Source organism: Mirounga leonina, unplaced genomic scaffold, assembly GCF_011800145.1.
Source record: "Mirounga leonina isolate KUSES-001 unplaced genomic scaffold, KU_Mleo_1.0 Mir_174, whole genome shotgun sequence".
In the NCBI taxonomy this organism is placed as follows: Eukaryota; Metazoa; Chordata; class Mammalia; order Carnivora; family Phocidae; genus Mirounga; species Mirounga leonina.
Window position 1 is genome coordinate 69284869 of NW_023270451.1, and position 72089 is coordinate 69356957.

General features: G+C 44.8%; 1 long non-coding RNA gene across 1 annotated transcript; it reads right to left on the reverse strand.

Annotated features, from left to right (window-relative positions):
- Positions 1–6222: 6222 nt before the first annotated feature.
- Positions 6223–43821, reverse strand: LOC118021094. Its single transcript, XR_004682102.1, has 3 exons — positions 36995–43821; positions 10871–10956; positions 6223–6746 (listed from the first exon to the last, which is right to left on the reverse strand). It is a non-coding gene; the product is annotated as an uncharacterized LOC118021094 (long non-coding RNA).
- Positions 43822–72089: the final 28268 nt, after the last annotated feature.

Genomic DNA, 72089 nt, shown 5'->3' on the forward strand with positions numbered 1-72089 from the left:
GGGTCTCATGTGTGCATTAATTTCCAGAGTTCAAATCTGTTTATTTATTTATTTTTTTATGACTTATTTGGGTTCTTTGGTAGGTCACCAAGGAGATTAATTTTAAAGTCCTGTCTTGCTTAACGGCTTTTTAGGATCTACACAAAGCTTAGCTGAAGTCACCTGATTTTCTCATTATATACCCTGTTAAAAAATTCAACCAGGAGATTATATGTAGAAGTAGGATGTCCTTTCTCTTTCAAACAACATCACTCACTTTTTCCTGAAAGCTTTATTTTTATGATTTGTTAAGGACTACCTTGAAATGCTGCAAAATAATGCAGCTTAATGTTTAAGCAATCAGGGAATAGTAATTTTTATTACCCTTTTACAGTTTTATTTACAAAATGTTTACAAAGATTAAGCATTTGTAGTACATGATTAATTCGTTGTAAAATTCTGGTAATACAAACTGATACTAAAGGAAAACCCAAGAAGACTAAGTGACTTGGCCAGGATCACACTGCATAGGAATCAAGAGAAAAGGAAATCAGTTCTCTTAGATGGATAGTTTTCATTTACATACTTATAAGAAAATTAAGTCATTACATATTATATAAAAATTAATTTGTACCAACATGATAATGCAAAATAACCACTGGCAAATCTCATATTTGATATTCTTATTAAATGAAAATCCAAGTTTTAGTTTATTAAAAAAGCATTATTGCTTTTTAGTAAGGTAGACGACATTTAGAAGTATTTCTGACTTGTTAGGGTCTTACCATTTTTTATTTGTAGCCACTCCCACCTCCCCCCCAGTGATTTCACATAATAGACTTTTAAAAAAAGATTTTTATTTATTTATTTATTTAGAAAGTGCATACATGCGAGCAGGGGGAGGGGCAGAGGGAGATGGAGAGGGAGAATCTCAAGCACACTCCCCACTGAGCATGGAGCCCGACACGGCGCTCAATCTCACAACTCTGAGACCATGACCCGAGCAGAAACCAAGAGTCAGATGCTTAACCAACTGAGCCACCCAGCTGCTCCTAGACATTTTTCATTAAGTTAATATAATGGTTATTTTTCTTAGTAATTATAAACAAGACCCCTAATTAAAGATCTTGCTAATATTCCTTTATTATCTGTGAGTAGATCTCCCAGATTTTAGCAAACGTATACGCATTTCTTCTCTCTACACACAAGCACACACATGCACAGTTATGAGGCACGGTATCTACTAGGCTATTAAAATATGATACCAATCCTGGAATAGAAAAAGGACATCAGTGGAAAAACTAGTGAGATGTGAAAAAGTCTGAAATTCAGTCACCAGTAAAGTGCCAATGTTGGTTTCTTAGTATTGACAAATGTACCATGGTTACATAAGATATTAATAATAGAGGAAACTGGATGAGGGACAGAAGACAACTCTATTACCTGTGCAACTTTTCTGTAAATCTAAAGTGATTCTCCAACAACATGTTTATCTAAAAACAAATTAGGTACAATAAGCAGGAAGTTTGAGCCTAGATAGGAGTACTACCAGCCATAACAGTCATCTATTGCTGCATTAAGAAGTAACCCCAGAATGTAGTGGTTAAAAGTAATAAGCATGTATTATGTAACAGTTTCTGTGGGTCCTCTAGTTCAGGGTCTCTCAGGGCTGCAGTCAAGGTGTTGGCTAGAGCTGCAGTCATCCCCACCCTTGTCGAGAGAGGATTCATTTCCAAGCTCATGTGGCTCTAGGCAGGCCTCGGGTCATCATGAGCTGCTGCCTGAAGACATCCGTTCCTTTCTACCTGGGTCTCTCCACTGGGCAGTTCCTGACATGGCAGGGGACTTTCCTTAGAGAAAGACAGAGAGAGAGCATGAGCTAACACAAAAGCACGACAGGATCAGCCCATTTGTAACCTAATCTTGGAAGTGACGCCTCACCTTAGCCATATTCCATCCAAGAGAAGTCGGTCACTTGGTCCAGCCCAGGCTCCACGGGAGGGTGTGAACACCAGCACGTGGGGTTCAGTGGGGGCCATCACCCAGATGAGCACCCCCATCATTACATCAACCACTATGAAAAGAACAGTACTCATTAAGATCACAGGCACAGGAATCAGAGAGATCTGGGTTCATACACCTGCCTGAAAACTTGATAGTTACATGATCGGGGACAAGTTACTTTGTTCTTTGTGGTTTGTTTTCTCATCTGCAAAATGGGAATGATGATAATTATAATACCTACTTCCCATAAATAAATATACCTACCTTTACTCTATTTTGAAAGAGTAAATTAGATAATTCATGTAAAATGCTCAGCAAGTGACTGGCACAAAATAAGAGCTCGGTGTTGGCCGCCATCATCATCGTGATTGTTTATTATCCGATTTAGAATGCAAATCTAATGTCGACAAGCTGTGAAACCCTAGGCAAGTGACTTAACTTTTCTGTGCTTCTACTTCCTCATCTAGGACTTGGGGAAAATACTATCCACCTGGCAACTGCTGGGCAGTTGGCACGTAGTAAGCTGTAAATTATTATTTTTAATGGATGCAGTCTGCTCAGCAAACATTCACTGCCTGTTAGAGTTAGGGCACATCTGTTTTCGTGGCTTTGCTGTTCTCTAAAACAGAGACAAACATCCTTCCATAATAACTATTCTCCCCAAGGCTAACTCATTAAATATATCAACTCCTAATACTTATGCACAGAAGAAAAAAAACACATGGCTAATCCATAATGGAACGTACATCAAAATCATATATAAAAGTTTTAGAAAAAGATACATGCCCTTTGAAGCAGATTTATTGTCCTCTACTTAAATTTAGGTCATCCCTGAGAGTAGTTTTCATTCCCCGTGCATTTGGCAAATGAAAATGGGAGAGAAACCCTGAATTGGCTGAACAGAGGAAGCACAGCCCAGAAGGAACATTTGCTACAGAAGATCCTGCATGCGTATGTGAGTATGAACTGAACGTACAGAGTGTGAATTAGCTCCCGCCCCTCGCAAATGCGAGGATCTCAGAGGCGGGCAGAGAAGACGGGGAAGTGAGTTAAGTGATCACAGGACCACATGGAGCGCACCATCAGGTTCTAAAGAACAGAGAAGAAAGCCTCTGCCAGTGCTCTAAGCCTCAAAGTGCAAGACCAAGTGAAGGCCTCACAGACATGCACACACGAGCCAGGGGTTAAAGAATTAGCTGGAGCGCCCAGGCGGAGGAGGAGGAGGAGGAGGGGGAGGAGGAGGAGGAGGAGGGGAGGGCCGGGCAGAGCAAACAGGGTACGCACAAGCTTGGAAATGCGGAGGTACCTGGAGGGGCAGCAGCATTAAGGGGCTGGGTGAACTCAGGAAACAGGCTGGGAGACGAGTGCGAATCATGAAGGACGGAGAAGGAACAAGGTCACACGCGTGCTTCAGAAAGATAATCGGCGTTAACACAAAAACGGGACTGAAGGTGGGAGGTGGGACAAGAAAGCCACCGAGCTGGCTCAAGGGTGGATTATACAGAGTGGAGGAAGAACGGCCACAGGACTTGGTGAGGTGGGTGTCCCGGGGCGGCGGGGGCAAGGGAGCGAGAACCGTCCTACAAGTCTGCGGGGTCCAGCCTTAACCGTGGGGTAGAGCAGGGGAGTGGGGGGGGGGGGGGGGGGGAAGAGAATGGGCACGGCTTTGGTGTATTAAATTGAGCCAGGTTTAGAATAGCTGGTAGAACTATCTAGGAGCCGCTGACAATATGGCAGTGAAGAGTTCTGGAAAACTATCTGTACCTAGAGCTCCAGTTCGGGGGAAATTAGTACCTTGCGGGTGTTCCTGGAACCAGGGGAGTGAGCAAGATCAGTCAGGGAGAACAGAGCCAGGGAGGAAAGCACCTGAGAGGGCTTGGGGGAAATAGTAACCACAGGACAGCAAAATCAGAAGCGACATGACCTCATTTGATGTGGGCGGCAGAAAGTTTTGGCTGCCAATTCCAAGTGTTTTCCTAAAGAAGAAGGTCAACAGGAGGAAGGGGGTGTGAGAAGGGTAGGGAAGGCAGAGAGGCCTGGGCCTTGCTGAGCAGCGTAGAGATCACTTGTTAGGCCAGCTAGCTTCTCCAGGAAGGCGAGAGAATGGGGGTACAAGGCCTGGCATTCCACCAGGGGCCCCCGCCCGGGTGTCTGGGATGCCGTGGGGAGACACAGGGTGGCAACAGCAGGCTGACCTTTGGGCTAGATCAGTACCTGTGGGCCCAAGTGGCATGGATGACCCCTAGGAGCTCATTCTGAAGCCTGTTCTCCCCGCCTTGCTTGGTTCTGGAAAACCAGTGCTGTTTTTGAGGACCTCACCGCTTCCCTTCCATGCTGAGAAGGTATAATTTAGGGAAAGAGTTCAAATATAACCCCTGGCTTGCTTTACCTTGTTCTCTGACGGAACTGAGCCGTATTAACGTAGTTATGTCCTAGACACAGAAACCTAGTTACCTGTACCAGTTTTCTTCATGTGCCTTGTTAGACTGAACTTCTAGCCGGCTTGAGCCTGGCACTGCCTTTTATGAAAGTTGACCTGGTTAACCACGGAATGAGCTCACCGCCAGGCAGGAGAGGGTTCGCAGATGAGGTCACGACACACGTGTCCCACCAGGAACAGAATTTACTCCCTGGCTGCTCCTTTCAAATGACCCGAGGCAGTCTTTGATTTTATCCATTTTTTTCTAGGTATCTAGCATCGAAACAAAAAATCCTCAGAAATTCCGTGGAGTTTTCTCTAAAATCAAACTACTGGCCACCTGCTAACAGTTAATCAGTTATCAGCGTTATAACGCACGCAATTCAGGGCAGAGAGAGTCAAGGTAAAAACTAAAGCACTGCTTCGGTATTTCTGCTCCGTATTTCCATTTTCTCGGTTCTTATTCGTGGCCCCAAAGGTCACCAACATATTTTCTCTCCTTTCGTCAGCTGCACGGTGCTCTTCCCCAATCATTATAACCGATTTCAGATGGTGCTAGAAAATTATATTGACTCTGAACACCAAAAGAAATCAGTCATCCTCTAAGGGGTCACAGGACGACGTGAGGGTCGGGAGGGACCCAGGAGTGATAAATCCACCGTACGTTTGGCCCTTTAACCCTCACACGATGAGTCTGGCCTGCAGAAGGATTATCACACAAAACAAAGTTCTAATAACAAAGACATCCCATCCCTATAACGAGCTTGTTAAATGTGACACCACGGCTGGCAGGGTTAAGGAGCGCGTCAGCTGCACCAGGCCGACTCTGTGGCCGTCTGCGCTTTGCTTTCAGATACTCTGGGGCCGTCCCATTCATTCCTTTCACCCACTAGTACTGACGCTGGTCTCCCCCAAGAACACTGATTTCAAATGGTGCTAGACAATCACTATTTAAATCTAAACCACCATATGAAACCAGCTTCCTGGAGAAGCTTTATCATCTATTTTTTCTTCAGAATGCTCTCTTATAATAGGCTCAAGACAACCTAGAAAGGAAAAAGTTGAAACGTGGCTGTGGCCATTTCACTTCTGTGGTCCGAAAAGAGCTTTCGCGAACCACGTATGCATACACTGTTATCACCAAATCTGGGGGGGGGGGGGCACGCCTGTGACTCTTTCTGCTCGGCTCCGTTTTGTCACCCAGAGGCAGTGGCACACGTCAACCCCTTTACTCCTGATGGGAAGTCAAGAGTGAGCCTTTACTTGGGTGAAGAAGCAGAGGCCCTCCTGGTGTCAAAGTATCCAGCGGCAGGATCTCGAGGACGTGGTGCTGATGATGAACCTGACCATGCACATAGAAAGCGCGCACAATAAGAGGGTGCTCTGGGAGAAACTGGAGAAAACACTTTCCTAAACCTTACTTTCTCTTTGGGATAGTTTTGTTTGATTCAAAAGCTTACTCTAATTTTAGGGTCCAAGGAGGACAACGGACTAGCTCAGAGGCAAAGTCACAGTCAATGGTCCTAAGGTTTTTTGCCAGAATGGGATTCCTTCAATCACACCTATGAGTTAAAGATTTTTGTTAGCTTTACTTAAGATTCTCCTCCCCTACAACCCAAAAGTCAGGCTTTTACCTCTCAATTTTCCTTGGCAGATTATTTTTTGCTGGTTTTCTCCTTCCCACTATGGTTCCCGGTATCCTTTTATTAGGAAGACTGTTGTCATCCCCTTAGTGTTCTAAGAATCCAAGAAGATACTTCATGCATCCAGGCCATGGGCCACCTAACAGGATAGACATTCTTTTTTTTTTTAAACTGTTATGAAAAGTTTCAGACATACATTACATCAGAATGACAATAAAATGCCTTCCTAAATTCATCAACTGCTGTTCGTTTTTGCCATTTTTGCTTTAGCTATGCGACGTGTATGTAAGAAATGTGTATATTTCTTTGCCGGATTGTTTGAAGTAAGTTGACAACCATCCCAACACTCTGCTCCTAACTTGTTGAGCAGGTCTAAAAACACGAGGTCATTCTTCTACATAATTATAATACCTTTACCATACCTAAGAAAATGAACAATTCTTAGTATCCTTTAGTACCCAGGCCATATGCAACTTTTCCCATCAGCCCAGATCCCATCAGGGTTCACTCACTCAGACTCTTTTTAACCTAAAATGCTCCCCATACCTTTCCTTGGTTTTATCATGACAGCATCGCCTTGTGAAGATGGGCTCTAATCCTGGTGGCACCATTCGCCCAGTCTGTTTTCTTGGCTTAAATGAATTCACCAACCTTCAAGCTTCTCCTTTTGACTTTCCTCATGCACCATCCTCATTTGTCATCTGCGATGAGTATGGGAAGAGCAGCCAGTTACGATGTGCCTGTGGTTGTTGGTTTCAAGTGGGTTCAGCAGGTGCCAGGTCGGGAGGGGCAGGGGGCCTGGCTTAGGTCTGACGAACGTTCTTACCCCTTACCGGTGGGGCCAGTTACCTCTTCCTAAGGAGATCCCAACACAAATTCCTCCTTCTTTAGGGAAAAGCATCCACTGAACAGGATGCTCAGGCTGCTCCTGTTCCTGGGCTGGTTTTCTCATCCTCAGTAAGTAAGGGAATGACACCATGGGCTTACAAGGATGTGGAGCAATCACCACAGCAAAGATGCAACAGCTCACTGACTGTGAAGGAATGCATCTACTCTGCGAAGTGACAGTCACCTGTTTCAACCTGTTTCAACCAGTCAATTCAAGCATTGAAACTTAAAAAAGTCCCAAGACAAAGGGCGCCTGGGTGGCTCAGTTGGTTAAGCGACTGCCTTCAGCTCAGGTCATGATTCCAGGGTCCTGGGATCGAGTCCCGCATTGGGCTTCCTGCTCCTCAGGGAGCCTGCTTCTCCCTCTCCCACTCCCCCTGCTTGTGTCCCCTCTCTCGCTGTGTCTCTCTGTGTCACATAAATAAATAAAATCTTTAAAAAAAAAAAAAAAAAGTCCCAAGACAGAAGAATCCCTGCAACCCTTCAATAACTATTTCATGAATTTTGTGACTCATTTAGGGATCCACCGCATCCCTCTGTGTGTGCTATTATAATTCATAAGATCAGTACCGAAGAATGCAAGGTGCAGCCAGATTATGCTCATCATTTCAAAAAATCCAAAATCCAAACAGAAAGGTCTGATTATTATTATTATTTTTTTTTTTTTACAAATGACTAGTCACAACTTTTGCCTACTACCAGTTAGAAGTGTTTTTCAAGTGACTTGACACTTCAGTTATGGGGACAATTTTCCCTAAAGCATGAATTTCTTCCTTTTACTTATGTCTGATAAGATCATACATATCTCTCACCTCAAATGCACGTCACACCCATATATACATGTATGTACTCCACACACAACCATTGGGTTTGGCTCCCTTAGCAGAAACAGATATGGTAGGTTTTCTGCATTCTGCCTTACGCCTGCTTTTCAAAACACGCAGCAGAAGAGCAAAGGTGGATATGCTCTCTTGCCTCTAGCTTTGTCTCTTCCTGTGAGCGGTCCGACAAGGCGTTTTCAGCAGACACAACTTAGTAAGCACAGCCTTTGAGCATACTTCTCTGCAGTTTTTAAGCCCTTGGGGAGAAACTGAGGTACCGAGTTGGTGACTCTAAAATGACTGAGAACACGCTGAAAGAGAGGTCTTGAGTTCAGGCCTCTGTTTTCACATCCTCTTCTAAAGCACGAGGCCAGTTTCTTGAAAATAAGTCTACGTGAGGAGACTGGCGACCCAAATAACTCGGGGGAAAAGTCACACTGTTTGCTCGTAGGAGATGAAAATGAGTAAGTTGATAAATCAATAGGGGCTCCTTCATTCTCTTTCCAGTACGTGCACGGGGAAAACAGGGTGACAGCGACCAGCTCCTTAACTTGGGTGAAGAAGTATCTGCTTACTTTGTTGAGTCTTTCAGCGACATTCAGTGACTAGGAAGGACGGTCGTCTGTGAACACGGGCAGGCTTCTGTTCCTCCGTGTCCTCCAATCTCCAACAATCAACCTGATTGTTCTGTATTTTTAGGCCAGGATGCGGGGAGGGCTGAATTTCTGTAACTCGGGGTGTTTCTATTTTAACCATTTAACCAAAGGTGCAGGACCATTTTAAGGTCCTGCACCTTTTGAAAGAAGTGTTATTTTTTGGCCAGTTCTTTGTCACACACAGAACACACCCCTAGAATTGTTCAACCCTCCATCTCTAGCATTAACATAATCACCTTTCAAGAACAAAAATCCTTCCTTGGCATCTCTTGGCCCACAGGCCCTGAGAATGGGTCTCCATTTCAAAACCCAGTCTGTACCAGCATACTTCATGCTGTTTTTGAGCAAGCTTGCCCCTTTGTATTTTTCCTTCCAGATCTGATAGGAAAGTTGGAGCCTGGAACGTGAATCCATAAACCACACCGTGAGCTCCTGTGTGGCAAAAACGGAACCGAGCAAGCACATTGTTTTCACTCGAGTGGAATGCCAGTCCGTTCTTGCATGAGCAAGCTGGATTAAGAGAACCTCCCCGGAGGCTCGAGGATTGCACAAGAAGACTGGATCTGCCTAGGACACTTCTTTAAGACTGCGGCTTTAAAAGGTTGCGGACATCAGGACACGGCAGTCCTAACTTGAGTACTTAGGCCAGACTGGAAAGGCATAGCTGGGGTGTTCAGTTCCAAGTCATTCTCTTGTTGACTTGCACACCTTTAAAGAATGCTTTCTTGCAAGAAGCAGACGAATGAGTGGTGCAGGCAGGATCTGGGGCTGTGGTTCTGGGCTGAAGTCCTGGCGGTGCTGTTTATGAACGATGGGGTCTTGGGCAATCCTTGAATTTTTCTGAGCCTTGGTATCCTGAGCTAGAGAATGGAGCTACACTTTCGTATGCTAGAGTGGTTGTGAGAGTCATGGGGAATTCAGTACATGGAAACAGTCGATGATTTTTAAAGCACTACACACATATTTCTCATTTTATTAGATGGGTCAGAACTCCGGAGTGCCTTTCCAGGGTAAAGGCCAGAATAACCTCAGGTAGATGGGAAGGCATTCTGAGAAATGATAGCTTCCATTTTTGGAACGCCTCCCTCCTCTGTGCCAGGCACCGTGCTTCGTGCTTTCTGTGCCTTTTCTCAACATTCGCAACCACCGAACGAGGCTGATGGTATCTCCCTTTTCCAGGTGAGGGAACAGAGATTTAAAGAGGGCACGTGACTTGCTCTTGGTCACAAAGCTTCTGAATGGCAAATCCAAATCCAGATTTGCCCGATTCCAAGCCCATTCTTTCCTGCTCAGTGCTTTACAGACGCTGTCCCGGCTCGTCTTCCACGGCCGCCTGGACCTCTGAGCACACACTGGCTCCAAGTGCCAGGGTTTCATCAAGGAGCACATGAGCAAATCAGTCAAACCAGCGCTGGTCCCGATTAGCAGAAGCAGCACCAAACAGCCCACCAACAGGGAGGAGAACACTTGGAAACGCGAAGGACCTGCCTAGCACTGAAGGGCCGGGGGCCGGGACCTGCGGCCACATTCCTGATTTGCAGTGTGGCCTGGAGCAAGTCACACATTCTCGGAAGCTTTGTTTTCTCATTTAGCTCAAGGAAGCTCAAGTTAGAGCACGTTGGGCGAGTCCAACAGATCTTGCATGCGATTGTGACAGGGCTAAAATACGGTCTCCAAAATTCAGCCCAGCCGTTTCTCCTTCTGCCAGGCAGTGGGGTGGGAGGGGCTGTGCAGTACCTCTCGATGGGGTGTCAAGCTCTGCAACTAGCTAGCTCCCTGCACCACCTTGGGTGAGTTACTCTGACCCTGGGCCTCAGTCCTCCTCACCTGTCGAATCAGGGTAACGGCAGTACCTGCTGCACAAAGTTGTGAGATCTAAGATACAGAAGGAAAAGCAACTTGAGTTAGAAAACGCACACAGTCAATATTCAGTAAGTGAATATTGACTGTGTGCGTTTTCTAACTCTATGATGCCAGAAATAAGAAATCACTCTTCCTTTGGCACATAGTGAGCAGAGATGTGTCTAAGAGATCTGTCACAGTTTGTAATGACAGGGCTCACAGATCCGGCTTGCATCCGTTTTGCTGTACGTGGATGCATTCCGGAGTAGCTAGCTACAGAGGTGTTTGGAGAATATTCAAATCTGAAAAGAAGCCCTGGGATGTCCAGAATGGCATCTCCAGCTGAATTAACTGAAATGAGTATTTTTAATATTTTCTAACTTCTTTTCCTATTCCCATTCTCAGACCCGAATATGGGATCAATACCCTTGCTCTTAAGCAGAAGTTCATATTATAGACTTTTTCCAACAGTAAATCGGGAACTGAGTGTTTAAGAGACAAAGGTATAGAGATCAAATGCTGATGACCACTTAAAACGATTTTACTGGGGAACCATCCGGGAACAAAATAAAACAGAACGCCCTTAAGGTTGATTTATGAGCACAAGCCTCTACTTACACAGAGATGTAACCGCAATCTGTTGACAGATATTTTCCAGACACAGAAATCCTCAGGAGGCATTCATTCGTTCACGAGCTCGGCACCTGGAATTTAGATGACAGTGTGTACGCTTAGGAAATACCCCAGAGCAACAGAGGAAGTAAAAGTCCGTTGCTTTCTCTTATTGCTCCCACCAATGTTCTAAAGAGATGAATTTAAAAAAATGAGAAATAAACAGCACCTTCTCTTTCCTGCTTAAGACACAGAGACTGGGGAAGTTCCTGTGCCGTGAGGGGCCTCAGGCGGGTGTTCTCTCTGTCCCGGGGTGGCCGCTGCTATGGAAACCGTCTGCCGGCACGAAGCCATGCATTTTGCAGAGGTTTGCTCAGCGAGATGTCATACAAAATAATATATGGTATAAGCCTCTAATTCCAATCACAGGAGAAGCCATAAAGGCACCCTGCCCAGCGGACTTTCTATTTTACAAGTTGACTCCGCATCCTCACGATGCACAGCACAGTCTCCAGAGGGCCAGCAGAGGGCAGCACTAGCCTGGAGGTACCACCCCACGGCTTCAGAGGCCGCTGGAGGGCAATTTAGAACTGAAACCGCAAGACTTTCTCCCCTCCGTGGTCTGACTTTAAAGCTGGAATGCACCTTTCACCACATCACAGGAGAGGAAGCCCATCTGAGGTCTTCGCTTCTGAAAGCCAATCGTCCAAGGGCACTTTAGTCTTCTGACATGGGACCTGCCACAGCACAGGGTGGGGGGGCGGGGGGTGCCTTTGTCAGAGCTCCAAGGAGGGATCCTCACGCGGGCCTTATATCCCACAAGCTCACACTGCACCCTGCGAGAGGCACGGTGACTCAGCAGTGTGATGAAGAGAAGTCTCGTCAAGTTACCACCTATTGCAATGTCTAAGTTAATGATTACACCTCCACAGAGGAGCTTAAACACAGCTGGGGCCACCGAGCGGGCCGCGCTGATCAGCGGATGGGGTGACGGCCTAGGTCCAGGCATCGGAGCCGAAGGGGGGAATGAAACCCACTGTGGTTCACGGGTGTGCTCTTTAAGCCGAGTGTTCCCGCACGTGTTCTCTAAGTGACTGCCCGTGCATACCTGAAGATGCCGTCAAAACGGGGACCTATTATGTGGGAGCATTCTTGAGGGCTGGGACTGAAATTCACGGAGGTCTTGACAAGAGAAATGGTCGAGAGAAACTGTAGTCATATTCAATACTGTCTTGCAACAGAAAAATGAATCTAAAAAAATTCAACTGGAGAAGTACAAATGAGAAGGAAGATCTGTCAGGGTAAACCTAAAGCTCAAACCAATGTGGACTATTAGATCACACACGACTCTGAAATATTTAAATACTGCTGTAAAATAATAGCATGTTTCTACAACTGTCCGATGACAAAAATGAGGACAGGGCCCAAAATCAGAGGGGCGCTTTCCCTTTTCCAACAGTAACAGAGATGCAGGCCAGACTGTGAGGAATGCCAGGCTGCTGGTTTTCTGGAACTTCTCAGTACTTGAAAAAGCATTTGGAATAGTTCGTTCGAGCTGCTGAGAAGTCCTGCTTTAACTGACCTTGTCCTATAAATGCAGATGATAAGGCCTGATTCTGAGCATGCTGCTCCCACCCCTGCCAGGCCTCCTCTGTGAGCATTGCACCTGCGGCCTCCTCAGGTTCAGATGTCTGTGCATTATTTACAGATGGGAAGACCAGAGCACAGAAAGGTTTGGTAAAGAACACTGTAGGAGTTAGCGGTAAGGCTTCTCAACTATGAGGATAGCAGTTTGATAAATGCATTTTCAGCGTCCCTCTAGCACCTCTGCCTCCCCTCCCCTTATGAGCACTGGCAATCTGTGCCTTTCACAGTGGTTCTTGGTGGTTCTAATCTAGTGCAGGGCTGAGGCCTGTACCAAACCTAGCCCCTTATCCCCCCAGGGGAGAGCGGCTGCCAACGAGCACGCTTACCACTGGGATTCCTGCAGCTGTCTTGAAAGGGAGTCAAAGGTCAACCTGCCTTCTCAACAGGACAGCCTTGGTCCCAGAGGGCCCCCAAAGGAGTCATCCCCCTAAACCTGTAAGGTCTTAGAAGCAGACCTCTATCAATCCCTGCTTAGAATCAACCTACCCCAATAAACATCTTTTCCTTATCTTTGCCTTTCCTCACCAGCCCCTGCTTGTCTGAGTTAATGACACTGAGTTAATACACGCTATTTATTATTTATTTTTTAATTTTTAAAATTTAAATTCAATTAATTGACATAATGTATTATTGATTTCAGAGGTAGAGGTCACTGATTCATCAGTCTTTTTTATTTTTTTTTTTAAGAGTTTATTTATTTATTTGACAGAGAGAGACACAGTGAGAGAGGGAACACAAGCAGAGGGAGTGGGAGAGGGAGAAGCAGGTTCCCGCTGAGCAGGGAGCCCGGTGTGGGGCTCGATCCCAGGACCCTGCGATCATGACCTGAGCCGAAGGCAGACCCTTAATGACTGAGCCACCCAGGAGCCCCGATTCATCAGTCTTATATAACACCCAGTGCTCGTTACATCATGTACCCAGTTACCCCATCCCCCCACTCCCCTCCAGCTGCCTTTTTAATGTCAAATGCAATGAAGTGACTGCCCATTTAATGGCACATTTAAACTGGAAATAGAGGCAAGCAGCATAAGGTTGGGGACCAAGAAAGACCTGGATTCAAATTCTCCCTCAGTCACCTGTTACACATCTTGGACAAGCAATTTACCCCTTTCTGAGCTTTGGTTTCTTCATATTTGAAGTGTAAATCGTAACGTTAATTCTCAGAGTTGTGAAAATATAACTGACTCAAATAAAACACAAGGTACGTAGATCTTCAATAAATGTTAACCCTGCTCCCACCTTCCCCTGGGAGGGGATAGCACATCTAACATTTTGGATACAACTTCCAAAGGTAGATACAAACAGTGTGTTACATGTGGTGTGGAAGACTAACCTAACATTGGACATTAGTACACAGAGGCTGTGGGTCCGGAGACTTCTCTCAGGGGAAAGGATAACATAAGCCAAGGATGTCCCAACAGGCATTCCAGAGTCTAGTAAAAGACATACAATCTGAAACTGAGATGAGGATATTCCAATATTTCCATCTGCCTATTCCTGCACCACCGATTCGTGGAGTTGACGATGTACCAGGAGCTGTATGAGACTCAGAGGGTATGAGTGCAAACAAGACAGATGAGTCTGGCGTAAGTAAACACATAAATAGATGAGGATAGAGCATAACAGGACTCCAAAGGAAAATGTCGTGCTCCAGGGCAAACACAGGAGGCTCCAGTATGGGAGTGGGGAGTCACACTGGGCCAGGCACATCCTTCACAGAGGGTCTAGCCAACAGCAATGTGGCAGAGCTGCGAGTCCCTGCTCAACACTACTGATAAAAACAGATCTGTTAAAAATCAATCGACTGGCATTCCCTGATGGCCTCCTAAGAGCCCAAGCGCTGTGCTAGATACTGCTAGAAAAATAACTCAGTAAATGATGGGACTACACTTGTGTGGGACCTTTAGCTGTGGAATGAAGTCATGCTGACAGAGACAAGGATCATCTAGGATTAGATGAGCTTGAGACAGGCTGACTAGTCCGGGGACTTCGCAGGGGAAAGGGGCCTCGGCTGGGTTCTGCAGGGTGGTCTGAGCAGCTGGAAAAAAAGGGAGGGTTTCAGGGAGGGGACAGGAGATCGTGTTAAACGCAGCAAAGAGGTCAAGATCGATGAGACTGGGGAAGCCACTGCCATTTGGCAGGGGGACCTTGGGGGAGTGAGACTGCGGGCACTTGAGAGAACACTGGATTGCACAGGGGGAGAGAGAGAGATGGTGCACTCATGGTGGGAGTTTGGCGATCAGGGATGGCACGAGAAAAAACACGAAATGTAGGACGAGCAGGAGACACAGATGTCTGTTAAGACCCTGCACGTGGGAAGCACTGGAGCACAGAGGGAGGACAAGGTAGCAGTCCTCCGGTAGCTGGTGGGCTGGCAGGGGTACGGACAAGTCAATAGGCAAGCATCAAGACAACGGGATAGGTACTAGGAGACAAGAAACTCCGAGGGCTGTGGGAGCCACAGGGGAGGCCCCAGACTCTGGGGTCAGGAGAAGCCTTCCCAAAGGCCTCCCATTCTCCGTCTCACAGAGGAATGAGCGAGAAGAGATGGAGGTGGTCATTTCCCATGGGTTTCCTAGAGGGGCTGGGAGCCCCTTTCTCAGGATGCCTCGACGAAAGAGGTATCCAGGCACCCCTCTGTCTGGAATGCAGTTTTGGCTGGGGACAGAACACACTGACTGATACTCTGTAAAATGCCTTTCAGTGGGAGAGGAGTGCCCTTCCCTGACCCCAAGCCTCTAGCAGGCCAGAGGGAGAGGACCATGTCCCAGGATGCTGACCAACACTCACGCTGAGGTGAAGCACATGCAAGCTGGGCCATTTCCACATGCCTGCGAGTGCCGGGGACGTTCACTAGGACGGCCCCAGAACCACCACAGGGGAGGGGGGCTCTCACACCCTCTCCCTGTCCCCCCGCTTCCCACAAGAGGGCTCTGAATCCAGTACCAGCCCCAGTAAGAACCAGCAAGGGCGGGTGAGGGGCATGCTCATCCAAAGCGCACACAAAAGTCTTAAGAAAACAGCACAAGCTGCTTTCTATTCCATTTTTTTCCAGCTTCCTGTGTAATTTTCTGCTAGGAACATTTTACCCATGGCTTAAATTTCAAACACTTGCTAGATGATAATTTTTTTAAGTACACACAAATATAACAAAGCCAGAAAAAAAAAATCCGAGGTGGATTTAAGTCAAAGCACGGCCCGCATGCCTGTCGAATCACTCAGGCAGTGCAGAGGTGTGCTGACGCCTGCATGGGACCCAGCGCCAGCCCCGGCGAGAGCGGTCCCCGAGGAAGGCCACGTGGACAGACACAGCCAAACACCTCTCCTGCCTAGCTCTGGGCAAAATGAACTGTCTACCTTAACAATGGAGACAATACAGGGTGATGGGCGGGGGGCGGGGGGGGGCATTGTTATTGATGTCCAGAATCACGCTAAGAAGCTAAACACGAATGATTTTTCCTCCACGTTGTCTCCATGGGCAGGAAGGAGGGAAAGAGTGGCCCTTGCTATTATTAGGATGAAGAACAGTTCCCTCCTACTATGCAAAGATCTTGTTGGGAGATGCTTCACCTATGACATATTATAGTTTACACTCTTAGGGCAAATGCGTGTTGTAATAATCATGCCATTAACGTAACAAAGCAATTAATGAAATTAATGACAGCTACTTGACTGCTTCCTGGAAGAAGCGGGGGCAGGGGGTGGTGCAGGATCTGCTCCGCAGGAGGGCTTGAGGGCAGGAATCTGGTGCAAAGCCCAGCTCTCCGACTGGCTTTTCCCCCTTAGGATAGATTCTTTCACCCCTCGGTTCACGCTGTTGCCCTTCTACAAAGAGAGGCAGCATCCTCTTCCCTTGCACTGGGGAAGCTGCTAGGAGAGAGCCGGTGCGGTGGGCGCGGTGACCTGCCTGCCCTCTGCCTGCCCTGTGCTTTTCCGGCTCTCCCACGGACGGGTCACTGGCTCACACCCTGGCTTCTGGGGAAATGAGTCTTTCCAGTGGGCTTCTGGACACCTGAGTCCTCCGCCCGGCAGGAGGAGGGCGCACCAGCTGCCCTTCCAAAGCCCTCCTCCTCCCGTCTGTCCTGCTTCTCTACCCCATTCTTCCCCCACTGCACCCCCTCTACTCTACTACCAAGAGGCACTTCCAAGCTTCCAGAGCATCTTCTAAGTATTACACTTACTCAGTACCCCAAAGAGTACAACATGTTCTCAGAACATTGCTCAATTCTTTCTCCTGTGGGAAGGATTTAAAGTTTGTTTTATTACAATCTAGTGTGGCATAAGTGAATTCTCATCCAAAAAAAAGAAGAGAGAGAGAGAGGTGTGTCAGGTCTCTTACTTTGGCATGGAGATAGAAATGTTATTGTTATTTCCGCCCAGGAGCTAATAAATTCACAACTCTGACAGAAGACATTTTGAAATAGCTGCTGATGACAAATAAATAACTGATTTGTTTCGTTTTGTAAAAAAATGAAGTTCTCTGTTCCAACCTAAGTAGCTTTCTAAACATTCCTCAAAGGGCAAGTGGCCTCTCCTGGCTGGGAGGTCAAAGGCACACAGGAGCCTCCTCCCAAGGCTCGGACGAGGGGCTGTGTGGCCCAAGGAAGGAGGCCGGGCGCACACTGGCCTCTCCTTCAGCTCTGCGGCCTCCGGCAGACCAAAGCCTAGGGCTTCAGTCTCCTCTCTGAAACAAGGAAGCTGTATTTGATCGTCTGCCCTTTGCTCTAAAATAAGATGATTCTAAAATATGACAGGAAGTGTCAGGCTGGTTTCTGCTTTGGACCTCACCTAAAGGGGTTTCAGTCGTAAGTCTGTGTGTGGGGAGAGAGGAACATTCTGAATCATTCAAAACCATTAAGAATGTTGGCTCCGACTTCTGAAGGGCAGGATAAACAAACCCGTGCCCAGGCGGGAACTCACTTACTGGATGTCTCTGCCTTTTTAACTCATCAGCACCCGAGTGCTTCCCAAATACCTTCTAATGGCTTCGATGGTTCCTGCTGTCACACTTTCTGAAAGGCTGGGCATCCGTATCTATCTCAGTGCTGAATGCTCATTAACTTCTCTGTATGTTCACCTGATTGGCTTTTTTTTTGCAACCTTTATCCAAAAGCAGGTTAGTTCTCCCACCCCACATGGGTCAGAGGATCAATACAACTTCTTAAAAAATCCTCTTCCCCTAAACTGCACTCCAAACCCAGTGAGTCTAGACATTCTTTTGACTGAAATGGATTCTAGTGCAATCAACGGACCTCTAACCTCTAAATGCATTTGGATGCAGCCTTTATCGATCTGAAATCACAAAGGTTGTAGGGATCAGCATATACTTCTGGTTTCTAGTACAACCTGCCTCAATCCTTCTGTCTAACAAAAAACTAGGAAAGCTTTTAATGTGCCATATTTTTCTGTGGCTAATTTTTTAGATTAGATTTAGATTTTTTTTTTTTTTTTAGATTTAGATTTTTTTTTCATGGCAAGTAAACAGAAGAATAAAGGAGGAACTTGAGTGCTGTCTGGGCCCCAGGAAGGTCACAGAGTAGGTGCATACTACCTAGAAACTCAGAGGACAATCTGCTCAAGAAAATGACCAGGTTAGGTTTTTGCCTTCAGAGACACTCAGCTGTATAAGAATTAACTGGGCACATGACGGGTAAAGTTAAAAAAAAAAAAAAATCGACCTTGAAGTTAAAAAATTCCATACCCAAAAAGCGATAAATGGGATGCTACTTTCTGTAAGTTTGAAAGCTCACAGCGATGACAGAGCACTGTCAGGCATGCATGACATCTGCAGTCAGGCAACTGGCTGATTAATTGTCACCAGACTTTTTTATGGCCTATAGGAACTGAGTAAGCTGGTAGTATTTCCTAAGAATTATTGTTCAGTTGTGAAAATGCAGAGAGATTTTTGCTTTGTTTTTTGGAAAATCCCGATCGGCTGAAATGACGACTGGGTAGTCAGACTCACACTTCTTTTGGTACTCAATAAAGGCTTACTCTTCCAGGCAAGGAGAGATATTAGAGTTAACTTGTTTTTTGGTTTTTTTTTTTTTTTTTGACTGAGGTCATCTCTATTCATTGGTGTCGTAAACAAGCCAGACTTTTTTTTTTTTTTTTTTCAAAACCTCCGTTCAAAAGCAACAGTACATTTTTATCCTCCTTGGGAATGAAATAAAAGCATCGTAATTTTAAAAAACAACATCCATCAGAGTACCTATGAATAATAAAAAATGTAAAAAAAAAAAAAAAAAGCAACCCTACACATCTCATTTGATCATTTCCTGGAATATGGACAGCTTACGTGGCTCTCTGTTTTAGTCCTTAAGCTCTCTTAATTCACAAGCTCAAACAGAATTTTAAAACATCATTTTAAAATTATCTTCATTCCATTTTTAAAGACATCAGTAAATGGATAATTTTGATGTGTTTAAATAAAACCATCTTGGGCTGTAACTGTCATTGTGAGGAAAACTCTTCGTGCTTTGCCCAAGACACCAGCTAGGGACTCCCACTAGGATCACTTCCTTTTGGTTCTTCAGTGGGCTTTATTTCACTTTCTTATCAGCTCAGTGACACTCTAGATGCATCAAGGAATCCATTTTTCCTTTGCTCCTGCTGCCACTCCAAGAGCCCCCACAGAGCCCGACAAGGCGGAGAGTTCCCGGTTTGCCCAAGCTGGCCCTCCCTAGGGCACCGTTCCCAGGGTGGTGACTCAGCTCTGGAGGCCACCTGCTGTGTGGGTGCTGCCACCTTCCGGGTCATTACCAGTCACGAGGGGAGAGGAACGGGGCAGAGCTGAATGGACCCAAAGGATCAACAGCTCAGGGCCAGGTCAAGGACAACACCAGAAGGAAAACCTTTGTTTTATGAAAGATCCGCCCCCTCACAGGTGAGGCATTAAATCACAGAGGGGCTTCACACCTGGATCCTCCGTTCTCGGTCTCCCCATGAGCTTCAAAGCCGTGATATAAAGTGAAGGCAAGGCCACAGGGCAGCTCCCAGTTTCAACACCACTTTGATTAAGTCACCACTGGATTTCAAAAGCAATAAATGGCGCCCACTGCCTGCCAAATACCCAAGTGCCTGTGTTTGAGGCCTTCCCTTCCACCAGCGGAGTCCAAACCGCCTTCAGGGCATTCTCTCTACTTCCTTGAGATAAACCCTCTGCTCCGCTCCCCTGCTTTGCAGGGCTCCCTTGCTATGGTGTTAGCAGTCACAGACACTGAGCTACCCCACCTGGGATTCCTTTTTATTCTTTGCCCATTTTAATGTTCGGTTCGGTATTTCCCACTTGCCCTGAGGAGCCTCCCTGGACCACCCTGGCGCTCACAACACTCCTGTCTTAACCACGTAAAGTCAACTGAGGTTTACCGAGTCCTGAACTGTGTTAAGCCCTTTCAATCAACCACAAACATTTAAGGGACACGTATGCCACGTCAGACGCTCTATCAGGTGCCAGGAGCAGGAAGGAAAAAGACACAGTCCCTCAGAGGGATGAGAGAAGCGGGCAGCGCTGCCCTTCGGCACATGTGGGGAGCCCTGGGGGACAAGGGAGCGGGGAGGTGCGCAAGGGGAGTGGCAGGTCTACTGAGGAACCCTAGGCTGAATCTTAAAGGGAGGGCAGAGTTTTAAAGGAAGAAGAGGTTAGACAAGGAAGGGAGATGAGGAGGAGGGAACAGTGCAAGGGCATCGCTGTAGCTTGGGGTTCAACGGTGGGGGGGGGGGCCCACGGTCCACGTGAGGGAGGGGCACGCCACAGCACAGCCTGGAACTGGGAATTTTACCGCCAAGAGGCACTTCCACATTCACTACCTTGTTTCATCACCGCCACATTCTGGAGCCATTTATTTGGCAATTAATCACACACCGCCCTGTGATGTGTTCACTTCTACTGTCTCACTCCTTAACGTCCCCTGCATTTTTTTGTCACGGCCCTTCTCCTGGACTATCTGCTCTCTGCAGGCACACGACAATATCTTTTTTTTGGATGATTCCGGAGGGACCGACACAGCTGCTACACCCACAGACATGCAGTAACCGAGGTCTTACCTGAAATTTTAGGATGTGCTTTTGCCATCCTGCCTGTCAAGGAAGTCATTCAACCCATCAGCAAATAATTCTTGAGTCCTCACATTCAGATGGTCCTTAGGGCACGTATAAGAAGAGGCGTGAAATACAGGGGAGGTGGGGTCATGCCGGGAGCTCCCGGACTGCCAGACAAAGGAATCTGGAACTCTCACATCGAAGAGTTTTGAGTTGGAGAAGTGATCATGATTGATGCATGCTCAGAAGAGATTACTCTGGGGGCGCCTGGGCGGCTCAGTCATTAGGTGTCTGCCTTCAGCTCAGGTCGTGATCCCAGGGTCCTGGGATGGAGCCCTACATCGGGCTCCCTGCTCTGCGTGGAGCCTGCTTCTCCCTCTCCCACTCCCCCTGCTTGTGTTCCCTCTCTCGCTGTTTCTCTCTCTGTCAAATAAATAAATAAAATCTTAAAAAAAAAAGACTGCTCTGGCGGTAGGATGGGCTAAAGCAGACAGGGAATAGCACAGGGAAGGTTAATAAGCGTTGCTTCCCAAGGTGAGAGTTTCTCTACCATCTGCCAGACACAAGGGTCGTCTTTGCTCTAGGGGCCCCCTGGGCTTCATTCTTTCCTGAGCTCCATCACACCTAAGAGGGACACTTGCTGATTCGGCTCTTTGCCTGCTTTTCTTCCCCTTCCCTTTACTCCTTTCTAATAATTAGTGAGCAACCGTTATATGCCAGACATTGCGATAAAGATTAGAGCCGAGTATCTAATGTAGGGCAGAGGGTTTCCCGAAGGAGGTGAAACAGGAGATGAATCTTTAGAACGCGTAGGTGTCGGCAGTTAAACAGAAGAGGAAGAGAGAAGAGCACATGCAAAGATGCAGCCCGGGGCAAAGGAGCTGGGCTTGGGGCTCTCCTGAGAGATGTGCTAGAACCTGGACAAGGAGGAGCCATTAAAAGGCTTTAACAAAGAGAAAGACAATCAGATTTACATTTTAGCAAGATCGGTCTGGAGCCTGAAGGTGGTGTGACCCTGGAGTCAAAGACAGGACAACGTACAGATGTGACAGACGCAGAATGGACAAGCCCTGGAGACGGAATACAGGTAGGGAAAGGGGGACTGAGAAAAATCTTTGTAAAAGACCTTTAATCACACAGGGGGTCCAACAACAGGTAACACACGCACTGCCTGCTTCTGGCCATAAAGTGGCAGCAACACGCAGGTATTCTTGCAGCTGGTCCTCCCAGGTCTGTTTGCAAAAACACTGGGGACATTTGGTTTTGACCACCAGAAGTGGCTGGCTCTTTTTAGGCTTTCTGGACGAACAATTTTGAGTAATAAAGAATAGTTACCATTCTCATAGTTTAGCTCACTGTGAAGTCAGTTTAAGACATCAGCTATTCAGGGTGGCTTCTCCTTGCCCCCGTGAGATCTGTCAAAATTTCAGGTTTGTGACTTGCAGAAACATCAGCACAACTTTACTGCCCTCATCTTGTGTTTCTATCCCCAGGCTGCTCACCTGGTTGGCCCCCCTCAGATTTTCGCCAGTCCCTGAGCCTCTGAAGGGCAGCAGAGGGATCTCCTCTTGCCCATGGGGGGTGGGGGTGGGGGCCCTTTAACGATGTTGTTCTTAGTGGAAGATTGGATGGAGCCACCCAAACTGAAGACAACAGGGCTCTCCACCACGCAGGGCAGAACAGCGAAGTACATTCTGGAAAGGAGCCACGGGCTTTGTAAGCTTGCCCCACAAACACACTTCTCCTCCCTCTGTAAACCTTTCACGGCAGAAGCCGTGAAGTATCAACCGATTTGGGGGGAAGCAGCATAAAAACTAGTGTCCTTCTTCCCTCTCAGTGGGGCTATTGTGAGGGTGGCCAGCTGAGCCCTCAGAGAAGCGTGCTGAGAGTCTAAACAGTGCAGGTTGAGAAGAAAGTCTCCATGAAAGGGTTTTCATCCAGGAGAACCAACTAGTAAAGAGCTTGGCTGCCACGACTAAGTCTGACACGGACCCTCGAAAGCACGGGAAAACCGATGAATGCCACCTGGGGGACCCCAGCAAGCGTGGGGGGCAACGTGTCCACATCCATGATCACGGCCTACCCGAGGCCCCTTGTCTCCACGGCGTGGAGGTTATCTGAGGGCCGAGCTGGGGCGCGCTCCCGGGTGGGACTAGGCGCGACTCTGCGGCGGTGGGCTGCAGTCTAGGCCCCGGGGCGGGGCGGGGGGCACACGGGGAGGTGCCAGCCTGAGTGCTGCTCCACGGCCCGGAGGGCCCTGGGCGCCTGCCTGCCCCTCAGCTTCCCTGGTCCACCACTCGCCCTGATGGGCTCTCCTGTGAACACCCTGGCCACTCACTGTCCGGGAGGAAGAGCAATAGCTTCAGTCACCCGCAGCGTCTTGTCACTTTGCCTTCCAGGCATTTCACTTACTGCCCATTCAAAGTCCGGCCAGCGGCCCTGTGAGGTGGGGACTATGACCGTTCCCATTTCATGGATGAGGAAACGGAGACACAGAGACATTAAGTAACTTCATGTGCCAAAGCCACACGGCTAGTAAGTGGTGGAGCTGGGATTCGGACCCAGTGGCCTGACTTCAGAGCCTGCGTGCTATCTGGGGCCTCATCTCATCAGCGGGGAGGGAGAGAGCCCAGGCACCCTGCAGAACCACCCCGGGCAGGATGGACGTGGGGAGTCAGAGGGAAGAGGCCAGACTCTGGCCTCCTAATCCCACCCCAGTCAGCGCTTCCTCCACATGTTCTCTCGTCTATGCTCAACGGCCAGGAGAGGCAGATGGGCCTCAATCGGAACTCTGACTGGCCAGGCAGAGGCTCACCGGGAGAAGCTTTCCCTTGTACGGAACTCAGCTCACACTTCTCTTGTCACACACAAAAGCCCTTCAGTTCTTCAAAGTGATCCTGGGGAGGGCCCCTCCACCCCAGACAGGATCCCTTCCGTCAACTTCCCGCACGTTGGATGTGATTTATCACCTCACTGAAGTTTTTAGTTTATTCAACGTTGCCAGTGGTTTAGATCAGCGCACAGAAAGTTAGAAGAAACTCACTGCAGAGGTCACATTGTTCTCCACGTCAGAACCGCAACGCCTGCTTAAATCACTTCACAGGAAAAGAAATAGAGCGAACCATGTCCTCAGGCCCCAACTTCCAGGGAAAAACCACACTTCTGAGGCAGAGGAGGGGTCCCCGGCCACAGTGGGACACGGGACCCCCTCACCCCCCCGGGAGGCCCTCTGCAATAACATCATACCTTCGGGCTGCACCGAGGACCCTAAAAACCAAGCCCATAACGTGGGTTTCAAAGCTACTCTTTGTCAAGTCAGCAACCCACCAGCCCTCATGAATATTCTGAAGCATAATATGGAAGCGAAATGCGCTACATACGAAATTAGAGCAGATGCACTCACCGCCGAACACCCTGCTGGAATGACTTGGTGGGGGGCGGCTGGCGGGAACCAGGGTTTCCAAGCAGCCCTGATGTGCTAAAAATATCTCTGACTTCTCCTTTCATCTGTCTGGTCACTGTCCCAGACGCAAGCTCAGCACCGCCTGGTCCACAGAACCTGCTAAACCGCCGTCTACCTCCACTTCTATGGACAGAGAGAGAATATTCTCAGACGGGAGCACGAGGTTACAGATTACGATATGGCAACATCGCACTCAGAAACAGCTGCTGGAGAGAACCGCTTCAGACCGGCACCTCGAGAAAACTTGGAAAGTAGAGTCCTTTTTTTAAGGGGGGGGAGGAAAGAAAAGGATTGATTACTTTCACTCCCGACTGGCGGTAACAGCTCACTCCAGAGATCCAGCTACATGTTGGCACCGCAGTTCCTAACGATACTCAAGCAAATTAGATCTTATAAAGGGAAACTTGTGCGTAATACGCCTGTGGACAAGCTGCTCTGACCTCCTCCTGCAGCTTCAAAGATACCCTGCTCTATTGCATAACCCACAGCCTTGAAAAAATCAGCTTCTCCTGCCAGCACCTTGGCGGCATCCACCTGTCCCTACAGGTAGTAAAAGATTAGAAAGATCAGAACCACAGTGTTTACACAACACTTTCCAATGCTCTCCTCCTTCTAGCCCCCACCCCACCCCCAAGTTCAAAGTTCATTTCTTTTAAACTAGGGGCAGAGGTGGTTCACAGGGCACACAGGGAAAGAGCGAAGGAGAGGTAGGCTTGCTCCCAGGCCTGTCCCCTGGTGTCACAGGTGTGGGGGGTGGGGAGGTCGCAGGTGGAAGCGAGGCTCTGGGGATGGGGACAGCACCTCAGCAGGAGAGGGGAGAGCGGCTCGTGAGGCAGGCAGGCCCCAAGGCTGCCCGGATGCTCACCTGGGATCCCTAAACTTGCGGAAGTTTAAAATTAGAAAGGGGGCCCGATGACGGTCCCTGAGGAAGCAGGTTCACTGAATTCAATGGATGACCTTCCCCAGAACTGCAGGGGCGGGGGGAAACTCCGCAGGGTTCACTTTTCAGAAGAACCAAGATTGTGTTTTTTACTCCTATTGCCTTGCTGTGTTCACCACCCAGTTCTTTAGCTCACAAGACCTGCGTGTGGGACCCACGGCGGAGCTAACCCCATCCATTTAAAGTCATTTTATAGTGCCTTGGGCCTATTTTTCATGTTTTTTAGCACCTGAAATGACTCCTGGTTTCAAGTTCACTAAAATCTGCTCTATTATGTCCTTATTCCCCCTGACAAGTGACATTAACAGGAGAGGAAAGTGTCAGGCAGTCTCTTGGGGAGGAGAGCTTTCCTAAAAGAGCCTGGGGGATGCCCTGGGCTGGGGACACTTACAGAGGTTATGAAGAGACCCCAAGACACTTCTGAGATGGATGCCTTCCAGAGCAGGGGCAGACCAAACGGAAGGCCTCTGAGGAGCTGTACCTGCTTGCCCCTCCAACCCTCATCCTGGGCCGCACGTACCTTCTTCTTGATCCCCAAAGGCCAAACATGCCCCCCTGCCCCTGCAGAGCCTTTTAAATTTAAGTGTCGTTTTCTATGCTTAGGAACTTCACCCCCAAATCCTCCACCCACACAATCCTTTCTCAACCTTTGGCTCCCACCTTAGAAATTACCTCCTCAGAGAACCACTCAAAAGGGAGCCCCCCTTTCATCTTAAAGCACCTTTTCGGGGCGCCTGGGTGGCTCAGTTGGTTAAGTGACTGCCTTCGGCTCAGGTCATAATGCTGGAGTCCCGGGATCGAGTCCCCGCATGGGGCTCCCTGCTCAGCAGGGAGTCTGCTTCTCCCTCTGACCCTCCCCCCTCTCATGCTCTATCTCATTCTCTCTCTCAAATAAATAAAATCTTAAAAAAAAAAATAATGCTCCTTTTCCCTCACAGCACATAGCCTGAGTTTTTAAATTTAATTTTTTTGTTGGACTGCTCTTCTGTGCACTTACTTAGCTTCCATGATGGGACAGAGACCATGCTTGTTTTTTTAATCCCCACCACCATCATCATCATCCTAGTGCCAACCAGAGCCTGGCCCACAGCGGATGCTCACGAAAGCTTGATGAGTGAATGAACAATGACACGAACCTCCTGTGACCTCCCTGAGTTGCTCTGATCTCTGAATGACCTAGAGGAAGTCCCTCTAACCACATCTCCGTCTGTTCCTGACCTGCCCCCCCTTCACCCAATAAAACCGTAATAAATGCTGGTGTATCTTCTGACTGCAAATAACCAGGTGTAAAAGGAGAAGTTCATAACTGGCACTCCCAAACAATCACTGAAAGGATTTATGAACTTGGCCTAATGTTCTACGGTGGTGGCAAAATTAACTTCTCTGTGAAATTAAAAATTCCTCCCTTGGCCACAGTGCCGGGAGGACCTAGACCAGAGCAGGGCTGAAGATGAAATCCTGAATTTTGCAGCTTAGGAAATGCTGCCCCCAATCTCTCTTTCTCCCTCCTCTGATTGTGCCCTATTCCTTGGGGCTACCTGCTTGTGGGAATGACGCAGGCCTGCATCCCAGGTAAGTCATTCCCATCTAGCTCTGTGTGTCCAAAGATGCTGCCAGCTCACTTGCTTCCACTCTGCTCCCCTGCAGGCCTGTGGAGAACACCCCAGTCTGTTATTAAGATCTGTTCAACTGTTTAATTACACGGCCCCTCCAGCCAGCAGCTTCTACAGCCTCTTCCTTGCCAACACTATCAGCCCCCGACTCACATCCTCTAGCTCACTTTCTCGCTGTGTGGGCACACACCCCTCCCACCCAACTCACTTCTCACTCCCCAACACACCACGAGCTTACGTAGTCAACATGCTCAGGGACTTCACCTGAACTCCTTCAGCTCTCCACTTTTCCAAAAAGCTCAAACCCCAATGAGAGAAGGGCTGCAGCCAGCCTGGGCCAAATCCAAACAAGAGATTCACTGTCAGCACCTTGAAACTTGGAAAGAATCCATCACATGTCAGTGTAAGGCTCTCACTGGGAACTCGTGGGAGGTAGGAAGATGCCAAGGGGGGAAAGGGAGAGAAATTAAAGTCTGTCGATTCTCCCTCTGGATCTTGTTGGTTAGGACAAGAATGACACTGCTTTTTTTTTTTTAAAGATTTTTACTTATTAGAGAGAGGGAGAGAGTGCGAGCGACAGCAGGAGGAGGTGCAGAGAGAGAAGATGACTCCCCGGAGCCCGACTTGGGGCTTCATCCCAGGACCTGGAGATCATGACCTGAGCCGAAGGCAGACCCTTAACCGACTGAGTCACCCAGGTGCCCCAAGGATGACACTGCTTTTGTTACAGATTCTAACACTCGTTTTAACCTAGAGGTAATATTCACACAGACATTAGAGCACAAGATCTGGGGTCAGAAGACCTAAGCTCAAATCCAGCTGTCCCCACCCTTATCCACAGTTTCACTTTCCAGCTACCCATGGTCTCGGGTCTCAGTCACCTGTGGTCACCCACAGTCTGGAAGCTGATGATCTTCCTTCTGACTTATCATCACAAGGTCAGTGATAGCGGAAGGCTACGTCACAGTGCTTACATCATTCACCTCCCTGCGTCTCACCACAAATGCATTTTATCATCTCACGTCATTGCAAGAAGGGTGAGTACAGCATGGTAAGATATTTTCAGAGAAAGACCAACATTGATATAACTTCTACTACAGTATATTATTATAATTATCCTACTTTATTATTAGTTATGGTTGTCAATCTCTTACTGAGCCTAATTTATAAATTAAACTTTATCATATGTATGTATGTATAGGAAAAAACAGAGTTATTTATAGAGTCTGGCACTACCTGCGATTTCAGGCATCCCCTGGGGGTCCTGGCGCACGTCCCCCCAGCAGATAAGCGGGCTCTACTGTACTAACCATATATACACACCAGGGCAAGCGATGTTTCCAGCCTAGTACAATGAGGATTGAGAAATCTACTCCCCACAGTTGCTGTAAGGATTCAGGAATGTAACGTATACGAAAGTACCTTATAATCTGCAAATATTAGACACTGCATGCATTAGTCCCCTTTGTCACCAAGTATGTCATTTCGACCTCTCTCTCATTCAAACACTTGTTGAATTTCTGGCATTGTCAGGCACTGTCTTCTGGGTCAGGGTGTTTATCCAAAAGTAAGCAGTACCAACGCGGGCTAGGAAAAGGAAGTTAGAGCCCCACATGTACGTGCACAAAGGGTAAGCAGAGGGTGCTGTGGAAGCACGCAGGGGCACCTGACCAGGTCCTGAGCGGTCAGGGGAGGCTAACGGGAGGAGGGTTCATCTGAAAGGAACAAGAGTGGTTGGCTAGAAAGAGAGAAAAGAAAGAGCTTCCATGCAAAGGGCAAGCACGACCAGCTTCATCCGGCCAGTCCAGAGACCACTGAAGAGGGGGAAAGGGGGGGGAGTGTCAAGAGATGAGGGTAGAGCATGAAGGACCTTTGTGTCACATGGTGGAAAAGCAGCTTTCCCGGATGAGGCACTCGGTAGCTCAGCAACAAGAATATCACAAGACAACAGATTTTGGGGTCCTGACAGTGGGCCTGAACTTACTGGAAGGCACAACATTAACAAGCTTCTATTCATTTTCAAAAATAAAAGAAAAGGGATTCCATCACGGGCCACACAAGTTGGTTTGTCAGTAGTTGGGATAGCTGCTTTGTTAAGTACCTTTTTTGGACATACTCTCTAATAACCAGCAGCACGTTTGCTGGAGCCGTGGGGGTGGGCTCTGCTTATGTGCACCATTCATAACAAGCAGTACCAGGTGATCCAGGCAAGGTACGGTGCCAGAATGCCTAGGTTTGGGAGATGCACCACAAAAGAGAACTGACTCCGTGAAACTGAGTGGCCCCAAAGGATAAAAATGCCTCCAAAATAGGAATCATTTTAAAAACTTGGGCTCAGGAGCCAGACTGCTGTGATCTGAACCCCGGCTCCCCCACATACTCGCTGCATAATCTTGGGAGAGATGACTCAACTTCTCGGAGCCTTAGTTTTCCATCAGAAAAGTGGGTATGATGATAGCACCTGCCTAACAGGATTGCTTATTAAAACAGACACACGGTGCTCAGCTCTTTGCACTCGACAGTGCTAGCTAGCTGCAGTCGTTCCTGTGTCATCGCGAGTCTCCTGGGTTGGGGCAGGTCTACTCTCACCTACAGCTGATGTGAGTGGAAAAGTGCAGACCTGAACATGGAGATGAATGATCCCTGTTAACCCTGACCCCAGAACATGGGTGCCACAGGAAATGCAACCGCAGCGACCCGGCCTTCTGGGTCAGTCACGGTCGGTACAGATTCGGGCAGAGCTAACGGACACTCTCTCACAAGAAGAGGGATCCTTCGGCTTCACAGGAGAAGGCTCACGGTTCAATCAGCCCACGAGGAACGTTATATTGGAAAATACTCCTCATCTATCCAAAACACTGCTTCTGGGCCCTGTGCTGACTTTTTAAAAAATCCTTCAGAGTAACGCCATGGTGCGTTTCCTTCAAGCTTTCTCTTCAAGGTAGCTACCTTAGAAGTTCAAGGATGTACCTCAAATATCTCATGTTTTCCTTCCTAACCTGTTAAGTAATCCCACTGCCTGTAAATATACCCAAACTTTATTTTATGCTTTAATTTAAACTCATCTTAGAGCTATTTATATTTTTGGCATGTTTACACCTTTGCAGATACCAGGTTCCATACAGGCGTGACTCACTTGTGAAGCGGCCTCCTCTGGACTCCCAGGGCTAACATTCTGGGATCTGGTAAATTAACTTCATACCCACTCTAGCATTTATGATCTCACAATCTTATTTCCTGCAGATCTAGCCTGGAAGCGAAATTTTAAAATGAGCTGTGGACTGAGGAGATGATTCAGAAACCTGATGCACAGCATGGTAGTGACTGGTGGGAAGAGTTAGTCTTCCTCACATTTTAACTGTAAGGAAAATAACAGGTTACAGGAGCGCTTTCCAACTACCCTCCCTTGCTTCTGGCAAATTCAGGAACACCAAAGAAATTCAAACCCTAGCACTGGCGTATCTGCAGTGTGAAAGGTAGCCCTGGGCTGGGAGCGGGGAGCATGGTGGGGCTCCCTCTGGGCCAGAGAGGGGGGCACGAGGAAGGATGTGGGGGAGCTGCTTCTCAAAGACAGGGTAACAGGAAACGGCTCGGCAGGTTTGGGAAGCAACAAGCTGACTCTTGCTGGAGCACAAACACTTGAAAGGGGACAGCGGCAAGAGAAAAATGCAGCTTATTTCATTGTTTTTCTGAAAATCATTCACTCGGGCGCCTGGGCGGCTCAGTTGGTTAAGTGTCTGCCTTTGGCTCAGGTCATGATCCCAAGTCCTGGGATCGAGTCCCGCATCAGGCTCCCTGCTTCTCTCTCTCCCCCTAGTGCTCCCTCTGCTTGTGTGCTCTCTCTCTCTCTCTCTCTCTGTAAAATAAATAAATAAAATCTTGAAAGAAAAGAAAATCATTCACTCAAAGAGGATGCCTCTTTTGAATACGGATGTTACAAGAATGCCAATTTAGGTTATGTTAACACTTTTTTTTTTTTTTAAAGATTTTATTTATTTATTCACAAGAGACAGAGACAGAGAGAGAGAAGCAGAGGGAGAAACAGGATCCCAAGGAGCAGGGAGCCCGATGTGGGACTCGATCCCAGGACCCCGGGATCATGACCTGAGCCGAAGGCAGACGCTTAACCATCTGAGCCACCCAGGCGCCCTAGGTTATGTTAAATTAAATTTTTTCTATCCTTAAATGCCTAAGCATTTAAGTTGGCTAGACTTCTAAAATCCCACAGCATTGCTCACTAAGAGCAGGGAATTTAGAACAAAGGTGTCACTGGGCCACCACAGAGTGAGTCTCCTGGAGGTCAAGGGGGAACGTGCTCAGTAAGAGCTAGTCAGCAAATCAGCTTCCTGTGAGTAAGGCTTCCTCTGAATGATCTCAGGAATGCCCCTCATCCCTTGCACAGGAGCTAAGGGCTTTAACATTCTAGCCCTAGACCCAGGGTCTGGAGAACTTCCATCAGTGGTCCTACGTTGGAAAGTATTATTCAGAGAAACTGAAAAAAGAAAAAGTCTTCCCAGATTTCTGAGAAAGGGTGGATAACTGACCTATATTCAACGTTCTAGATTAAAATCACAGATTTTGAATAAAGAAAAAAATGTTCTATATGATCTAATAAAATCAGCTTATTTTACAAACAGGAAATTGAGGCTCAGATGGTGAAAAAAAAACAGTACACAAAATATAAACCACCATTAATGTCTAGTGGTGGCCAAAGGCGAGTCTTTTCATCAGGCTGTGCATTTTCCGTTCAGCCAGGTCTAAGCTACGCTAAGAGCCAGATGTGGGAAGGCTGGGATGCTATCCAGCCTCGAAAACTCATGGGAATTTAGGGAGCTCATCAATTAGGCTGGGAGAGGTGATTAAGCTCCCTGACATAGGGTTTGACCTAATCACTCACCGTGAACCAGGGACACTCACTGCCAAACATCAGTAGGGAAAGTCTGGGGTGATAGGCTGCCCTGGGCAGAGCAGTCTTTATGCTAAGGGCTCCCACGGCAGAGCTTGATGGTGGCCACTTGGGAAGGTGACCCGACTCTGGCAAAAGTTTTCTTTCAAAGCCTGCTGCGTCCAGGCAGTCCCCTTGCTGGCTCGGACAAGGCCCACTCACCAGACTTCTACAAGCATCTCGGTGCCTACTGTGTGCCCTTCTAGTCCTCTCCTAAATGTACTCTTCAGCTCCAACCAAAAGAACAGAAAGCCCCAAGTCTACTGCATATGGGAGGATGGGGCCCTTAAGAGGGGGTTATGTTTGAAAAACAAATTCATCGTATGTGAATAATAATCATAAGCCTTAAAAATCAAACCATATTCATAAAATTAGGGGACCAAAACATATCTTGGAAAGCAGCTTCTCTTGGTATTTATTCTCATATTCACTATTTTACTGTACTAATATGAATAGCTGGAAGTTTCTTGGAAATCAACCCTACAAATTAGAGAAAAAACGGAATGGAAGAAAACATCTTTGACAGTCCACCTGAAATCAAATCATGATTCAGGAGTTTTAAAAACCGTCACATGAATAGGTAAATGACAAAGGGAAAAAATGGTTAAAATATTAATTGTAGAATCCAGCTGGTGTATAGGTGGGGGCTCACTGTAAAATTATTTCAATCTTACTGTATACTTGAGACTTTTAATATAATGTCGGGAAAAAAGTATTATCACACCCTCCACTCAGGTACCAGTATTCCCCAAAATTCATGGGCTCTTACAGTTAGATAGAACGGTGAAAGGTCTTGAAGTATGAAATAAGGAAGCACTAAAAATTAACTGGGGAAAGACAAGTGACTTCATACAGGACGCCGGGGGACTATGTGAAAAAAAAAAAAAAAGCCGTTACACCTTCCTTACTTCTAATTTGGTGAGTTTAATATAAAAAATGCAATTTTTAAAAAAAAAAAAATCAGAAGAATATCTTCTAACTTCTGGGCAGGAAGGCATTCCTAAGCCCATGTTAACAGGAGAGTCACAAAGGAAAAAACAGACAAAAATCACTTATTTAACCAAACAGAATGTAAATGTTCTGTGTCTCGAAAGAATCATGAACAAAATTACAAAATCAAAGAAGCTGAGAAAAATATTTGCCCAAATATCACTAAACACACACACACACACACACACACACACTCCCCTCAAATAAATTATAAGAACAGTTGCACTGTGATAGAAAAGTTGATAAGGGACATGAACAGAAGTTTACAAAAAGAAACAATGGATTAATAAACACACGAAAAAGTTAACCTTTCCTGGAAGCAGCTACAGAATGCCATGTACCGAGCACAGAGTGGGAAGCCATTAAACAGTTGTCAAGGGGCGCCTGGGTGGCTCAGGCGGTTAAGCATGTGACTCTTGATCTCAGCTCAGCTCTTGATCTCAGGGTTGTGAGTTCAAGCCCCACGTTGGGCATGGAGCCTACTTAAAATGAGAAAAATAAATAAATAGATAAATAAATAAAAAGTTTTAATTCCTTTAACTTAATAAACTCACTGCAAGGTATCTATTTTAAGGAAGTATTTCTTTCATTCCGTTTTTTCTCTAATTTGTAGGTTTGATTTCCAAGAAACTTCCAGCTATTCATATCAGTATCTATTTAAATATATTATTTAATATTAATATATTATCAATGTTTTATTAATATATTACAATACTAATATTGTTACATCATTTAAATATACTTTAATGAAAAATATCCAGGATTCATGCATTTGAAAGGATAATTATTATAATGTAAAACTGGCTTTTAAAAAAAATGGAAGGGGTGCCTGGGTGGCTCAGATGGTTGAGCATCTGCCTTTGGCTCAGATCATGATCTCCAGGTCCTGGGATCGAGCCACATGTTGGGCTCCCAGCTCAGTGGGGAGTCTGCTTCTTCCTCTCCCTCTGCCTCTCCCTCTGCTTGTGCTCTCTCTTGCTCCCTTTCAGATGAATAAATAAAATCTTAAAAAAAAATAAAAATGAAGCTCCTGGCGCCTGGGTGGCTCAGTTGATTAGGCATCTGACTCTTGATTTCAGCTCAGGTCATAATCTCAGGGTCGTGAGACAGAGCCCCACATCAGGCTCCTGCTCAGCAGAGTCTGCTTGTCTCCCTCTCCCTCTACCCTTCCCCCTGCACACGCGCACATACTCTCTCTCTCTAAAGAAAAGAAAATGGAAACTAACTAAACACTCTCCAATTTTGCACTGTTAAAAATGTTTTTAAAGCATTTTTAAGCACTTGGAGAAAATGCTCATTTAAGAAATGGGATATAAAAGTTCCTACAGAGAATGATGCTAATTCTGTAAACTCTGTGTGACAGGAAAATATTGAAGGGAAATACACACAAATGTTAAGACAGCTTTGGGTGATAGGATCAGAGATAACTTACATTTCTTCTTTATACTACACTTTGTATTTTAAATAAGTTTTACTACACGTAAGTTAGAAAAAAATAACAAATACCATATAAAAAGTTTGGAAGAGTGATTCACTGCTTTAGAAACAGGTCTCACACAAGTCAAGACCACCAGTAAGATAATGACTTTGAGCTGGACCTCCGAGTCCAAATCCATACAAACCACCTCACCACTCTCCCAACTTTCCCAGTGTCCTACACACCCACTTGTCTGTGGGCACTCTGCCACGTCCAAACGCTGCCTTATCTTCCCTCGGACCTGCCTCTCCTCTCGTATTTCATCTCGTGGTGAATGATACCGCTTCATCACCTCAGCCACCGTCCTTTCTTCTCCTCTCCCCTCTCCCACTCACTAACCCCCCCTGAATCCGCTGCCCTGGGCATCCTCGTCGTTTCTCCACTGGAGGGCTCTGGCTCAACCAGCTCTCTCACTGTCTGGTCCCCCTGCCTTGCCTGACCTGGCCCGGTCCTCTCCCCCCAACTCATTCTCTTCCCTGCAGCCCGGGCCACCTTTCTAAGGTGTGTCTGGCCACCTTACCCTCCCGGACAGCCACCTTCAGGCAGCCAGGGTGTGGCGCCTTGGGCCTGTTGTCAGGGACTCCCCTCCCGCTTCACCTTCTCTCACTGTTCCTCTTCCATACCCTCCCCCATTGGAGCTCACAGCCTCTGCGGCTAACGCCTCCACACAATGCTTCCTCCCCTGCCTGGCTGACTCCTGGCTAACTCCTGGAAGGCTGTCCTGCCAGAGTCTATCACACATCACCTTCGTCAGGAAGCCTCACGGACGGTGGCTAGGTGTTAGCAGGTCCCACAGCATGCCGATTTTATGAAACCTCAGGACTAAACTGTACACTGTGATCTGTGTTTTGGCCTCCTCTCCCAGAATGTGAGCACCTAGCAAAGCAGGCCCTCAGTGTTTGTTGAATGAATTAAGAAATGTTTCCACCACCTCAGACAGTTACCTATTCCCATCTTGGGAAAGATCTCAACCCCAGAGTTCCTCACTTGCCCCAGCTCACCACTCATCTAACTTGATCATTGTGGCAATGGAGGTTGTCTTTCTGATCTATTCATTAACTAGCAAGTTTATTTATTATAGACCTTATGTCCTGACAATCTCTCTTTGGTTTTACTGGAATCCATTTGCTCCAGCCCAGCCTATCAAAAAAGTGTTACCAACGTCCCCACACGGGACGGTCACTTAAAGCACTGCAAATTACTGAAAGCAAGGCAGTGTGTGAGCCACCGGGGATATAAAGATAAATCAGACGCTTGCTACTCAAAGCCCATTAGCAAGAAATCCCTTAGCCTTTTTCAGACGGAAACTCTCAGTCACTTTATCTTTTGCTGGAAGGGTATACAACTTCTGTTCCTTGGCTATCTGCTCTTCACAGTTACCCAAAATCTTTTTTCAAATGTGACTAAAGTTGGACACAACAATCAGTGTGACTAATGCAAGTCTTGTTTACTTAGCCTTTTATGTCATACTTCTGTTAATACACCCAAGATTCATGTCTATTTTTTTCCACAACAGCCTTACAGTGTACTGATGTACTTGATGGGCAGTAAGGGCTACAGTTCTTCTAAATGGTGGACTTCTGCACTCAACTCAACTACCTTCCATCTATCCCCACCAGACTTCTTGTGCTAATGGAGAATCATTCTCCAGTTGGTTACAATTGTTTTCAATTTTATTTCTGGAGTTCGGATGATTTGCAGTCCTATCTAATTTGGTAGCATACACAAAGGAAAAGGAAAAAGAAAGAAAACAGATTTCCTTATGTATGAGAAAAACTCGCCCCAACTGTTAACTGGGAGTCTTAAAAGTTTCTACCAGAATTCACGAGGCACTCTACACATTTCATGGTTAAATTTTAGGGATCCTGGGGTATATGTTTGGAGGTTCTGAGAATATTATCCATTCGCTTTATTTATTTAATATTAGTCACCTATTTTCTCCACCTTTCCTCCTTTTTTTTAAGCATGACCCCCCCCCCCCCCCCCCCCCCCCCCCCCCCCCCAGCTAGCAAAGAGAGAATGTCTTCTTTCTGACTTGGATGCCTCCTCTTTGAAATCTGAGTGTTAACTGGGAAGCTCAAGAACGGCAGAATCACAGTAACGTCTGGCTCTGGGCTGGTGTCCTTAACCTGGGGGCCACAGATGAGACGTACTGAGTTGCAGATGCTCTGGAAAATGCAGGCAAATGTTTGTGTGTGAATGTGGCAAAAGGATTCATGGCTTCCATCATAATCTCAAAGGGCCCCAACACCCCGAAAAGGTTAAGAACCTCAGCTCTAAGGCACTCAGCCATAATAAAGCAATAGTAAACTAATAGTGCCGGAATGATTGATTCAACTCTCTACTCTGCCATTTCCAAAGAGAAAGAGAAATTCTACAATAATTATACATTAAGCAACTTTTGCATTAACGGAGAACATGACTTAAGGGTGTGATGTGAGAAATCCAGCATATACAAAATAATACAGAGGCAATAATCTAACCCTTCAAGCACTTCAAATACGTGAGTTTCTGCTTCTCACAAAGTTCAATATACTTTCTTTGTCCTCTTTTGATACCTTTAGCTTATTTGATAACATTGATTTAAAACCAAGACATCAGGAATCAGAAGTTTCTCTTCACATAAAGGTTCCTAACCAAAAACATGTATCTCTCCCAACTATTAGTAACTGTAGTATTTTAGCTAGAATGTACTGTTATCTTCCATACTTGTGTTTTAAAGAACATCACAAAAAACACTTAATACGAGTATGTCAAAATCAAAACTGCCTTCATGGCCATATGCTGTAAAAATCAATATATCTTGGCTCTTAATTTCTATTGTCACCTATAGGTTATGCCACCTTTTATGATTATCTCCACATCCAGAGTATTTTCTACAGGTAAATGTGAAATGTGGCATAAATGGGTCAGGAAAAGATGCTCTTTAAAAGCTTATTCCTTTGACAAAATGCCACGTGGAAATTTAGAAGCAAGAACCGGTGAAAATCAGAAACTGCCGTCATCCATACTCACCACTGGGCAGGACACAAAGGATCCCGAAGTGCAGGCAGGACTTGTCCTGGAAGGAAGGGAGTGAATTCCACTAGGAGAACAGGCAAGCAGAGGTGGTGAGTGGTAACACCACCTTTCTCCAGCTCCTCTTATTCGCAGACACACAGATTTTGGAATCTTCCAGGACTAACAATGAAAACCACACTAGGTTGTTTTCCCAATTCCTATGAAATGAGTCAGTAGGTCAAACAACTTCTCCACTTGGGAGAGAGAACAATTCCTGCAACTGCGCTCACTGTTTCCAGTGAGTGCACTCCTTCCCTGCGCCCCCTGGATAAAGGCGTGGCCAGTAAGCCACGGAGAGCCCACCACGTGAGACCCGTCACAGGTACTGCTGGGAGGTTAGTCTTGTTCAATAGGACAGTTCCTCCTTGTGAATATTTAGGGGACAAAATTCCAGTTAAGAGGAAGATGTGGATGAAGTCTCTTCACTGAAAAAAGAGTTGGCATTACTTTTTCTCTGTTGAGACCGTGTAGGCATTTACTTCTATCTCGTAAGACGACAGAGTGATACTTTAAATACAGACGAGCAGTAACTGTACCTCAAAAAGCCCCCCATAAACTGCTTCCCTCTGTAAAACGTCCTTTCCTTCTCAAAAGGACTGCTATACTCAAAAAATCCAATGATTATTCAATCAATCCACATTCTGAAAAACCCTTCACAGGCTTCTGTGAGTCCTGAGGTTCCGTCCATTAAATCATATAAATTATAGCAGAAGTATTTAAAAGCTTGCTAGCAGTCTTTTGAATCCACGACTCAAGACCATGAACACTGGTTTAGCAATTATCATTGGAATCTACCACCTACTCACCGGATAGAACATTTCTTGTAGTTAGCGACCTTCTGCATTGGAAATCACCAGCTACCAGCAATGAATCCATAATTCTGAGAACTCACACATTCAGGCAAATGCACAGACATGTGTCTCTAAATACAGGTACAGAGACATTCTGTGACAGTTCTTCATTAGGAGACTGGAAATACTTTTGCTTTCTGTATCGGGAGTACTTTCTTTCCTTTTAAAGAGGAGGTTTCGTTTTGATCTTGAGAAATTCTGATAAAACCACCAACTGAAAACCTGCCATTATAAGCGAGGGATTTCACAACAACGTTCATTCCAAAAAAACTGTGGCTATTCATTTCTGGAAGTGATTCACTGTGAAAGAATCGCTGTTGGTGGTGGAGGGAGCACGCATTTTTAGAAGGCAGCCTGCCCTCCGAGCAGTGAGCAGAACCCTCAGACACAGGAGCCACGTGCCTTGCTGACCCCATCCCAGCTCCCTGAATCACCGTCCCTCAAGATGATGCGCAATGACCAATTTCCTCTTATACTTCCCTCGCTATACAAAAACCCCTCTGGTCTATGCACCCCGAATTAATCCTCTGTTCCGGTGGAAACGTGCAAATAAATCTGGGAGGGCTGCAGCCGTATTCTCCACCTGTCAACGCTCAGTCGCTGGCGAGTCACCAGCATATGGATACTCACTTCCTGTGAGTATTTCTAAAAGAGCTTATGATATTTCCTTTGGAACAACAACAACAAAAAAAGCGGGGAGGCAAGCAACACAGGGAGAAGTAACTCCCAACAAGCAAAACTAAAAGCATGCAACGTGATCACTGTTTACCAGCCACGCCTAATTTTAATTTGGTTTCTCAACTCCTGTGTAATTAAGACAGCCAAGAGAACAGCATCAGGAGAAAGAAGAAGAAGGGGGGGGGGGGGGAAGACATTTCACAAATGCTTAGACCTTCAGTGCGCGTGACCAGAAAAGTAATTTTAGGATTCAAGTGAACCAATCCGAAGCTGGTTAGAGCATTAACCCTTCAAGGAAAGAGAAAGAGTTCTTTTCATTTGTCCCCAAGTTTCAAACATGCAAATCGTCTCCCCCCACCCACCCCGGCCCGGGGCGCTCGCTGAGACACTGAAGGCAAGGGCTCTGAGTGCCAGTCACAGGGTCCATGAGAAGCAAGAAGTTTTTCAGATTTGTGTGTGGGGGGGGGGGGCAGCAAAATTGTTCTTTATAGGACTCCCGTCACATTCACGGGGGTGGCCGTGTGGTTTTCCCACCAGAGCACCCTTTGAGAACGGGATACGAAGGGCAAAGACAGGACTTCTTGTATTTGTCTTGGTGTCGGCCAAACCTGATCATTTATGTCAGAGAAGAGCAGAATTTCTTAACAACTGGGCAAATTGAGAAGGACTGTTTTTATCCCACCTTAGAGAGTATCAGTGGTGACAGAGTTCATTTTCTGAGGGGACTAGGAGACATTCTGCTGGAAGAGGAGCTTTAAAAAAAAAAAAAAAAAAAGCCTGTCCTTCATGTCCGGGCTGTTAATGTGCTTCTGTCTTGGGTGGCAATGGTGGGAGGGGGAGCTCCTGAAGGTCGGAGGAGAAAAACAGAAGCTTCCACTCGGGGTGAACGGAAGACTGAAGACCAGTGAACCAAATGCGGACAGACAGCTGTGCCATGCGCTTTTGGCCCTTCATTTCTGTCATGGTAACACTCTGCCCCTTTTACCCCGACTCCTCTATTTCTCATCTTTGAAAGCACAAGATAAACATGAAGAATATACGTGAAAAGTTTTAATAAAGCCATCTGTATTTTATTCCATGGAAGGAAATTTTCACCAATGTGATAGATTTTTATAATCTTTGCCAAACTGATATTTTCAAAAGAACAGTATGGGAACCACTCACATGATAGGAATATAATCTTCGAATTGAGAGTGACTAAAAACAGCATCGATAATTGGTGTTAAGAATTTAATTCACACCAACAACACGACGCAACAGTCATCCCTCTGCCCTCACTCCCAAGACCTTATGAACCCCGTCAATGGCAAGAGGAACATTCTATAAAATGTCAAAGAACAAGAACCTATCTATTATAGGGAGAGCAATTTTAAATATCTCCAATTTCAAAAAATCCTATTGCTCCTGAGCTTGGTGAGTGGAAAAGCAATGATTAGAGGCCTGACAACTACTCAAATATTAAGTATACCGAATTTCCTCACTTACGCCTGCGTGGCCAATGCAGACGTTTTAAAGAAGAGAAGGGAAAAGCAGAGCAATGCAGAAGAAAGATCATGAAATACGTGCTTGTGGGGGTGGGGCGGGACAAAACAGAGAACACAAACCCAACAGATGTGGCCACCGCCAAGAAGCTGCTGCCGGTTAGGACATCCTCTGCGTTGTGGGGTCTGAGAGGGTGACTTCTCAGGTTGGGTATTTTGCACGTGACTGAACTACAGAGAGTGTCCAGGTCTTGCTGCAGGCTGTGCCGTGGACAGGACTCAGGTGTAAATTTACAGATTTGGGTTCCCTCTTCAGACCTCTGGGTCCGCCGTCCCCCACCCCCACCCCCGTTCTCCCCAAACAAAATAAAACCCTGCGACAAATGTTCTCTATATTCAACTTGACTCAAAGTTTTCTTTTAAGCAATGCAAAGGAGTGCACTCTTCAGTGGCACTTTTCTAGAAAGGGGGGGGGCGTGGTCTCACGTGGGAAGGGCACCAGACTGTGGGTAGTCAGAGGGCTCATGTTTGAGTTTCAGCTCTTCCTTTGGCTACGCTTTGCTCTGGTCCAGATCACCCAGCCTCTTTAAGCCAGTTTAATCATCAGGTAAGAGCAAAATGACAGGCAGGGCTGGCTCAGACAGCACCAGGAGCTGGACACAGACCTACTCATTGAATTTTCACCACGACCCCAAATTCCATTACTATCCCCAGCCTACAGACAAGGAAACTGAGCCCTGGGGAGTTTAAGGACTTGACCAGGGTCAGGCAATCAGTAGGTGGTGAGACCAGGATTCAAAACCAGGGAGCCTGACCTTGGCCACTCCACTCCGGAGCCTTCCGTCGGCATGTCTGCCAGTCACACCAGGCTGGGGTACATGGGGAGTAACACAGAACTTAGGAAACTACCTTGAAAGCTATACCTTGAGGCAGATTTTTCATCACGCCACATGCAAATATTTTCTCTGCAGAATTTAAAGGAAATTAATGACAACTAAGTACCGCTAACTCTAACACATTTGTGTGTTCTTTGAGAACAGCTTCGTATCAAATCTGTGATACTGAGTTTTAGCGGTAGAAGGTATGTAGAAAACGTTTTCAATCAGTGTGGTTAAGGGAGGCTCATGATCACAGGGTTAAAGCTTGAATCTCCATCCAATAACTCCAGGAGTGGGGCTGTGTCACAGGCCACGGGGGATGGGGGTGCACGCAGAACTATGAGACACTTCTCGGGCATTTTCATCTGACTGACTGGCCTCCATTCATTCATGTGATGTGTGTGTGTGTAATCCTGGTTCTCAGAACAAGCACCAGTCCCAAACTTTCTTCTTACTATAAGCTCCTCAGGCTTTAAGAAGAAAAGAGAAAGATGAGGAAAAAAACTTTTCTTTCCATTATTATTATTATTATTGTTATTGTTATTTTAAGTCGGGGGAAAAACAAAGCCTCCATTAAAGGTCTGCCTATGAGGAACATAACTGAAGTTCTACCCAATTCTTTCTTTTCTTTAAACTCGCTCCTACACAGACTCTTTGATGTTAATCAGATGGTCTTTCCCACATGCTCACTGAATGTGGCCACCAGAGCAAGAGAAGTTGGGGGACCCCTCTGCTTCGATGGTGAATGATGATTTAGTCATTTACTCTTCAAGGAAACAAATTTCCTATTCAGGGTCTTCAAAGCTTTTCATGCTGTATATTCCATAAAGTCTGGCCCTATTACATTCACGTAGAACTTTCTGAATGGTTCCCTATCATGTTGGGTCATACTGAAATGCTGAAAATGCCTATTCCTAAAACAAAGACATTTGTGCACAAGAGAAGTTGAGAAGAGAAAATAAGACCACATTCTGGTGTGATTTCCACTTAAGAGAGCAAAGATTCTGGGAAACCTACGTACGTTAGATTTATAAGCCTGCGCTTTTTTTTCCCCCAAAGACTTACTTGGCGTGAAAAGCTACTTCCTGTACTACAATCATAAAGTCAAGTGTTATTTGCTCCTATCATAACCATTCACATACTTCCTGTCATAAAAACTTGAACTTTGCTGGAATATTAAATGAAACATGCCAAAAAACTACAGGTAGGAAGTGACCATTTGGATATATACTGTAAGTTCATGTTCCAATCTAAGCAAGGGATGAATCATCTTTTCTTGGAAAACCAGTTAATTATACTTTGCTGTTTTGGGTGACTAATCCCATTTATGGCCCACAGAATGAACTCTATTCTTTATTTACTGAGCTTAATCAATAGTTCTGTGGCAGCTTCAGGGGTGTCTCTTGGAGGTATTGTGTGTGCACCGGGCTGCAATGTACTTGCAGTGTTCCTGGTCTGGAGCTAAAATCATGAAGATTCAAAGCCTTATATAGGGTAGATGTGCACATTTTGAATGCATGTGCAACATTTTTCTCTGATGCCTTCATACTTCTAAAAGAAAACAAGCTTCTAAATTCCTAGGCTTCCGCGTGTCTAGAGAGAAAAGCAGAGCCAGTTGCACACATACAATGAGAGAAGAAAAGTGTGCGCGAACAGATTTGTTTACAAAACAGGGCCCAGCAAAGTCTGTCTCTCGGTGCCACAGCAGGATCCATCCAACAAAACAAACACGCAAATGCAGAAGAATCTATGGGCACAGCTCTTCCGGCTGATGAAGGTGCAAGGGTTGGTGATTTACAATGCAACAGTGTGGCCCGGTCTTGAACTGGGAATATGTCACAAAGCCCAGGTGCATATACTTATACATAGTACAATGGTTTCAATGCTCCTTCTACGGCATTTAAAAGTCTCAAATTTATTTCTTCAGAATGGGCATTTTCTCCTAGTTTGAATCCTATGTATTTCCATCTGGACAGGGAGGTCCCTTTAAGCTCACCAGGAAACAACAAAACCAACACATTCTACTTATTTTACTTCAATCAATTGTATGGCCATCCAGCCAGGTTCACAAGTTCAGAACGCCTTTGACTCCCTTGTTCATGGAGCCAAGTATAAGCAGCACCCATTTTCAATGTCCTCCCCCTCCCTTTCCCACTGCCAATAAACATGGTAGACCTTTATCACTTTGTTCCTGGACCAGCATGATGGCCTTTGTAACGGTTCCCTTGCCAATGAGCAACTATGTGATGGAAAAACACAATAAAAGAGTGAGAAGATGGGGTTCTGGGTTCAGGTCTGCCAGATACAAACCAGGTGATCCCAAGAAAATTGTGCAATTTCCTTAGATCTCAGTGTTCCCATCTATAGCATGAAGAAAATGGCCATCAAATCACAGGGTATAATCCATCATGTATACAGCCACCAAATATGATTTTCTGAAATTTAGCTTCCTCAGATCACTGCACACCTTAAAAATCTTTAGTGATTTTGCTAGAATTTAAGTTCTTCGGCTTGAATTAAACGTCAAAGTCTTCTACAAACTGGAAGGCACCACACAAATGCAACCGGAACCCTAACAGGGGTCATTTCTTGAGTTGCACACCCTAAGTATCATCCAGGACTTTTACGTATTTTTATACACATGGGCTCTAAGTCCTATGGCCATTCTGAAAGGTTGGTTTTATTACTCTACATTACGTATCAAGAACTTGAGGTTCTGTGAATAACTTACCCAAGGTTGTTACATAACCTCGTTAAGTGTCAGGAAAGTACATACAAACCTACATGTGGTTGATAATCAAGCCTACTAAGCCATACTGAGTGCTTTATTTGTTTTTTAAGATTTATTTATTTATTTAGAGAGAGCGTGTGCATATACAAGTGCAGGGGGGAAGGGCAGAGGGAGAAAGAGAATCTCAAGCAGATTCCCCGCTGAGCGCAGAGCCTGACTTGACTATGGGCTGCATCCCACGACCCTGAGATCATGATCTGAGCCCAAACCAAGAGTCAGATGCTTAAGCGACTGCGCCACCCTGGCGCCCCATGAGTGCTTCAACTGTAACATAATATGGGGGGGGGGTTCCTAATTACTTGAGTCATCATTCTCTAAGCCCCCGGAATGACCAGGCTGTATAAGAAAGCACAGGTCATCATAATACAAAAACACTGACAAAGTGATCACCTAATGCTTCGTCCTCAGCCGTAGCATCTATTCCTGCTCACTTTTTAGGTTGCTAAGTATCACAGAATACAAATGCAAATGCAGTGTAATTCACTTGTGACAGTTAACTTGCTCAACAGTTAACAACAGAGGAAGTCAAAGTCAACAGAGATGATCTCATGAGACGTAGACTCTTCAAGAGAATGGTCTGTATATCCAAAGACTACAAGAGGCCCTTGGGAAAATGTGAATACTCACACCAAAATCATTCTCTTTATGATTCTGCCACAGAAGTCACTATTCAATCTTTGTTCAAAGAAATAACATACTGTTGTATCATATCCCAAATTTCTGTTCTATAATGTAAACCAAACTTAGATTCAACTTTTTTTTTTTAAGATTTTATTTATTTATTTGACACAGAGAGACACGGCAAGAGAGGGAACACAAGCAGGGGGAGTGAGAGAGGGAGAAGCAGGCTTCCCGCAGAGCAGGGAGCCCGATGCGGGGCTCGATCCCAGGACCCTGGGATCATGACCTGAGCCGAAGGCAGACGCTTAATGACTGAACCACCCATCTTTTTAACTCTTCCAAGACTTAGTCCTAATAAAATCTCTTATTAAATCTTTTTTACTGTTTGTTTTAAATGTTTGATTCATTTCAAGTTGATTCTCTTAGTTTTCTGGTACCAGTTATCTTCAGGTAATAAGGACCTTCTGAAATGGTAGTAATAGAAAAAGGAAGAATGAAAGAATTATTGATAGGCAAATGGTGGTCAACAAAAAAAGGGACTAGTTCTCTGGTCCATAAACGAAAAGTAATGTCCTAGTTTTCCTCTCACTTGGAGATTCTCAGGCTCACCTAGTCCAAAGCACCCACGAGGAAGCTGAGCTCATCCACTTCACCACTGTACCTATGGGGGCACAAACGTGGCAGCATATGGCACCATAAGGGAAGTCTGACCGTCAAGCAAAACCAGACTGCAGTCCAGTAACTTAGTGTAAATTCCAACTTTACAAGACTCACTCTATCCATTCCACCTTTATCCAGTTCCCTGATGATCTCTTTTTTTTTTTCCCAGAAGACAAGAGTTTATAATCTGGAAGAATTTTGTCTTTATATAAGACTTCACTCTGAAAAGGCCCCACTGTATCAAGATCCTTCCCAACATAATATGTGCATATATACTTGTATAGAAAACTAAATGGTTTTGCACAAGAGACAAGTGTTGGCAAAGATGTAGAGAAAAAGTAACCCACATGCACTGTTGGTGGGAATGCAAACTGGTGCAGCCACCGTAGAAAACAACATGGAGGTTCCTCAAAAAATTAAAAATAGAACCACCCTACGACCCAGTAATCACATTACTGGGTATTTAGCCAAAAAATACAAAAACACTAATTCAAAGCACCCCTGTGTTTATTGCAGCATTATTTACAAGAGCCAAATTATGGAAGCAGCCCAAGTGTCCATCCATAGATAAATGGATAAAGAAGAGTTGGCATACACACACACACATACACACACACACACAATGGAATATTACTCAGGCATAAAAAGAATGAAATCTTGCCATTTGCAACAACATGGATCGATCTAAAGAGTATTATATTAAGTGAAATAAGTCAGAGAAAGACAAATACCGTATGATCTCACTCATATGTGGAATTTAAGAAACAAAACAAAAGAGCAAAGGAAAAAGAGATAAAGAGACAAAGCAAGAAACAGACTTTTAACTACAGAGAACAAACTGATGGTCACCAGAGGGGAGGTGGATGTGGGAGGGAGGAAACAGGGGATGGGAATTAAAAAGTACACTTATCATGATGAAGAAAAAATACAACTAAATGGTTTGGGTTCCTGCAAATATCCTTCAATCAAAGGTCAGAAAAGGGCTATCCTGAGAATGATTTAATGGGATTTATACTATAAAACCTCATATGCATATTGACTTAACCAAGACGACTGTGGAAAAAAAGTGTGATTATTACGCTTTTTCTAGTGACTATAATGTCCACTTCCAAGAATCTAATAAAATAATGTCTCCCATGCCAGAAAGAAACCCAAGAAGGCATGCCCTCAGAAGACTGAGTTTTAAGTTGGTAAATTCTGACTGTAAGCAATCAGAACACCATTGGTGAGCTTTTCACCTTGCAAAATTGTTGTCTGCTGTAAGGATTTCGGCCTGTTCCTAAAGAGACAGCAGTTCTCTTTATAGCTCCTTCAGAGGGAAGGAGCTTCCCTCTGAAAAGTGGAAGGTGTTACTCTTCATTAAGAAAAATCGAGAGCCTGCGATCTACACATCACAGTAGAGATTCTTTTTCCTATAGGCAAAGGCTAGAAGAAGCTCAACAATGCACAGTGCAAAATTAAAATATACAAGAGCCTTTTCTAGATTTCAGCAATCTGACAGTGGGGAATGGGCTGAGCAGAAGTGGGATGGGAAGGATGGGGTCTATTCCACAGTTTTGGACTTCTATGATCCCGAAAGAGGTTTTAACACAGGACTGGCTTTCCAAAAGGGATTTTCTAGCACTGACCCCAAAGGCGGCATAATGATGTTGCAGTGTATATTACCGAAGGCCACTGATAATGGTATTCTCTCTTTAAGACAAAGCAGAAGCTGAAGATGCAAGCAGACAGAGTGGAGCAATGCTGCAACTGCATTTAGAGTCCTCGGAAGCAGTGAAGCCTGTGCTTTAGAAGCTCAGGGTGGAATGCTTGTTTTGGAGAGCATCCAGCGGAGAGCATTTGGTTTCCTCCATTTAACCAGGTCACCCAGGCATGGAATGCACAGTTCTGCCAGACAGAGAGCGTTTTGGATGCCTGAGAAACAAGAGCTTGTCCGGGCTACTGATGCGAAGAGAGGCCACGGTTTCCTTTTTCTCTGCTTTGAATGGCGGCCTTGACGTCACAACAGCATGGAACCACTGGGGGTACAGATAACAAGGCGCAGGCCAAGAGCGCCCTGCTCTGTTGTAGGGCCGCTTTAATCTCCTCCTGACATCTCTGGCCGCGGAGAGTGGGCATGAGCAGAGGTGAAGGGCTGGGGCTTAAAAATAAAGGCAGTCCCTGGGCTGAGGAAACAGACCTTCGGCCACGCTAATCATCACCTTCAAGAAAATTCCACGTGTTTTGGACAGTGTCGACTTCCCAGGGAATGTCTGCAGGGATTCTGCTGATGGTGCAGATACCTGCGCTCTCCCTGAAGAGCTAAACTTCCTGGGTATCAAAACAGAGCTCTTGTGAGAGGCGCGTTAAGTCCTAGGAAATGCAAGGCGCTTGTGAGAGCAGGCAGACAGTCCTTGCAAGAGCCCTGTCCTGTTTTCGGAGATAAAAATACCCTTTCAGGGATTTTATAAATTTAAGTTCGCGCAATCAAACATGTGCGTTTGGTACCCAACTGCACGTGTCTGGACAAACGGCGAACGCTGTTCAGACGCTGGCAGTTCAACTCACCGTTATTTGAAGTGAGTTGTCTGTGTTGGTCCTCAGAGCAGTCTGAAAAGCACGACCGTTCGTGTTTCAACCTCGCATCAAGATTATAAATGATATTAGCTACGTGAGTGTCAGATCACGTATTTCCATCGTAAATGCAATGCTAACTACAGACGTACCAGGCAACGTGCAGACAGGATCTGAAAGCATCACCCCCCTGCTTTCATGAACAGAGAACAGTCTTCTGTTGCCACAGCTTTGCCCTAGTCAGTCCTCTGCCTTGGGAGCACCAACGGCTCTCACCAAGCCCAAGCCCTAGCCTAAATCCACAGTGCTCGGGGTCCTTCGGGACAGATGAAGCTAGAAAGCCAAGGGCTGGGGGGGTTGATTCTGAGGGGTATGTGTGTGTGTGTTGTGTGTTGTGTGATGTGTGATGTGGGGCAGAGCACAGCATACAGAGAACAATGGGAACACCTGCTCCCATGACTTCTGTGCTCATATTTGGAAAAGCAGTTCAGCAGAAGGAACAACATTTCCAAGCTACCTGGCCCCTTTAATCAGTTCTTTCTCTTCTTAATTAAAATGAGCACTCCCAATGTGGCCATTGGGTCGATCTTGTTTCAACAGAATAATCTGGGGCGCCTGGGTGGCTCAGTTGGTTAAGCGACTGCCTTCGGCTCAGGTCATGATCCTGGAGTCTCAGGATCGAGTCCTGCATGGGGCTCCCTGCTCAGCAAGGAGTCTGCTTCTCCCTCTGAGCCTCCCCCCCTCATGCTTTATCTCATTCTCTCTCTCTCAAATGAATAAATAAAATCTTAAAAAAAAAATACACAGAACTTGGATGAATCTCAAAGGCATTATGCTGAGTGAAAGCAGCCAGGTTCAAAAGGTTACATACTGGGTGCCTGGATGGCTCAGTTGGTTGAGCGACTGCCTTCGGCTCAGGTCATGATCCTGGAGTCCCAGGATCGAGTCCCGCATCGGGCTCCCTGCTCGGCAGGGAGTCTGCTTCTCCCTCTGACCCTCCCCCTCTCATGTGCTCTCTCGCTCTTTGTCTCTCTCTCAAATAAATAAAATCTTTAAAAAAGAGAGAGAAAATAATCTGCTATGTAGACTGACTTACTTTCAAAGGTAAAATTGGGTACAATTCTGATCTCAAACTCTCATTTGAGACCTGTACAATACTGCCCTTCTGACTTTAGGCTGTCCTGAACAACCCTCACCCTCTACAGGTGTCTCAAGCCTGTTCTGGAAGCTGGTCTTTGGACTCAAGTACTCTTAACTGGATAGATCACAAACCCTGTGTCTCATTCCCACTGTTTAAAAAAAAACTCTCAGTATGTTCTGTGATTAAATAATGGAGAAGATGCAGCAAAACTTTTTACCTACTTTTGTTTTTTTTTTCCAAATGCTGGTCATACCCAAAAGGTGAAACTTATTCTAGCCCTACCTGTGTTTTTATTTTATAAGAGCTCTTTATGGTTTAAGAACCATAATTAAATCTCCTCTGAACTGATGTATTAAACTTAAGTTTTCAAGAAGACAATGAAGATATTTCTCAAACTTAAGACAATTTATTTTTGTCTGATGTAAAGGACGAGAGAATGAGAGGGAAAAATAATTTTTTGTCATCTGTATCTTGATTAGAATTTTCTAATGTTCAAATTCCTGGTTATAAACCACAGTAAACAATCAGTCATTCATTAAGGAGCAACTATTGAAAAGGCGATATTTAAAAGAGGAAAAAATAAAACATGATGTGATTAAAACCCTATGCACGTCTTCACTTCAAGGCAAACGCTGTGCCCATCTGGGTATTTAGGAGGTGCCAAATATCATTGGGATCTAGATTTAATTCATGTCATAAAGAAAGCACCGTATTTAATTTGTTCACAAAGGACCTAGAACCTCATGGAAATGGTGGTGGTGATAAGGACAGTGAAGTGAACTATTATTAAAATGAGGTATTCATTTTTAAATTATTTAAATGCAGGATCAATCATAAACGTGAACAAACTCTCAATGATCTAGTGTTCCACTCTTAATGAGAAAGTAATTTTGAAGATAATTTTCAGCTTTACTAGGTTTCTGCTCTAATTTGCTCCTCTGTTAGGAAATGTTGAAAAATTAGTGGGTTTAAAAACCCCGGCTGCGTTGAGTCAGGGAGGCCAAAGAACAAGAGACAACATTTGTCTCTTTTGTTCCCAGGGGCCTCAAAGACCGAGTCTGAGAATTTATGGACACCAGACACATGCCTGGAGCTGAAGGCACTGTTTTCGCTCGCTTTAGTGGATGCTGAGGACTGGGGAGAACCTGAGCCTTCTTTTCGAGTGAGAGGAAACCAGACACGTGCCAGGCCCCACAACCCCCAGCGCAGGTGCAGAGGCACCCATGTTTAGAAGTAAACGCTGCGCCCCTCCGACCTGCCTTCTGGGGTGGCCACCTTCAGGGCTGGCAGCTTCCTCACATCCACACTCTCTTGCCCACTGAGTCTTGCAAGGAACCGCAGACCTGATCCCTGTTTTCAGTCCAAGGACACTGATGGGACTTCTTTATGAATTTTCCTTAGACCCGACAGCTAGCAATGACCCTTTTCCAATCCCCCTTGGAAAATGGTAGAGATTATGTATATCCTAGCTCTAACTGTATTTGTAAAAAATAAAATAAAATTTAAAAAGATTTTTCTCCTCCAGTCTATCCTAACTCAACCAACAGTCATCATCCAATCCTGTAATGCACATGTGAGAAATTCGTTTTCACAGACTGTCACTTGTGCTTGTTAGAAAAAACTTGCTTCGAAAGTTTCTATGTACCAATGTACTGTATGTATCTATGTATCAATGTAACCATCTACCTGTCTGTGCTCTACCTGTCTGAAAACAAACTCTCATAATACTAATCTCCAAGAGGGATTCTGTACTAGATACTTTATAAAACCAAGGTGTTTATGCTCACAAATCTACCCTCTAAAAGGCAACAACAGAACGGCTCTGTCATTATCCTTAGCTTCTGGATATGTACATGGAGAGTCACATGCCGGGTGTTATCTGCATTCTTCACTGTATGTGTTCTTTTCCTTCACAGCACATTATAACCTACAGTTGCCTTTGTGTGCTTACATCCTCTCTGTTTCTTCCACTAGCCTGTAAATTCCATGAAGGCAGGATTAATGTCTGTGTTATCCTTGTATCAACACTGTGGACGGAGTGGAGGAGAGGGGTGTGGAGGGGAGGGCAGGGCAGAGGAGGGGAGGGGGAACAGAGAAGCAGCAGGAAAAGCAAGGGAAGGGGAGACAACCTTGCAACAGCAGCTATGCTGGTTTCGGTCAACAGAAGGAGGACTTCCACAGTTTCATCAGATTTTACATTCACAGAATTTAAAATTCTTTGGAACTATAACCTCATCAAGTCTCATTACCTCAAGTCATCTTTTAACGTTAAATTAAAATTACTACTTATGACACAGAGGCACGGAAGTGAGGAATAATTCACTTCTAGATCTTTTTTGTTGGGTCTATACAACAGCCACTGAGGCAGGTCCTTCTGCTTACTGACCTTTTAAGTTACCTGTTTATAAATACAAAGCCTTTTCTGTAAGTGGATAGTTTAAGGATTGTGATAAAGGTCCAGCATTTCTTTCCTTTTTATTCATTCAACATATATTGGAAACACAAAGGCTCACTTTTAACTTTGGATACATTTATGTACAAGGAAGAACTAGTTCTCCAGAAACCTTCTCATTTACCACTTATGTAACAATGTAGTTTCTGGTAAAAGGACCCCAGTCAATGAAGAAACCATGTGCCAATAATAAGCAGGGTCATGAGATGAGGGCAACCTCAGACCCGACAGCTAGGAAGGCAGGTGTGTCACTAAGAGGATTCTCATGAGCCCTGATCGCCGGGCTTGGGGAGGGAGCCCCCAAGGCGTTCCTCCTCAGATAATGTATCCCACGATGGGCACGGTCATCCACACAGGACAGGTGAGGACTCGCCCAAGCTCACACAGCCCCAACTCTTAAAGGCTGCGCATGCCTCCCCGTGGGCCTCACTGCTCAAGTTTCTGCAAGGAACACGGGCTGCAGGAAGTGGCGACAGAATCACGTGCACCACAAAGTGTGAACGCTGACTTCTTCTGCGGGAAAGAAAAGTCCAAACAGACCAGTATGGTTTCGAAGCATCTTGTCCAGGAACAGTTATGGGCAGGAAAATTTAGCCTGCTGAGCTGAGAGTGAGAGCAGCCCCCATCTGCCCTCCTGTTGAGGCAGAGATAAACATAAACTTGCATCCTCAGTGGCCGCCCTGGGAATTGTGAGAATTAACAGAACTAATGCGTGCCTTTTGTGTCTCAGTATTGTGGGTCTCCTGTGATAATCTCCCTTGTGAAAAATACATCCAGACCCAGCTCCGATCCAAATGTGGTCAGAACCACCTTTCCCTCAGTTGCTCCTCAATCAGTTTATCAAAATATATTATTAGCTGAGGAGGTCCACAGTATGTCCAGGGGACAAAAGTAATAAATCACTCCCTGTACTTTCCGCACTCATGTCGTTTATAATTCAGATGCTCGTCTCCCTTCTCCTGGATGCCTACATCTTTTCCTTGACTGATGTGGCTTTAAAACACATGGCACATTCACAAACCCAGGGAGCTACCTGCACAGCACCTGTCACATGGCAAGAAAGGCAAAGAGGTCTCCCTCCTGACAGCTGGGCTAATTCACCTGGGTCCTCACCTGTATCACCCGTGTCCTAGGAATGTAACCTTAGCCATCACACCCTCCTGATGGCAATCAGCTGTGACTTGCTCACTCTGTGGGTAGGACATTGTGCATTCCAGCTTCGTGTGCAAGAGTATTTCCTGGTCCAGCTGTGGCCTGTGGCCACAGCAGAGGTCTTAAGCCCTTCAGCAAGCCCCAGTGGGAGATGGACTTGAAGCCAAAGATCTATAATTAATCCTAGTGCCAGTGTGGGTTTGTCAAAGGCCCCCAGAGCAAAACATGTTTTCCCTGGCTAGGGCTCGGCTTCCTAGCCTTCAAAAGGATTCTCAGTACTTCTTGCAGTAAAATGAAGCACTTTCAAATTTCTGCCAGATCCCCTGGAGAAATATGGTTTATTAATACCAAACAAATGTGATGCTTGAAAGGCAGGAGACCCAGATTCTAGTCCCGGGCCCACTACTGACGCACTGGGTGGCTTCAGGCAAATCACTTAAATCAACAGACATCATATTCAACAGGCACAAAATGGGCACTTGGTAGGTGGGCAGTGCTCTGTGAGGTCTGAGGCCAGGTTCAATGGTGAAACTAAGTCAGTACAGACAAAGCCCTTTGCTAGGGGCCACTGCCTGGAGTGCCATTTTTATAGCTGGGATCAAAGTGGCCATCCTGAAATATGACCCTACAATTTTTTTAAACCTTGAAGCTGAAGAAACTGGGTGAAACTTATTTAAAAGAGGGGCAGTCCCAAATAATAACCAAGAGCACAGCTCTTAGGAGCCAACTCTGTGGATCTGAATCCTGGGTCTACCATTTATGAGCTTTAGTTTTCTCATCTGTAAAGTGGGAACAAACAGTATCTACTGGTCACACAGGTGATTGTGAAGATTACATGAGTTAACACTTGTACTTGAACTGAGGTGAACATTAGCTCTTAGCTACAATTTAACAAAGTAAAATTAGGTATGTATCCTTCTGGAATACAAAATAAAATCACACACACACACACACACACACACACGTGGTTTCATTTGCAACTCACCTGCATTTGCAAATTAACCTTTATACTACGGAGTTTGCAAAACACTTTTCCCCCTATTTTCTTTGAAGCTCATATTCTCATTTATTCTTTTACAAGTCACATGTCAGCAAAGTTACAAGGCAGATTGGAAAATAAAAACAAAAACAAAAAGAGGCTTTAAGAAAAAAAAACAACAATTCTAAGATAAAAATCTCAATTGATGGATTAAGTAGCATTCTAGGAAGAGCTGGAGAGGTAATGATTTGGATGCCATCCACAGGCTGGTACCTCTACCTCAGAACTCTCCTACAGACTTCAATTTCCACCCATCTACCCAACATCTCCATGAGAATTCTAATAGCCATCTCAAAGTCACCATGTCGAAAACAGAACTCCTTGTTTTGCTCCCCCCCCCCAATAAACCAGGTAATGGGTAAAGCAGGATATATTCACACACACTGGGGTACTGTAGAAGGAACAGCTGTATCCCCAACAACATGAATGAATTCTATAAACATGAGCTGCAAAAAACTGCACACATGTTTACACGTCTCAAAATACCTTTAGCAATGCACATTTGTGTGATAAAACATATACATTTGTTTAAAAAAATCAAGAGAATTATAAATACAAATTTCAGAATTGTGAGGAAGCCAGAGAATGGTCGAAATGACGTACAGGGAGATCCAAAAGTATCTGTAATGTTTTGATTCTTAAATTGGGTGTTGGTTCACTACAGCGTATTTTTTTTATTGTGCTTTAGAGCTTATTTATATGTTACACATAATCTTTTGTACATATAAAATGATCAAATTAAAAAAAAATACAACCCACACAAAAATGAATTGTTATTTCAAAACCATAAACTAAGCAGTACAGGAAGGTAAATCTTGCTAAAAAAAGGAAGAAATTAATGTATACTAATAACAATGGTTATGGAATATAATTACTTTATCAAGGAGACTAAAACACACATGTAGGAGGTGGATCAAATGCCAAGGAAAAAATATTCTGACCAGGTTTACAGGTCAGAACAAATTTATTTATCAGGAATATCTTTCCTATTTTGCTAGGCTTTCTTTCTTAAACACAAAATGGATTAGCGTTCCTTGTTTGGTGAGAGGACAATTTGAGGCTGCTAAGGATGAGGATGTCTCCCAGCCCTGCCCCCATGGAGGCTGAGGTTTGTGTAGCAGAAGCTCAGGGCCACACCTGTTGAAGGCCCATGATTTTAGATTTGCTCTTCTTTCCTGCATCAGCACTGATAGTAGACAGTTTGTTGTAGCTAGACTCAAAATACGCTTTCTTCTGTTTAGAACATCTAAGTTGCAAGTCTTAAATGAACACAGTATGAGAGTCTATTTTAGAAGGAAGTGACCGAGCTCAAAGCAACACCAGGCATACCTATCTGTTCGAACAGGCATAAAACAAAAAGAGGCCTGTGCATTTCTTGTCCTTTTCAAATAAAGAGCTGGATCTATTTGAATGGCCAGGGAGAAGAAGATAGTTTGATTCAGAGTTGGCATGGGTTTAGGGGAAGAAATGTCTTTGTAGCCGGTCCTAAATATTATGGTAACTTGGACTGAGTTAGTCTCCAAGGGAGAAGTCACCGCATGTTGTAACAGAAGCCACTGGGCTTGGCAAGGGAGGGAATGAAAGAATTGCAATTAAAGCAATACCATTTCCCCATCATGGTGAAGATCTGCTGGCCGGGACGGTTCCTTGTCCTCTTTCTCCAAAGCTGGTCCAATTAAACACTGACCTTTTAAATCAGCCTTCACCATATTCTAAAGAGTACTGAATGCTGGGATGAATCTTAATTTCTAATGAATTCTTAAGGAGAACTTTTTCTTCCCTCCTACTAAGAAAAGAATAAACAGATCAACAGAGTCAAAAAGAGGAGTGCCAGAAAAAAAAAAAATTTGTGTTTGAGAAGGTTGTGAAGGCACATTTTTCAAATTTATCTATTACTTTTGTGGCTCTAAATAAGGTAACACTGTGTTCCATTTTGATGTATGCCCCCACCACCCCACAATTTAATTTTGAAAAATTACATTCTTGCCTATATCTGCCTTGCTATTTTGACGGGTCATTCCCAAACATAAACTGCCCTACTTTGAGGCTTTCCAAAGCTACAAGGAGGTGCATTCTCGTACAAAGCAAGCTGTTAATGAGTTTTTACTGAGTGAATCTGCATTCTTTCCTGGCCTTGATTTGGATATAAATTATAAGGCTTCATATACTAACAATAATAGAGTTTCTAGCCAGTCAGGTTTCTTTTTAAGGCAAAAAAAAATTATAAAAAGCATAAACCTTGGTTCATAGATTAAGCATGTATACAGACCCATGCATTTTATGAAACACAGAAGCCCAGAGGTGACTCTGCTAGGCCATACCATTTGTTTTACAAAGGAAAAAAGAGAATTCACACTATTTACTACAGGTCTGCAGAAATCATCACATACTTGCATGATTAAAGGCAAGATTATAAGGCTAAGTATTGAATGCTGCTTATATTTTTTGATCAAACTCATCATAATTTACTATTTCTCCGAAAGGAAAAACAAGCTTATATAATGGTGCTGATTACAATATCTAGTTTACAGTTATGAGAAGCAAAGGAAATAAGCTTTGAGGAAAAAAACAGGAAAAACAGAAGTAACACAGTTTTGGTCTACAAAGTGGTTTTCCACGTATTTCATCTGAAAAGAAAGGAGATACGTTAATTAGACAGGTGAGGACCTAAGGGGTATGTGTGTGACTAAGTGTGAGTGCACACGTGTGAGTGCATGTGCACGAGTGTGAATGTGAGTGCACGTGTGAATGTGAATGCACGTGTGGAAGAGAGAAAGACACAGGGGTGAAAGAGAGGGAGAGACCTGGAATAATGGAAAAAACCGAGACCTTTAGGAATGTCTTAAAAACATATAATTTGATGTTTCCTTAAAAAGCACCAATTTTATTTAGACATTGTCCTAGATCAGTAGAGTACAAGCTATAAAACAGCAGTCCTGGGTGCTAATGACAGGGATGTACAGAACATCACTTAGAGGTCTTCGGGGAAGGAGATTTATTGCTAGACCCACGCAGTACCTAACTGAAGCCTAGGGTGATATGCTCATCCCGAAACCCAGAGAAAATATCCTCCAACAGGTGCTAGAGGGCTCACCCCACAGGAGTCCAGAGTACTCCCGGCAGGTTGGGGCTCAACTCCCAGGTTGGTGGTGATCACAGAGAACAGAGTGAGTCTGTCACTCCACATCCGTGCATTAAGTACCTACTATGTGTCAGGTAGTGCGCTTGGTAGATGCTGAAATCTGGTGGTGAAGCCAGTGAAGAAAGGTTCCTGCTCTCAGGGAGCTTACAGTCTAGCAGGGAAGAGTGGTGAGTCCCAGGGAGGGACAGCAGGGAGACTGAGGCCACTCTATTAAGATAGAGTTTAAATCCTGCTCGGCTACTGACCTTGAAGACATTCTGGAACTCCCTCATCACAGCTTTCTTTAAATGTGAAATGGGATGATAACGTTGAGAAGACTGCACGAGGTATGTTTGTAAAGCATCTGTAAGAGTTCTGACACACACGGGGCCCAGTAAATGGCAGTTATGAACCAAGGGACGTACACACAGAAGCTTGCTATCTCCTTCCCCAGAACACACCCCAAATTGCTGGACAAGGAACTAAACCACATCACCACTTTATCACATTTCTGTATGATTTTGGCAAATCAGATGGCCACCAGTGTTATTAGGGTAGACAGGAAAGTCTAGTTGCTAAAAACAGACCCCACCAAGAGGCCCAAATTGCTGCTATAATGGGTATGTTTTCTGTTTCTTAAGGCGGTAGCAAGCAGATATTATCAGATGGCCTCTTATAACTTAAATACCTTATAAGCATTTTCTCTTTAAAAACAAACCCCATAAGGTGTGCCTGGGTGGCTCAGTCGGTTAAGCATCTGCCTTTGGCTCAGGTCATGATCCCGGGGTCCTGGGATCGAGCCCCACTTCGGGCTCCCTGCTCAGCGGGCAGCCTGCTTCTCCCTCTCCCTCTGCCTGCTCCCCATACTCGTGCGTGCGCTCTCTCTCAAATAAATAAAATCTTTTAAAAAATAAATAAAACAAACCCTATAAAAAGTACCACTACCACAGTGAGTGTTCTGCATGATGACTCCACAAGGAAAGATGAAGAGCTATGCTCAGGACATCTATGCTGAGAAGTAGTAAAGAGGAATGATTAGGAGCACAACCTCTGGAGCCAGGCTTCCTGGACCCCAAGTGCCCCATCACTCACTACTGTACAGCAACGACCATGTTGCTCAATGGGACTCAGTGCCTAAAATCTGTCACATGGGGATAGTATTAGATCCTATCTCACTGGGTAGTTGTATGGATTAAAATCACAAACATCTACAAAGCAACTGGATTAATACCCAACATACAGAAAATGTTAAATGTTCCGTAATGTTGGTGACAATTACTCATGGCAAACCTGGTAACTTTATCATCTTGCTAATAAAAACATGCGAGCCCAACACTGAGACAACAACTGAACCACAGCAGAGGAAACCGAGTTCTTTCTTTGGTTCTCCCGTCAATTTTATGCATCACAGTGCGTACACCACATCCCTTTTACAATTCACTTTCCTCATCTACACAACAAGTTATATACAAAGAGAAGTATAAATGTGTGTGTGTGTGTGAATATATGTACATACACATGGTCAGCAGCTGAGCAACTTAAATGTCTGCACTTTCCCATCTATGATAGTTAGGGTTCTCCAGAGAAAACAGAAACAAATAAGATGCACGTGTGCTTGCGTGCGTGTGTGTGTGTGTGTGTGTGTGTGTGTGTGAAAGAGAGAGAGAGAGAGAGTGTGTGAGTCTGTCTCTGTGTAAGTATGGTGGAGAGAGAGATGGAGAATGACGGAGAGATTTATTTTAAGGAACTGGCTCAGGCGATTATGGGGGTTGGCAAATCTGCAATCCGCAATCAGGCTGGTGACCCAGGGAAGCGCTGTGTGGCAGTCTGAGGTGGAAGGGCGTCAGGAGACAGAATTCCTTGTTCCCAGGGACAGGGCGGGGGGGGCACCAATCTTTTTCTCTTGAGGCTGTCAACTGGATGAGGGTTATTATGGAGGATAATTTGCTTTACTCAGAATCTACTGACTTACATGTTTAACCTCATCTAAAAATACCTCCACAGTGACATCTACATGGGTGTTTCACCCAATATCTGGGTACCGTGACCTAGCTAAGTTGACACGTAAAATGAACCATCACACTATCCTTGCAAGAGAAATCATGTTCAGATGATTCTCTGCTGCAGGAAAGGCCCCTAGAATGCACAGCGATTTCACTCTCTGCAATCAGATTAAAGGCAAGATATTCAGATGAGGCACCCACTTCTCTCGAGGCGAATTCTAAGTCTGAACAAACCCTGTAAAGTAGATGTAGAGGATGACGGCATGGGGACAGCAGAATGAATCAGGGGAATGAATGCTCTCCAGTCCACAGAAGGGACGAGCCTTTAGAACAAGGCCTGCAAACTCAGTGCCCGTCAGAGCCAGGTACGTAACACAGAGGAGTGACACAAACAGGGTGGGGGATGTGTGGAGGGTACAGGGCACACCGCATCCACAAGAGCCGCAGAAGCCTCCAAGTCCAGCATTCTTTCCGCACTGGCCCAAGGATGCAGCGTGGCTCAGGGGGAGGGCCGTCGACTTCCAGTCAGGCAAGGGGGCCCTGGCTCCCAGCTTGACAACTTGTCAGCAGCACGACCTGGAATGAGTTACCTACAGCACCCCAGGCCTCTGCTTCACTGACGTTACAGAATTATGGTGAATACTCAGAGAATCATTCTTAAAATGGGATGGCATGTGTATGTTATATATTACACATGATATACATGATTTGCTATTTTAATGTGTGTCTTAGTTTTCCTTCTTTGCTTTTATGAGCCATCACTCGCGTATCACTTACTGTGCCCAAGGCACTGCTTTACGACTCACGCAGTCCTCCCAACAGCCCTATGAGGCAGGTACTCATTTTACAAATGCAGCACAGAAAGGGCAAATAGTTTGACCAGCAATGGGACACAGTAGAGAATTCTGGAAGACTGCCTACGAGATACAAAAGAGCCAGATGCTACAATAGATCCACTCCTCAAGCTACCATGAGCCTCTTTTCTTTCAACCAAAAATGTGTTGCAAGCAGGGGCTATACTTGCTGCCGTACCTGGTGATTCCCAATCACTCCCTAACTTCTTGCCTGCCCTTCACCTCCACTGCTGCAAGGAGCTGCTCTCTCACGGGCGCCGAAGCCTCCCGGGCTCACTGAGTGCAGGTCCCGCCCCATCCTGGCCTCCTGAGCCTCGCGTTAGTGGGGCACTGCTCAACACCTCCTTCTTTGGCACTGACCTTCTTTGGTCTTCCAGGACTCTGAACTTCCGTGTTTTCCTCTTTGAAACTGCCTCTCTGATCTCCTCCCACCCCTCAACTCCTCTCAGAGGTCTGGCCCCGGGTTCTACTCATTTTGTCTTTGTGCCCTTGCTTTTCTTCGCTTGCTAATGCTGTCACGCAGTCCACGGTAATCACGTCTTCAGGGCACACCTCAGTGCCCGGCCTCTGTGCCTCCTCAACACGGGTGACTGACCTCTGCACTGACCCTCTCTGCTCCGAGTCCAGCCAACAACCTTTGTGACCCCCACCTTCACATGAAAACCCCCTCATCTCCCACAGCCAGCCTCCACCCTCCACTTCACCCATCTGCTCTCATGACCTTGTTCTCTTATCACCCCTTGAACTGCTTCGCTTGTGCAATAATAAATCTGGATATCCCGCTCTCTGGCCGCAACCCCTATCCTTCAGCTCTCAGTTACTGTATTCACCCATTACTCAGGATACCAGTTACTCAGGATAACCAAACCTAACAATTCTAAACCCCAAGTCTGACCCCCCCACCGCGTCCTCTAGTTAAGTACCAGCAACAACTCAGCTGTCCATCAGAAACCTGCACGTTGGGGCGCCTGGGTGGTCCAGTCAGTGAAGCGTCCGACTCTTGATTTCGGCTCAGGTCGTGATCTCCTGGGTCATGAGACTGAGCCCCACATCGGGCTCCCCGGTCGGCGGGAGTCTGTTTGAAATTGTCCCCCTCTCTACACCGCCCCCCACTTGCGTGCTCTCTCTCTCTCTCTCAAATAAATAAATAAAATCTTAAAAAAAAAAAAAGAAACCTGTATGTTCACTTTTATTCCTCTCCCTCATCTTCCATATCCCCAAATTCCAACACATCTACCACCCTTAAGTATCACCCACCTCTCTCTCTACGCAGATCGCCATCATCTCTCACCCAGACTCCTCTCTCCAACAGTCTCCTAACCTGTTTCCCTGCTTCCAGTACCTGCTTCCCTACAATCTCTTCTCCAGCAGACAAAACGGTCTTTTATTTATTTATTTACTTGTTTATTTTTATTTTAAGTAATCTCTACCCCCAACGTGGGGTCTGAACTCACAACCCCGAGATCAAGAGTCATATGATCTTCTGACTGAGCCAGCCAGGCATCCCCAAAATGGTCTTTCTAAATATGAGTTCTAATCATGTCACCCCCGTGCTTAGAATTAACCAACACTTCCCTGCATTTCTTAAGATAGTAATGGGTGGGGGGAGCGCCTGGGTGGTTCAGTCAGTTAAGTGTCCTGATTTCGGCTCAGGTCGTGATCTCAGGGTCATGGGATCAAGTCCCGTGTCGGGCTCTACGCTCAGCGCTGAGTCTGCTTGAGATTCTCTCCCTCTCCCTTTGCCCCTCCCCCCTAAAATAAACAAACAAAATATTAAAAAAAAGAAAGAAAGAAAGAAAGAAAGAAACTGGATTCCTTAACACAGTTTCTGGGGCATTTCCTGATCTAGCTGCTGCCCGCCGCTCTAGCCTTACCTGCTGCACTCTTATCTCATTCCAGTCACATTATGTCCATTCTTCAGATGTACTGTTTCTCTCTTGCCTCTGGGTCTAGTACATTCTATTTCCACTGCCTCAAATATGCCTTTTTTTGCTTTATCATGGCACTCATCACTGGGTGTCATGTTAAGTACTACAACCTCTTCAGAGACTTCTGTGTCCCCAGACTTGCTTATGTCCCCTGGGTGGCTTTTCCTATAGCGAATCTGCACTTTTCCTTGCATTATACTCAACCCACAGGGTGGCATCTCCCTCACTAGCCTGCAGCTCTGTGAATCAAGACAGTGGCTCGCTCACTCCCCACTGTATTCCTCTGCCATGGAGCACTGGTCCAAAGGACACTCAACAACTGTTTACTGAATAAACAAACATGCAGTTGATTCTTAAACTCCGATCCTCCTGACTTTGTCCTGGAGATTCAGTTCCGTGTCTCCAGTCACCTGATGGACATCTTACCAGCGCCTAAACTGCATACATACAAAATAACAGAGATCACCTTCTCTTTTACATCTGCTCTCTTCCAAACAGAGTTGAGTAGAGAGAACATGGGCGTGGAAATCAGGGACATCGTCAATGCTCTGCTCTATATCCTATTAGCTGAACAACTTCAGACAAATCTATCTCCAAGCCTTAGGTTTCTCATCTCTGCAATAAAGACAAAAATACCAACCTTATAGAACTAGAAAACGACTGAATGAGATAACACATGTGAAATGCTTGGCTAATGGCAGAGAAGTAATAAATAGTACCTGCGTTCTAAAATTTGAAATTAAGGTTTGCTTCCATCCTTCCTCCCCACCGGCCAACCTCTGTTATCCAGGCAGTTCGTTTTCTCCATTCCAATTGTCCCCCCTCATCTGGGCCCTCTTTCCCTCCTCCCCGGACTGTCTCACCAGCTCGCATGGCTTTGCGCTCGGATTCTCTCACTGGCCGACCGCCCCACACACTGACACCAGACGAGGCTTCCTCCAGGAGAGCTCCCACTGTCACTCTCATGACCAGAACTCTTCCACTGCTCCCCAGTGGCTTAGGATTAAGTTTAAATCATTTAGTCGTCTGACATTCATGGCCTTCCTGGATCTGGCCTCAACAGACCTTGGCTGCCTTATCTTCTCATTAGTCACTTTTACACACAAGGTTGCCCGGCAACAACAAATCAGTTACTGCCCACTCTGTCTACCGGAATTTCCCATCCCTCTTTATGCCTTTGCTCAGCTTCCCTTGGACATGGACACTCTCCCTCCAAGTCTTCAAGTCCAACACTACCCTTCTGTCAATGTCCAGCTCCTTTATCCGTAAAGCATTTCTTGGTCATCCTGGCCACAGCAAAGCTTTCTTTTCTACAAGCGTGCAGTGTCTTTAGTTCGCTCTCCATATTAGCACATTTATCTCTCTCTCTACGTTCATTCTGTCACCCATACACGGAATCTTAGTGCAAGCTTTTTAAGGGCAGCCTCTGGCCATGCCCACATGGCCACATGCAGAAAAGCACCCAGGAAATGGTGGCTGAATGTACAGCCCCACAGAGTCCTGCTGAGTAGCACCAGCATCTGCTGTCCATAGCCAATCAGCTCCCCTGATCAGCTCCTAGAACCGTGCCTGGCACAGAGTGACACTCCACAGATAACTGTTAAATGAACTCATCCACAGGGAGATCAACTATTGTCTACAGGACAGAAGTTCTGTCCCCATGGCATAAAACATGAAAGAGGACGTGAAGAAGCCTTTTCTCTCCCACAATACTTAGAAATGCCAGCAAGTTTCATGTCTCCCACAAGATATACGGCTATTCTCAGCAATAACTACGGCACGTCATGCTTTGGTATACTGAGTATTTCAGAAGTACCTAGTTTTAACATGTACATAAGAATCATTCTTCAAAATCGTCTCCTTTGGAGAATAACAGAGTTAGTCTAACAATGTCAAAAAAAATTTTTTAGACCTCCCTTTTATATAGCCACAACTTTTTTGAGGGGTGAGGAGCAGAGAGAGAGAACCTTAAGTAGGCTCCACACCCAGCTCGGAGCCCCATGCAGAGCTCGGCTCTCACGACCTTGAGACTACGATCTGAGCTGAAATCAAGAGTCAGATACTTAAACAACTGAGCCACACAGGTGCCCCAGACATCTGTTTGGTTTTTTTTTTAACCAAAAGAAGTTGTGGCTATAGGGGTGCTGGGGTGACTCAGTTAAGTGTCCGACTCTTGATTTTGGCTCAGGTCATGATCTCGGTGTCCTGAGATTGAGCCCTATGCTGGGCTCCGTGCTGGGTGCTGAGTCTGTCTCACATTGTTTCCCCCCTCCCTCTGCTCCTCCCCCTGCTCACGCTTTCTCTCTCTCTCAAATAAATAAACAAATAAACAAAATCTTAAAAAAAAAAAAAGATGTCTATTACAGAATGAACACCTTTTCTCATAAGGCTTTCAACTGGCTGAGAATTTATTTCAGAAATAAATTCCAATCTCCTCATCCTTAAAATAGAAAAGGTTTTTTTCAGGGCTTTCATTCCCAAAATTCTATTATTATATAAGCCCCTTTATAAGTCATGTGTACAGCAATTAGCATTTTTTCCATCAAATTTTATTATAACCCCTACTATGGGCCCTAGCAACACACATGGGCCTCTTGTTAGAGCACCTGTCAGGATGTAGTGTTACCTCTGCATAAGTCATTTATCCCACTCAACTGTGTCCTCCTGGAGGGCCAGGCCCATGGCATGCTCACTTTGGAATCTGCAGTCCTTACTCCGGGAACGTAATAGATGCCTCAGTAGATGTTTATATGAATTAATGACTCAGGTCAGTTATTTGATCCTAAGTCTGTTCATCATACCTAATTACTGGCTCCTTCCTATCCTCAAAGGACAGAGGATTTCTACCACAGGGGGTAAAAAAAAAAAAAGGATGGAAGGCTCTTACGGCAACAGCAAATAAAAACTTCTAAGTGCGTCTTTGGCAAAGATAGCATTGCTATGGTAGCAGTTTAAATTCTTCCCACTTGACGTGGTACTTTCAGGAGGCAAAATTCATTGGCATGTCTGCGTGTCCTTTGCTATGTGCCTTAAAATATTAATCACATTACTTAAGAGTCACACTTTATAGATGTGCTTCATTCATTTATTTAGTTCCCCTGAAATAAATACAAGACGGGTAGAACCAAATTAGTTTTAAATCACACCTTAGAAACGATAGTTACCGAAGCACCTTGTTGAGTATCTACAATTATTACATGAAGACGACGAAAAGACCTGCCTGTTTGGCACGGCGTACCCTTCAGTGATTGGAAATGATCTACTTCTCATTATCCTCCAATCATGCAGACTGACGTCAGTGTCTCCAGAACCTACACACTACTCTTCCCAGATTCAACAACATAAGCACAGCTATGAGAAAGCTCATTATAAGTTGATGACAAATTGGAAAAAAAAAAAAAAACTTTCAATAAAATTATAGGCATGACTCTCACATTTGGGCTTTCCAAACATTAAGGGCTTAAGAGACACCACGTTTCCTTGTCACAGAAGGTACTAAAACCCAGCATATTCTGGAAAGTCCAAATCTACTGCCTGGGCAAGCTAAATAGAGTGTGTCAGGACTGAATCTTTTTATACGACTGTTGACATTTTGCTTAAGTACATAAAAACTGAAAACGGAAACAACCAAAGATTTTAGAATTTTTCAGTTATAATAAAGCTTTTATCAAAGACAAAATATTACTTCATATTCTCTTAAATATTTCTGAAAGCACATATTCCTTCTCTTTAAAGAGGTGGAAACTGAGGCAAGAAAGCTCAATCACTTGTTAGAGCACTCTACATTTCAAAAGCAATGAAAAGCCATGACCCCAAATTAAATTCTCCAATAACCTATTCTTATGAGAAAGGGGCTAAAAGGCTTATTGCTTAACTACAGGATAAACAATGTGGACTATTTCAATGACTGGTCCAGTAAGCCTTAGTGAGCACTGAGTAATATGGACACAGGTTAAAACCCTTGCCCACAGTTTCCCTTGCAATGACACGTGTATATCATAATTAACAGGTAGCCCTGATTTTGGTTAAGAACAGTATTTCTGTACATCCCCACTGGATAGTTACATGCTGCCATCTTCTGATGATGCCCAGTGGAGTGTAAAAATTTTTTCATGAAAAAGTAAAGTCAGTAAAACTAAAATCCCCACTTTTCCTGCCAGTAGTGTGCTCAGGAACAAGAAGAGGAAAGACACCAACATAGAGATTACAACACTCTCAAACATAATTCAAGCAGAATTCTAAATGCATAAGCACGTTATAAACTTTTTTTTTTTTTTTTGCAAGTGCCTCGCATGCTTATGTTACTATTCATTCTGAGATAGATCATCAATGACCTTCTGGGTCACTGACTAGGGAGAAAGCTGACTATAAAAAAGAGTGGGAGAAAAAATAAAGGGGGGAGTGCTTCCTTCCACCCCAGGCCCCCTACTGCCTTGAATGAAAGAAGACAGATGGCAGCCCACCTTCCCCTTTAATTAGGAGGGGCAGCTCAGAAGGGGACAGCCCTGTTCACTTGGCACCATCTTTTAACAAACCGTTTCGATGGTAATGCTCTGCTCATTCAGCCTTGTTTCAAACTGTTCTCAATCTTTAATTTACAAACCAAATCTCGGTAAATTTAACTGTGATTAAACTATAGCTCTGAGCACAATACTGTATATAAAGAAGGTATTTAAAGAAGTTTGCTGAATTAATAATTCAGACACTCATATAAGGAGCCTGGAGTGTTTTAAGTGAAAAACAGACACCCCAAGACCTACCACCACCACCACTTTGAGATAACATGTGAATTCCCAGGGCACAGAAACCCTAACTTAAATTCATAGTATTCCACACTAGATTTAGAAATTTCTGTTTCTGGTGCCACACCATACATAGTTACATTGCCTCCTTTACCTTCTAAGTGTTACCGTTTGAGTTGAGAAAAGTCAAGAAAACTCTACAGTAAAAACAGTCCATTTTATGAGGAAGGATAACCCAGTTACAAACTGCAAACTACTCTGCATTTCCATTTGTACTGCATTTTCAAAACCACAGAACCTGGGATTAAAAATGCACTGAGCCACGCAACCACTCCGGAGCTAGGATCGGGTAAAACGCAAACAAACAAAAATGGAAGAGAGGGGTCAAATGTCAGAATTAGGCTGGTGTCCTAAAGTCTTCTGCAGGGGTGATGATGCCTCTGAAGTACTTTCTGAAAGCCCCACATTTTCTATAAATCTAAAGCCCCAAGTTTTCTATAAATCATGACCCTTTCTAACATGAAGGAAAACTTCAGTTTCTGTTGACAACTTTAGGTCTTTATACATTGTTATCCCATTCTTACAAGAAGTCTGGTTTTGTTTTGTTTTTTTTCAACATCATTAAATAATTTGTATTCCTCAGACCCTTTCCATTTCCTGACAGGTTTTTAAATTACAGCCTCTTGTCCAGGCACCATTCCTGCCCAGTGTCTGCAGTTCCCCCAGGGGGACTCTCTGTTTTCACGTGTGTCTCGTACATGCACCCTTTCTGCTTCCCAGCGGAAATAAGGACAGTGAGCTGGGGCGGTTTTGCTCGATGTGCTCCTGGCTGCACCATGGAGAAAGCTTTCCCTGTGTCATTGTCACTTAATTAGTGGCAAAGTTCTTGGACTGTTTAAAAAAAAAAAAAGAAGAAGAACTTTTTGTTTTCTAATTGATAATAAATTTCAATCCCTTGCTATCTCCAACAAGCAAGCCAGCACGGCGCTAGGTACAGGAAGAGAGACAGAAAAGATAAAAGAAGCAATTAGCTATTTAACAAACTTCATATCCTACTTCCCAATGAAGGGGAAAAAACCCTGGCATTTGCCAGATACTGAGTGTCTAATATAATGTTAGCAAGAGAAAACACGTAGGAGCGATTGGCTAACAAAGAAACAAACAAAACTTACTTTGTTTTCCAGCACAGTGAGCAGGTCGGGAATGAGATGAGGGTAATTCCTTCCTCGGGGCCCCTGCTTTCACTTTGAAAGCTGTGTTTATGCTTACATCCAGATCTGCTGTGGCACTCCAAAATGCCTGCACTTCGCAGGACGCCCCGAGTTCACGGTTCATCTCAGAAGCCCCGAGGACCAGGAGTCTCCTGCACAGATGGCGGCGACCTCTGGGCACCACGTGGCATCACTGCTGTTGTTAGCAGACACACGCCCGGGACACCCACTTGTTACCTCAGGAACCAGGCCATCAGCAGATAACTGCTCAGATGAGCGTCCAGAGTCTCCAGCCTCTAGCATGCCCAGGTTCAAGGTTGGAAAATGCACGGAGACGAGAACCACGCAGTCAGCAGTATTCTGCGCCATTAACTTTCTGGTACTTAAACGCCGGTCTGAAGAAGAGTGAAAGGTACACAGTTACAAGGAATATTTTACTCATCATTGGGACTGGCAGTTACTGTGTACTGGGTCACATCTCGCTCTTTAAAATTGCATTTAAAAACCCCTAGAACAGGATTGTTTTCATTTCCTCTGTGAAAACGACAGAAAACCAATAGAAAATAAAAACAGGGGAAAAGTATAATTCTGCTTAAAAATGTAACCCTTAATCTCATCTGCTTAATTTTTTAAAACTCCAGAAGTAAAACAAAGAAACAGAAAGCATATAAATTCGGTTTGTTTTGAAAAATTACTTCATCCGCATACTGTCCAGCTCATAGAAACAAACCTCCTTCCAGCAAAACGGGACACTTTGACCTTGTTTACTGCAGTGTTTTGAAACTGCCGACTCGTAACTCCTGACATCACCGGACATGCATTAGCACCTTAACTGCTGTTGGCTGCACATGGGGCGACCCTGATGGTCTTCCATCGCCCCCTGGTTGAACAGACCCTCCCCAGAACAGTAAGGATACTGGCCTTAGCATTAAACCCCCGGAACTCACATGAGATCTTTTGTAAGTGTCCTTCTCTGGTCACTTTTATAAAAAAACAAAAGCACCGAACATCTGATACTTTTTAAAGTCCTAGCATCCAGGACCTAGCACGGATCATTCTTCCTGCTGACCCTCTGCCTGCCCAAGAAAAGAGCTTCCTCTCTCACCAATCACCATATTGGCAAGAATTTCCGCCACAGAGCTTTATGAATAGAAGATCCCAAGCTACTGTCTCCCAACAGAAAATTCCCACAAGCTTTCCTAGAGGATAATTAATTTTGCTAAATTTTAGAGTTTCAAAGAGTACTGCATTTTAAATCTTGACAAAGTCATATTATTCCATTTTTAAAAAATTTCATGGAATATGCTCTTGGTGTCATATCTGAGTGCTGCATTTTGAAAGAAATCATTTTCTCCTGCAAGTCTGACACATTCCCTTCCATGGTCCTCAACTCTTATTCTAGATATATCCAAATCAAACCAAAGGATAGTTGTTAATAGTTGTTAATCCCTGGAGTAAGTCACCATTAAATTTGGGGGGAACATCTCCCATAATCCACCTCTTCAAATAAAACTAAATTCTGGTCCTATAATGGCAGTGCAATTTTACAGAGAAGTAACTAAACACCCAAGTTTAACCTATCTGAAATCAATCATAATAATTATATTCTTGTTCTTTTCCTGAAACAACTTAACAAAACACCAAGTCCTCAAACTCGAGTCATCAAGAAATAAGGAACACGAAAAATACATATTTGAGCAATCATGGCCCTTGTTTGTCAGAGAGAAGCAGAAAAGAAAAACATCCAGAGTTAATAAAATTAATTAACTCTAGCTAAAGGACTACTTAAAAGCCCCTCCAAATGTCATGCTGTTACTATGACAACTTCAAAACTGCTTTGAGAAAATGTGAAGGATTTGAAGATCCATGATAAAACAAGTGTCATCCAGCCTGCGAGAAATTACTTTCATTTACAAGAGGCAGCAGAAAGGCTAAATGGCCATTTACAATTCTGAAATATCAGATCGTTCGTTACCTTCTGAGAGATGCTGCACTCTTCATTCAGATCATGAAAAGAGTAATAAGTAAATGAACAGCTCTCTCAGTCATCGGAACCATTTTGATTTCAGTCCTGCAACTCTACCACTCCCATGGTCTATCTAGTTGCTATATTATTTTTATAATGAAAGCAAAGTCTGATTCAATCTGAAAGGGAGGGGACAAAAAAATCCCTAACTGTCTCTTGTTTCCAAGTACAAATAGGCAGGCACACACTAACTCCGATTTTTTAGATGTCAATAATGAAACAGAAAAAGAAAACAGCATTTTTTTCCCCCTTAAAATTCCTGCTTTTAGGTATTTAGACTGATTTACATTTTACGTAATCTTGATGGCTCAATCAGGAAGTAAAAATTTTAAGTGCGTGTGTTACAGACGGGAGGAATCATGTGACCCACAGCAAAGAAAATTATGCAGCAGACGAGCACACTAAGAAAAATAAGCTTATAACAGGGTTTTAAAAATACTGTCTTTCGGATTCATTGAATCGTGAATATATTATGGCTTTTGAGAAACAATAATTTGTTTGGAAGCCTTGGAAATAAGCCCTCAGGACATTTTTTAAAAATATTAGGAGATCAAAGCAATTCGCAGTAAGAAGTGAAAGTTTAATTAATAAAGGAACAGCTTCTGTGAAGATCATATCCATCCAAGGTTTATTTTAAGGGCAATATTTCAATGTTATTTGAAGATCAGGCAATACATAACTGTAATCAAACAAAACATCAGTTGCAGCTATGTATAAATACTTATGCTTTATTTAATGTATAGTGCTGTGCGTTCCTGGAGCACGAAGGAGAAAATTATTTAGATTTACCCAGCTCCACCCAAGTTCTATAGATTTCAGTGGTCACTGTATTTTATTACAGCAAATACATTCTCAAGAGGAAAATGTCAATGCATTGATATTTTTATCTGCAGATCTAAACTAGTAAAAGATCATCATTAAACAGTATCTGAATTATCCTTTGTGTTAAATAAATTATGCCGCAGACATCAGACCATGTTCACTTGCTCTGGAAATCAAAAAGTAGGATATGAATGTTAAAACATTCATGACTGTGATGGGTTGACTGATAGATGACTTATTGTTATACAAAAACTACCTACGACCTATCCTCTGTGCTACTTCTCTAAAATAGAATATGTTAATGTAAAGATATTTGAAATTGGAGAGGTTTGGTCTGTGGCTGTCTGTTTTTCAATGCAACTTCTGTTACTGATACTTTAACAAGTAAATTATTAATACCCATAATAAACAACATGGTTCAGAGTAGGTATTTGTATCTCTTAGATATTACTTGTATCACTTGAATGTTTCACAATTTTCAAAATGCTTTTCACATTTCTATTTCAGCTTTTTAGAAAAATGTATACCACAGCTCTGGGCAAATGACAGGACAAGGTCTGGGTGGGTACTTCTTGATTACTAGCTCACGTTGATTTCTTTAATTCTTAAACATAAGGGGTAGCTGGGCAAAAGAAGAAATTATTAGGAAAAACAGAAGTCTTCCAGAAGGGAAGCTTGAGGCAGATTAGGAACAGATAGGAAAAGTAAGAAGCACAAATTCTCCAAGGCAGAGTATTAAATGACATGGGGATCACCTTACTGAACTTGCTATCATAGTGGTTGGCTGAATTAAGGAAAGATGAATTGGTTACCAAGAAATATCCCCCAATAAATTCACAGCACAGACTAGCTCTGCCACTTGCCTAGACCATGGCTTATTGAGAATAAACCTCAGGGAATATACATTTCAACTCCCCAATTCCCAATAAGTCAGGAAATTAGAGAAGTTAAGAGACTTTCTTATGTGGCACAAACTCGCCGCTGAAACTGGACCCAAGATTTCTGACTTTCCTAGGCTAGCGTTCTTTTTCACTGTGTGCCGCCTTCCATCTATGACCTGAGGTTCAAGTAAGTCTCCAATGAGCAGAGCCCTGGTTGCTTATCTCAGTGGTGAAGAACTGAAGTAGGGTGAAGACTGAAAGGGGCTCACTCGGGACCACTCAGTCCCTAACTCACAGGCCCCCTGACCCTTGTTACTGCTATCTCGGTCCTCCACCAGCCTGTGCTGAGCATCATACTTTCTGAGCTGGAAGGAGACAGGGCAAATTCTGGGCTGAGGGGTAAAGCTCTGAGAGCTGGTCCCAGTTCCTCTTCCTGGCTCCTCCCTTCCACATATATATCACAGACTCCTCATCTTTTTTCCAGTGGGAAAATCAAGACACTAAAATAAGAAAAAGCACTTGTTTGGGTTCACGTCTCAGCTTCACTGGGATTTTGGACACACGTGAATAAGAGAATATTCTAGAAAAACTAAAATTAGCTCCTACTTTATAACCTTCACCAAAATTAATTCTGTGAAGATTTAAGAGTTAAATGTAAACAGGGGTGTGGGGGGGAGAGAATACAATCAGAAGGAAACATTTCTGACTTAGAGATAGGAAAGGAATTAATGAAAAAAGTAACAAAAGGCTACATAATGGGAATCAAGCTGACTACATTGTCAGGTACAATACATGTCCTGTATGTCCAAACAGCAGCTGAAGTGAAAGGTAAAGAAGAAATGGAATACTTCCAAAAGGGTAGTAAACTTTCTATCATTTATCAATGTATAAGGTACAAGATATTAACAGACTAGGCACTCCAAAATATACAAGGCCAATTAACATGAAAAAGTGTTGAATTTCACTAGCAAACATCAAGATTTTTTTTCAGCCATCAAATTCACAAAGATGGACAACAAAAAGAGTAACCTAGTGGAGTGAGATGAGCCCATCAGTTCAGGAAACCAACAGTATCTTTTTATAAGCCTTAAAACTGTTCTGACTCATAACAGGTCTATAAATACAACCTCGAGAAACAATCACAGATACACAGAAAGATAACTGT